We start from the raw sequence: 72089 nt of genomic DNA, 5'->3' as shown, positions 1-72089 counted from the left end.
CACTTTGCAAAAATCACCTCTGTTTTCTTTCAAAAAATTGGATGTGTCCACGTTGCGCTTTGGGGCGTTTCCTGTCATGGGCGCTAGGCCTACACACACAAGTGAGGTATCATTTTTATCGGGAGACTTGGGCGAACGCTGGGTGGATGGAAATTTGTGGCTTCTCTCAGATTCCAGAACTTTCTGCCACAGAAATGTGAAGAACATGTGTTTTTTTAGCCAAATTTTGAGGTTTGCAAAGGATTCTGGGTAACAGAACCTCGTCCGAGCCCCACAAGTCACCCCATCTTGGATTCCCCTAGGTCTCTAGTTTTCATAAATGCACAGGTTTGGTAGGTTTCCCTAGGTGCCGGCTGAGCTAGAGGCCAAAATCTACAGGTAGGCACTTTGCAAAAATCACCTTTGTTTTCTTTCAAAAAATTGGATGTGACCATGTTGCGTTTTGGGGCGTTTCCTGTCGCGGGCGCTAGGCCTACCCACACAAGTGAGGTATCATTTTTATCGGGAGACTTGTGGGAACGCTGGGTGGAAGGAAATTTGTGGCTCCTCTCAGATTCCAGAACTTTCTGCCACAGAAATGTGAGGAACATGTGATCTTTTAGCCAAATTTTGAGGTTTGCAAAGGATTCTGGATAACAGAACCTGGTCCGAGCCCCACAAGTCACCCCATCTTGGATTCCCCTAGGTCTCTAGTTTTCACAAATGCACAGGTTTGGTAGGTTTCCCTAGGTGCCGGCTGAGCTAGAGGCCAAAATCTACAGGTAGGCACTTTTCAAAAATCACCTCTGTTTTCTTTCAAAAAATTGGATGTGTCCACGTTGCGCTTTGGGGCGTTTCCTGTTGCGGGCGCTAGGCCCACCCACACAAGTGAGGTATCATTTTTATCGGGAGACTTGGGGGAACGCTGGCTGGAAGGAAATGTGTGGCTTCTCTCAGATTCTAGAACTTTCTGCCACAGAAATGTGAGGAACATGTGTTCTTTTAGCCAAATTTTGAGGTTTGCAATGGATTCTGGGTAACAGAACCTGGTCCGAGCCCCACAAGTCACCCCATCTTGGATTCCCCTAGGTCTCTAGTTTTCAGAAATGCACAGGTTTGGTAGGTTTCCCTAGGTGCCGGCTGAGCTAGAGGCCAAAATCTACAGGTAGGCACTTTGCAAAAATCACCTTTGTTTTCTTTAAAAAAATTGGATGTGACCATGTTGCGTTTTGGGGCATTTTCTGTTGCGGGCGCTAGGCCTACCCACACAAGTGAGGTATCATTTTTATCGGGAGACTTGGGGGAACGCTGGGTGGAAGGAAATTTGTGGCTTCTCTCAGATTCCAGAACTTTCTGCCACAGAAATGTGAGGAACATGTGATCTTTTAGCCAAATTTTGAGGTTTGCAAAGGATTCTGGATAACAGAACCTGGTCCGAGCCCCACAAGTCACCCCATCTTGGATTCCCCTAGGTCTCTAGTTTTCAGAAATGCACAGGTTTGGTAGGTTTCCCTAGGTGCCGGCTGAGCTAGAGGCCAAAATCTACAGGTAGGCACTTTTCAAAAATCACCTCTGTTTTCTTTCAAAAATTTGGATGTGTCCACGTTGCGCTTTGGGGCGTTTCCTGTTGCGGGCGCTAGGCCCACCCACACAAGTGAGGTATCATTTTTATCGGGAGACTTGGGGGAACGCTGGCTGGAAGGAAATGTGTGGCTTCTCTCAGATTCTAGAACTTTCTGCCACAGAAATGTGAGGAACATGTGTTCTTTTAGCCAAATTTTGAGGTTTGCAATGGATTCTGGGTAACAGAACCTCGTCCGAGCCCCACAAGTCACCCCATCTTGGATTCCCCTAGGTCTCTAGTTTTCAGAAATGCACAGGTTTGGTAGGTTTCCCTAGGTGCCGGCTGAGCTAGAGGCCAAAATCTACAGGTAGGCACTTTGCAAAAATCATCTCTGTTTTCTTTAAAAAAATTGGATGTGTCAACGTTGCGCTTTGGGGCGTTTCCTGTCGTGGGCGCTAGGCCTACACACACAAGTGAGGTATCATTTTTATCGGGAGACTTGGGCGAACGCTGGGTGGATGGAAATTTGTGGCTTCTCTCAGATTCCAGAACTTTCTGCCACAGAAATGTGAAGAACATGTGTTTTTTTAGCCAAATTTTGAGGTTTGCAAAGGATTCTGGGTAACAGAACCTGGTCCGAGCCCCACAAGTCACCCCATCTTGGATTTCCCTAGATCTCTAGTTTTTAGAAATGCACAGGTTTGGTAGGTTTCCCTAGGTGCCGGCTGAGCTAGAGGCCAAAATCTAAAGGTAGGCACTTTTCAAAAATCACCTCTGTTTTCTTTCAAAAAATTGGATGTGTCCACGATGCGCTTTGGGGCGTCTTCTGTTGCGGGCGCTAGGCCTACCCACACAAGTGAGGTATCATTTTTATCGGGAGACTTGGGGGAACGCTGGGTGGAAGGAAATTTGTGGCTTCTCTCAGATTCCAGAACTTTCTGCCACAGAAATGTGAGGAACATGTGATCTTTTAGCCAAATTTTGAGGTTTGCAAAGGATTCTGGATAACAGAACCTGGTCCGAGCCCCACAAGTCACCCCATCTTGGATTCCCCTAGGTCTCTAGTTTTCACAAATGCACAGGTTTGGTAGGTTTCCCTAGGTGCCGGCTGAGCTAGAGGCCAAAATCTACAGGTAGGCACTTTTCAAAAATCACCTCTGTTTTCTTTCAAAAAATTGGATGTGTCCACGTTGCGCTTTGGGGCGTTTCCTGTTGCGGGCGCTAGGCCCACCCACACAAGTGAGGTATCATTTTTATCGGGAGACTTGGGGGAACGCTGGCTGGAAGGAAATGTGTGGCTTCTCTCAGATTCCAGAACTTTCTGCCACAGAAATGTGAGGAACATGTGATCTTTTAGCCAAATTTTGAGGTTTGCAAAGGATTCTGGATAACAGAACCTGGTCCGAGCCCCACAAGTCACCCCATCTTGGATTCCCCTAGGTCTCTAGTTTTCACAAATGCACAGGTTTGGTAGGTTTCCCTAGGTGCCGGCTGAGCTAGAGGCCAAAATCTACAGGTAGGCACTTTGCAAAAATCACCTCTGTTTTCTTTCAAAAAATTGGATGTGTCCACGTTGCGCTTTGGGGCGTTTCCTGTCGTGGGCGCTAGGCCTACACACACAAGTGAGGTATCATTTTTATCGGGAGACTTGGGCGAACGCTGGGTGGATGGAAATTTGTGGCTTCTCTCAGATTCCAGAACTTTCTGCCACAGAAATGTGAAGAACATGTGTTTTTTTAGCCAAATTTTGAGGTTTGCAAAGGATTCTGGGTAACAGAACCTCGTCCGAGCCCCACAAGTCACCCCATCTTGGATTCCCCTAGGTCTCTAGTTTTCAGAAATGCACAGGTTTGGTAGGTTTCCCTAGGTGCCGGCTGAGCTAGAGGCCAAAATCTACAGGTAGGCACTTTGCAAAAATCACCTTTGTTTTCTTTAAAAAAATTGGATGTGACCATGTTGCGTTTTGGGGCGTTTCCTGTCGCGGGCGCTAGGCCTACCCACACAAGTGAGGTATCATTTTTATCGGGAGACTAGTGGGAACGCTGGGTGGAAGGAAATTTGTGGCTCCTCTCAGATTCCAGAACTTTCTGCCACAGAAATGTGAAGAACATGTGTTTTTTTAGCCAAATTTTGAGGTTTGCAAAGGATTCTGGGTAACAGAACCTGGTCCGAGCCTCACAAGTCAACCCATCTTGGATTTCCCTAGGTCTCTAGTTTTTAGAAATGCACAGGTTTGGTAGGTTTCCCTAGGTGCCGGCTGAGCTAGAGGCCAAAATCTACAGGTAGGCACTTTGCAAAAATCACCTCTGTTTTCTTTAAAAAAATTGGATGTGTCCACGTTGCGCTTTGGGGCGTTTTCTGTTGCGGGCGCTAGGCCTACCCACACAAGTGAGGTATCATTTTTATTGGGAGACTTGGGGGAACGCTGGGTGGAAGGAAATTTGTGGCTTCTCTCAGATTCCAGAACTTTCTGCCACAGAAATGTGAGGAACATGTGATCTTTTAGCCAAATTTTGAGGTTTGCAAAGGATTCTGGATAACAGAACCTGGTCCGAGCCCCACAAGTCACCCCATCTTGGATTCCCCTAGGTCTCTAGTTTTCACAAATGCACAGGTTTGGTAGGTTTCCCTAGGTGCCGGCTGAGCTAGAGGCCAAAATCTACAGGTAGGCACTTTTCAAAAATCACCTCTGTTTTCTTTCAAAAAATTGGATGTGTCCACGTTGCGCTTTGGGGCGTTTCCTGTTGCGGGCGCTAGGCCCACCCACACAAGTGAGGTATCATTTTTATCGGGAGACATGGGGGAACGCTGGGTGGAAGGAAATTTGTGGCTTCTCTCAGATTCCAGAACTTTCTGTCACAGAAATGTGAGGAACATGTGATCTTTTAGCCAAATTTTGAGGTTTGCAAAGGATTCTGGATAACAGAACCTGGTCCGAGCCCCACAAGTCACCCCATCTTGGATTCCCCTAGGTCTCTAGTTTTCAGAAATGCACAGGTTTGGTAGGTTTCCCTAGGTGCCGGCTGAGCTAGAGGCCAAAATCTACAGGTAGGCACTTTTCAAAAATCACCTCTGTTTTCTTTAAAAAAATTGGATGTGTCCACGTTGCGCTTTGGGGCGTTTCCTGTTGCGGGCGCTAGGCCCACCCACACAAGTGAGGTATCATTTTTATCGGGAGACTTGGGGGAACGCTGGCTGGAAGGAAATGTGTGGCTTCTCTCAGATTCTAGAACTTTCTGCCACAGAAATGTGAGGAACATGTGTTCTTTTAACCAAATTTTGAGGTTTGCAATGGATTCTGGGTAACAGAACCTCGTCCGAGCCCCACAAGTCACCCCATCTTGGATTCCCCTAGGTCTCTAGTTTTCAGAAATGCACAGGTTTGGTAGGTTTCCCTAGGTGCCGGCTGAGCTAGAGGCCAAAATCTACAGGTAGGCATTTTTAAAAAATCACCTCTGTTTTCTTTCAAAAAATTGGATGTGTCCACGTTGCGCTTTGGGGCGTTTCCTGTTGCGGGCGCTAGGCCTACCCACACAAGTGAGGTATCATTTTTATCGGGAGACTTGTGGGAACGCTGGGTGGAAGGAAATTTGTGGCTCCTCTCAGATTCCAGTACTTTCTGCCACAGAAATGTGAGGAACATGGGTTTTTTTAGACAAAATTTGAGGTTTGCAAAGGATTATGGGTAACAGAACCTGGTCCGAGCCCCACAAGTCACCCCATCTTGGATTCCCCTAGGTCTCTAGTTTTCAGAAATGCACAGGTTTGGTAGGTTTCCCTAGGTGCCGGCTGAGCTAGAGGCCAAAATCTACAGATAGGCACTATGCAAAAATCACCTCTGTTTTCTTTCAAAAAATTGGATGTGTCAACGTTGCGCTTTGGGGCGTTTCCTGTCGCGGGCGCTAGGCCTACCCACACAAATGAGGTATCATTTTTATCGGGAGACTTGGGGGAACGCTGGGTGGAAGGAAATTTGTGGCTCCTCTCACATTCCAGAACGTTCTGCCACAGAAATGTGAGGAACATGTGTTTTTTTTGCCAAATTTTGAGGTTTGCAAAGGATTCTGGGTAACAGAACCTGCTCCGAGCCCCACAAGTCACCCCATCTTGGATTCCCCTAGGTCTCTAGTTTTCAGAAATGCACAGGTTTGGTAGGTTTCCCTAGGTGCCGGCTGAACTAGAGGCCAAAATCTACAAGTAGGCACTTTGCAAAAATCACCTCTGTTTTCTTTAAAAAAAATTGGATGTGTCAACGTTGCGCTTTGGGGCGTTTCCTGTCGCGGGCGCTAGGCCTACCCACACAAGTGAGGTATCATTTTTATCGGGAGACTTGGGGGAACGCTGGGTTGAAGGAAATTTGTGGCTCCTCTCAGATTACAGAACTTTCTACCACAGAAATGTGAGGAACATGTGTTTTTTTAGCCAAATTTTGAGGTTTGCAAAGGATTCTGGGTAACAGAACCTCGTCCGAGCCCCACAAGTCACCCCATCTTGTATTTCCCTAGGTCTCTAGTTTTTAGAAATGCACAGGTTTGGTAGGTTTCCCTAGGTGCCGGCTGAGCTAGAGGCCAAAATCTACAGGTAGGCACTTTTCATAAATCACCTCTGTTTTCTTTAAAAAAATTGGATGTGTCCAGGTTGCGCTTTGGGGCGTTTCCTGTTGCGGGCGCTAGGCCTACCCACACAAGTGAGGTATCATTTTTATCGGGAGACTTGGGGGAACGCTGGGTGGAAGGAAATTTGTGGCTCCTCTCAGATTCCAGAACTTTCTGCCACAGAAATGTGAGGAACATGTGTTTTTTTAGCCAAATTTTGAGGTTTGCAAAGGATTCTGGGTAACAGAACCTGGTCCGAGCCCCATAAGTCACCCCATCTTGGATTCCCCTAGGTCTCTAGTTTTCAGAAATGCACAGGTTTGGTGGGTTTCCTTAGGTGCCGGCTGAGCTAGAGGCCAAAATCTAAAGGTAGGTACTTTGCAAAAATCACCTCTGTTTTCTTTCAAAAAATTGGATGTGTCCACGTTGCGCTTTGGGGCGTTTCCTGTCGCGGGCGCTAGGCCTACCCACACAAGTGAGGTATCATTTTTATCAGGAGACTTAGGGGAACGCTGGGTGGAAGGAAATTTGTGGCTCCTCTCAGATTCCAGAACTTTCTGCCACAGAAATGTGAGGAACATGTGTTTTTTTAGCCAAATTTTGAGGTTTGCAAAGGATTCTGGGTAACAGAACCTGCTCCGAGCCCCACAAGCCACCCCATCTTGGATTCCCCTAGGTCTCTAGTTTTCACAAATGCACAGGTTTGGTAGGTTTCCCTAGGTGCCGGCTGAGCTAGAGGCCAAAATCTACAGGTAGGCACTTTGCAAAAATCACCTCTGTTTTCTTTCAAAAAATTGGATGTGTCCACGTTGCGCTTTGGGGCGTTTCCTGTCGTGGGCGCTAGGCCTACACACACAAGTGAGGTATCATTTTTATCGGGAGACTTGGGCGAACGCTGGGTGGATGGAAATTTGTGGCTTCTCTCAGATTCCAGAACTTTCTGCCACAGAAATGTGAAGAACATGTGTTTTTTTAGCCAAATTTTGAGGTTTGCAAAGGATTCTGGGTAACAGAACCTCGTCCGAGCCCCACAAGTCACCCCATCTTGGATTCCCCTAGGTCTCTAGTTTTCACAAATGCACAGGTTTGGTAGGTTTCCCTAGGTGCTGGCTGATCTACAGACCAAAATCTACAGGTAGGCACTTTGCAAAAATCACCTCTGTTTTCTTTAAAAAAATTGGATGTGTCCACGTTGCGCTTTGGGGCGTTTCCTGTCGTGGGCGCTAGGCCTACACACACAAGTGAGGTATCTTTTTTATCGGGAGACTTGGGGGAACGCTGGGTGGAAGGAAATTTGTGGCTTCTTTCAGATTCCAGAACTTTCTGCCACAGAAATGTGAAGAACATGTGTTTTTTTAGCCAAATTTTGAGGTTTGCAAAGGATTCTGGGTAACAGAACCTGGTCCGAGCCCCACAAGTCACCCCATCTTGGATTCCCCTAGGTCTCTAGTTTTCAGTAATGCACAGGTTTGGTAGGTTTCCCTAGGTGCCGGCTGAGCTAGAGGCCAAAATCTACAGGTAGGCACTTTGCAAAAATCACCTCTGTTTTCTTTAAAAAAATTGGATGTGTCCACGTTGCGCTTTGGGGCGTTTCCTGTCGCGGGCGCTAGGCCTACCCACACAAGTGAGGTATCATTTTTATCAGGAGACTTGGGGGAACGCTGGGTGGAAGGACATTTGTGGCTCCTCTCGGATTCCAGAACTTTCTGCCACAGAAATGTGAGGAACATGTGTTTTTTTAGCCAAATGTTGAGGTTTGCAAAGGATTCTGGGTAACAGAACCTGGTCCGAGCCCCACAAGTCACCCCATCTTGGATTCTCCTAGGTCTCTAGTTTTCAGAATTGTACAGGTATGGTCGGTTTCCCTAGGTGCTGGCTGAGCTAGAGGCCAAAATCTACAGGTAGGCACTTTGCAAAAATCACCTCTGTTTTCTTTCAAAAAATTGGATGTGTCCACGTTGCGCTTTGGGGCGTTTCCTGTTGCGGGCGCTAGGCCCACCCACACAAGTGAGGTATCATTTTTATCGGGAGACTTGGGGGAACGCTGGCTGGAAGGAAATGTGTGGCTTCTCTCAGATTCCAGAACTTTCTGCCACAGAAATGTGAGGAACATGTGATCTTTTAGCCAAATTTTGAGGTTTGCAAAGGATTCTGGATAACAGAACCTGGTCCGAGCCCCACAAGTCACCCCATCTTGGATTCCCCTAGGTCTCTAGTTTTCACAAATGCACAGGTTTGGTAGGTTTCCCTAGGTGCCGGCTGAGCTAGAGGCCAAAATCTACAGGTAGGCACTTTGCAAAAATCACCTCTGTTTTCTTTCAAAAAATTGGATGTGTCCACGTTGCGCTTTGGGGCGTTTCCTGTCGTGGGCGCTAGGCCTACACACACAAGTGAGGTATCATTTTTATCGGGAGACTTGGGCGAACGCTGGGTGGATGGAAATTTGTGGCTTCTCTCAGATTCCAGAACTTTCTGCCACAGAAATGTGAAGAACATGTGTTTTTTTAGCCAAATTTTGAGGTTTGCAAAGGATTCTGGGTAACAGAACCTCGTCCGAGCCCCACAAGTCACCCCATCTTGGATTCCCCTAGGTCTCTAGTTTTCAGAAATGCACAGGTTTGGTAGGTTTCCCTAGGTGCCGGCTGAGCTAGAGGCCAAAATCTACAGGTAGGCACTTTGCAAAAATCACCTTTGTTTTCTTTCAAAAAATTGGATGTGACCATGTTGCGTTTTGGGGCGTTTCCTGTCGCGGGCGCTAGGCCTACCCACACAAGTGAGGTATCATTTTTATCGGGAGACTTGTGGGAACGCTGGGTGGAAGGAAATTTGTGGCTCCTCTCAGATTCCAGAACTTTCTGCCACAGAAATGTGAAGAACATGTGTTTTTTTAGCCAAATTTTGAGGTTTGCAAAGGATTCTGGGTAACAGAACCTGGTCCGAGCCTCACAAGTCAACCCATCTTGGATTTCCCTAGGTCTCTAGTTTTTAGAAATGCACAGGTTTGGTAGGTTTCCCTAGGTGCCGGCTGAGCTAGAGGCCAAAATCTACAGGTAGGCACTTTGCAAAAATCACCTCTGTTTTCTTTCAAAAAATTGGATGTGTCCACGTTGCGCTTTGGGGCGTTTCCTGTCGTGGGCGCTAGGCCTACACACACAAGTGAGGTATCATTTTTATCGGGAGACTGGGGCGAACGCTGGGTGGATGGAAATTTGTGGCTTCTCTCAGATTCTAGAACTTTCTGCCACAGAAATGTGAAGAACATGTGTTTTTTTAGCCAAATTTTGAGGTTTGCAAAGGATTCTGGGTAACAGAACCTGGTCCGAGCCCCACAAGTCACCCCATCTTGGATTTCCCTAGGTCTCTAGTTTTTAGAAATGCACAGGTTTGGTAGGTTTCCCTAGGTGCCGGCTGAGCTAGAGGCCAAAATCTACAGGTAGGCACTTTTCAAAAATCACCTCTGTTTTCTTTAAAAAAATTGGATGTGTCCACGTTGCGCTTTGGGGCGTTTTCTGTTGCGGGCGCTAGGCCTACCCACACAAGTGAGGTATCATTTTTATTGGGAGACTTGGGGGAACGCTGGGTGGAAGGAAATTTGTGGCTTCTCTCAGATTCCAGAACTTTCTGCCACAGAAATGTGAGGAACATGTGATCTTTTAGCCAAATTTTGAGGTTTGCAAAGGATTCTGGATAACAGAACCTGGTCCGAGCCCCACAAGTCACCCCATCTTGGATTCCCCTAGGTCTCTAGTTTTCACAAATGCACAGGTTTGGTAGGTTTCCCTAGGTGCCGGCTGAGCTAGAGGCCAAAATCTACAGGTAGGCACTTTTCAAAAATCACCTCTGTTTTCTTTCAAAAAATTGGATGTGTCCACGTTGCGCTTTGGGGCGTTTCCTGTTGCGGGCGCTAGGCCCACCCACACAAGTGAGGTATCATTTTTATCGGGAGACATGGGGGAACGCTGGGTGGAAGGAAATTTGTGGCTTCTCTCAGATTCCAGAACTTTCTGTCACAGAAATGTGAGGAACATGTGATCTTTTAGCCAAATTTTGAGGTTTGCAAAGGATTCTGGATAACAGAACCTGGTCCGAGCCCCACAAGTCACCCCATCTTGGATTCCCCTAGGTCTCTAGTTTTCAGAAATGCACAGGTTTGGTAGGTTTCCCTAGGTGCCGGCTGAGCTAGAGGCCAAAATCTACAGGTAGGCACTTTTCAAAAATCACCTCTGTTTTCTTTCAAAAAATTGGATGTGTCCACGTTGCGCTTTGGGGCGTTTCCTGTTGCGGGCGCTAGGCCCACCCACACAAGTGAGGTATCATTTTTATCGGGAGACTTGGGGGAACGCTGGCTGGAAGGAAATGTGTGGCTTCTCTCAGATTCTAGAACTTTCTGCCACAGAAATGTGAGGAACATGTGTTCTTTTAGCCAAATTTTGAGGTTTGCAATGGATTCTGGGTAACAGAACCTCGTCCGAGCCCCACAAGTCACCCCATCTTGGATTCCCCTAGGTCTCTAGTTTTCAGAAATGCACAGGTTTGGTAGGTTTCCCTAGGTGCCGGCTGAGCTAGAGGCCAAAATCTACAGGTAGGCATTTTTAAAAAATCACCTCTGTTTTCTTTAAAAAAATTGGATGTGTCCACGTTGCGCTTTGGGGCGTTTCCTGTTGCGGGCGCTAGGCCTACCCACACAAGTGAGGTATCATTTTTATCGGGAGACTTGTGGGAACGCTGGGTGGAAGGAAATTTGTGGCTCCTCTCAGATTCCAGTACTTTCTGCCACAGAAATGTGAGGAACATGGGTTTTTTTAGCCAAAATTTGAGGTTTGCAAAGGATTATGGGTAACAGAACCTGGTCCGAGCCCCACAAGTCACCCCATCTTGGATTCCCGTAGGTCTCTAGTTTTCAGAAATGCACAGGTTTGGTAGGTTTCCCTAGGTGCCGGCTGAGCTAGAGGCCAAAATCTACAGATAGGCACTATGCAAAAATCACCTCTGTTTTCTTTCAAAAAATTGGATGTGTCAACGTTGCGCTTTGGGGCGTTTCCTGTCGCGGGCGCTAGGCCTACCCACACAAATGAGGTATCATTTTTATCGGGAGACTTGGGGGAACGCTGGGTGGAAGGAAATTTGTGGCTCCTCTCACATTCCAGAACGTTCTGCCACAGAAATGTGAGGAACATGTGTTTTTTTTGCCAAATTTTGAGGTTTGCAAAGGATTCTGGGTAACAGAACCTGCTCCGAGCCCCACAAGTCACCCCATCTTGGATTCCCCTAGGTCTCTAGTTTTCAGAAATGCACAGGTTTGGTAGGTTTCCCTAGGTGCCGGCTGAACTAGAGGCCAAAATCTACAAGTAGGCACTTTGCAAAAATCACCTCTGTTTTCTTTAAAAAAAATTGGATGTGTCAACGTTGCGCTTTGGGGCGTTTCCTGTCGCGGGCGCTAGGCCTACCCACACAAGTGAGGTATCATTTTTATCGGGAGACTTGGGGGAACGCTGGGTTGAAGGAAATTTGTGGCTCCTCTCAGATTACAGAACTTTCTACCACAGAAATGTGAGGAACATGTGTTTTTTTAGCCAAATTTTGAGGTTTGCAAAGGATTCTGGGTAACAGAACCTCGTCCGAGCCCCACAAGTCACCCCATCTTGTATTTCCCTAGGTCTCTAGTTTTTAGAAATGCACAGGTTTGGTAGGTTTCCCTAGGTGCCGGCTGAGCTAGAGGCCAAAATCTACAGGTAGGCACTTTTCATAAATCACCTCTGTTTTCTTTAAAAAAATTGGATGTGTCCAGGTTGCGCTTTGGGGCGTTTCCTGTTGCGGGCGCTAGGCCTACCCACACAAGTGAGGTATCATTTTTATCGGGAGACTTGGGGGAACGCTGGGTGGAAGGAAATTTGTGGCTCCTCTCAGATTCCAGAACTTTCTGCCACAGAAATGTGAGGAACATGTGTTTTTTTAGCCAAATTTTGAGGTTTGCAAAGGATTCTGGGTAACAGAACCTGGTCCGAGCCCCATAAGTCACCCCATCTTGGATTCCCCTAGGTCTCTAGTTTTCAGAAATGCACAGGTTTGGTGGGTTTCCTTAGGTGCCGGCTGAGCTAGAGGCCAAAATCTAAAGGTAGGTACTTTGCAAAAATCACCTCTGTTTTCTTTCAAAAAATTGGATGTGTCCACGTTGCGCTTTGGGGCGTTTCCTGTCGCGGGCGCTAGGCCTACCCACACAAGTGAGGTATCATTTTTATCAGGAGACTTAGGGGAACGCTGGGTGGAAGGAAATTTGTGGCTCCTCTCAGATTCCAGAACTTTCTGCCACAGAAATGTGAGGAACATGTGTTTTTTTAGCCAAATTTTGAGGTTTGCAAAGGATTCTGGGTAACAGAACCTGCTCCGAGCCCCACAAGCCACCCCATCTTGGATTCCCCTAGGTCTCTAGTTTTCACAAATGCACAGGTTTGGTAGGTTTCCCTAGGTGCCGGCTGAGCTAGAGGCCAAAATCTACAGGTAGGCACTTTGCAAAAATCACCTCTGTTTTCTTTCAAAAAATTGGATGTGTCCACGTTGCGCTTTGGGGCGTTTCCTGTCGTGGGCGCTAGGCCTACACACACAAGTGAGGTATCATTTTTATCGGGAGACTTGGGCGAACGCTGGGTGGATGGAAATTTGTGGCTTCTCTCAGATTCCAGAACTTTCTGCCACAGAAATGTGAAGAACATGTGTTTTTTTAGCCAAATTTTGAGGTTTGCAAAGGATTCTGGGTAACAGAACCTCGTCCGAGCCCCACAAGTCACCCCATCTTGGATTCCCCTAGGTCTCTAGTTTTCACAAATGCACAGGTTTGGTAGGTTTCCCTAGGTGCTGGCTGATCTACAGACCAAAATCTACAGGTAGGCACTTTGCAAAAATCACCTCTGTTTTCTTTAAAAAAATTGGATGTGTCCACGTTGCGCTTTGGGGCGTTTCCTGTCGTGGGCGCTAGGCCTACACACACAAGTGAGGTATCTTTTTTATCGGGAGACTTGGGGGAACGCTGGGTGGAAGGAAATTTGTGGCTTCTTTCAGATTCCAGAACTTTCTGCCACAGAAATGTGAAGAACATGTGTTTTTTTAGCCAAATTTTGAGGTTTGCAAAGGATTCTGGGTAACAGAACCTGGTCCGAGCCCCACAAGTCACCCCATCTTGGATTCCCCTAGGTCTCTAGTTTTCAGTAATGCACAGGTTTGGTAGGTTTCCCTAGGTGCCGGCTGAGCTAGAGGCCAAAATCTACAGGTAGGCACTTTGCAAAAATCACCTCTGTTTTCTTTAAAAAAATTGGATGTGTCCACGTTGCGCTTTGGGGCGTTTCCTGTCGCGGGCGCTAGGCCTACCCACACAAGTGAGGTATCATTTTTATCAGGAGACTTGGGGGAACGCTGGGTGGAAGGACATTTGTGGCTCCTCTCGGATTCCAGAACTTTCTGCCACAGAAATGTGAGGAACATGTGTTTTTTTAGCCAAATGTTGAGGTTTGCAAAGGATTCTGGGTAACAGAACCTGGTCCGAGCCCCACAAGTCACCCCATCTTGGATTCTCCTAGGTCTCTAGTTTTCAGAATTGTACAGGTATGGTCGGTTTCCCTAGGTGCTGGCTGAGCTAGAGGCCAAAATCTACAGGTAGGCACTTTGCAAAAATCACCTCTGTTTTCTTTAAAAAAATTGGATGTGTCCACGTTGCGCTTTGGGGCGTTTCCTGTCGTGGGCGCTAGGCCTACACACACAAGTGAGGTATCATTTTTATCGGGAGACTTGGGGGAACGCTGGGTGGAAGGAAATTTGTGGCTTCTTTCAGATTCCAGAACTTTCTGCCACAGAAATGTGAAGAACATGTGTTTTTTTAGCCAAATTTTGAGGTTTGCAAAGGATTCTGGGTAACAGAACCTGGTCCGAGCCCCACAAGTCACCCCATCTTGGATTCCCCTAGGTCTCTAGTTTTCAGAAATGCACAGGTGTGGTAGGTTTCCCTAGGTGCCGGCTGAGCTAGAGGCCAAAATCTACAGGTAGGCACTTTTCAAAAATCACCTCTGTTTTCTTTCAAAAAATTGGATGTGTCCACGTTGCGCTTTGGGGCGTTTCCTGTCGTGGGCGCTAGGCCTACCCACACAAGTGAGGTATCATTTTTATCGGGAGACTTGGGGGAACGCTGGGTGGAAGGAAATTTGTGGCTTCTCTCAGATTCCAGAACTTTCTGCCACAGAAATGTGAGGAACATGTGTTTTTTTAGCCAAATTTTGAGGTTTGCAAAGGATTCTGGGTAACAGAACATGGTGCGAGCCCCACAAATCACCCCATCTTGGATTCCCCTAGGTCTCTAGTTTTCAATAATGCACAGGTTTGGTAGGTTTCCCTAGGTGCCGGCTGAGCTAGAGGCCAAAATCTACAGGTAGGCACTTTGCAAAAATCACCTCTGTTTTCTTTAAAAAAATTGGATGTGTCCACGTTGCGCTTTGGGGCGTTTCCTGTCGCGGGCGCTAGGCCTACCCACACAAGTGAGGTATCATTTTTATCAGGAGACTTGGGGGAACGCTGGGTGGAAGGAAATTTGTGGCTCCTCTCGGATTCCAGAACTTTCTGCCACAGAAATGTGAGGAACATGTGTTTTTTTAGCCAAATGTTGAGGTTTGCAAAGGATTCTGGGTAACAGAACCTGGTCCGAGCCCCACAAGTCACCCCATCTTGGATTCCCCTAGGTCTCTAGTTTTCAGAAATGTACAGGTATGGTCGGTTTCCCTAGGTGCTGGCTGAGCTACAGGCCAAAATCTACAGGTAGGCACTTTGCAAAAATCACCTCTGTTTTCTTTAAAAAAATTGGATGTGTCCACGTTGCGCTTTGGGGCGTTTCCTGTCGTGGGCGCTAGGCCTACACACACAAGTGAGGTATCATTTTTATCGGGAGACTTGGGGGAACGCTGGGTGGAAGGAAATTTGTGGCTTCTTTCAGATTCCAGAACTTTCTGCCACAGAAATGTGAAGAACATGTGTTTTTTTAGCCAAATTTTGAGGTTTGCAAATGATTCTGGGTAACAGAACCTGGTCCGAGCCCCACAAGTCACCCCATCTTGGATTCCCCTAGGTCTCTAGTTTTCAGAAGTGCACAGGTGTGGTAGGTTTCCCTAGGTGCCGGCTGAGCTAGAGGCCAAAATCTACAGGTAGGCACTTTTCAAAAATCACCTCTGTTTTCTTTCAAAAAATTGGATGTGTCCACGTTGCGCTTTGGGGCGTTTCCTGTCGCGGGCGCTAGGCCTACCCACACAAGTGAGGTATCATTTTTATCAGGAGACTTGGGGGAACGCTGGGTGGAAGGAAATTTGTGGCTCCCCTCAGATTCCAGAACTTTCTGCCACAGAAATGTGAGGAACATGTGTTTTTTTAGCCAAATTTTGAGGTTTGCAAAGGATTCTGGGTAACAGAACCTGCTCCGAGCCCCACAAGTCACCCCATCTTGGATTCCCCTAGGTCTCTAGTTTTCAGAAATGCACAGGTTTGGTAGGTTTCCCTAGGTGCCGGCTGAGCTAGAGGCCAAAATCTACAGGTAGGCACTTTTCAAAAATCACCTCTGTTTTCTTTAAAAAAAATTGGATGTGTCAACGTTGCGCTTTGGGGCGTTTCCTGTCACGGGCGCTAGGCCTACCCACACAAGTGAGGTATCATTTTTATCGGGAGACTTGGGGGAACGATGGGTGGAAGGAAATTTGTGGCTCCTCTCAGATTCCAGAACTTTCTGCCACAGAAATGTGAGGAACATGTGTTTTTTTAGCCAAATTTTGAGGTTTGCAAAGGATTCTGGGTAACAGAACCTTGTCCGAGCCCCATAAGTCACCCCATCTTGGATTCCCCTAGGTCTCTAGTTTTCAGAAATGCACAGGTTTGGTGGGTTTCCCTAGGTGCCGGCTGAGCTAGAGGCCAAAATCTACAGGTAGGCACGTTGCAAAAATCACCTCTGTTTTCTTTAAAAAAATTGGATGTGTCCACGTTGCGCTTTGGGGCGTTTCCTGTCGCGGGCGCTAGGCCTACCCACACAAGTGAGGTATCATTTTTATCGGGAGACTTGGGGGAACGCTGGGTGGAAATTTGTGGCTCCTCTCAGATTCCAGAACTTTCTGACTCAGAAATGTGAGGAACATGTGTTTTTTTAGCCACATTTTGAGGTTTGCAAAGGATTCTGGGTAACAGAACCTGCTCCGAGCCCCACAAGTCACCCCAACTTGGATTCCCCTAGGTCTCTAGTTTTCAGAAATGCACAGGTTTGGTAGGTTTCCCTAGGTGCCGGCTGAGCTAGAGGCCAAAATCTACAGGTAGGCACTTTGCAAAAATCACCTCTGTTTTCTTTAAAAAAAATTGGATGTGTCAACGTTGCGCTTTGGGGCGTTTCCTGTCACGGGCGCTAGGCCTACCCACACAAGTGAGGTATCATTTTTATCGGGAGACTTGGGGGAACGCTGGGTGGAAGGAATCTTGTGGCTCCTCTCAGATTCCAGAACTTTCTGCCACAGAAATGTGAGGAACATGTGTTTTTTTAGCCAAATTTTGAGGTTTGCAAAGGATTCTGGGTAACAGAACCTGGTCTGAGCCCCACAAGTCACCCCATCTTGGATTTCCCTAGGTCTCTAGTTTTTAAAAATGCACAGGTTTGGTAGGTTTCCCTAGGTGCCGGCTGAGCTAGAGGCCAAAATCTACAGGTAGGCACTTTTCAAAATCACCTCTGTTTTCTTTCAAAAAATTGAATGTGTCCACGTTGCGCTTTGGGGCGTTTCCTGTTGCGGGCGCTAGGCCTACCCACACAAGTGAGGTATCATTTTTATCGGGAGACTTGGGGGAATGCTGGGTGGAAGGAAATTTGTGGCTTCTCTCAGATTCCAGAACTTTCTGCCACAGAAATGTGAGGAACATGTGTTTTTTTAGCCAAATTTTGAGGTTTGCAAAGGATTCTGGTAACAGAACATGGTCCGAGCCCCACAAGTCACCCCATCTTGGATTCCCCTAGGTCTCTAGTTTTCAGTAATGCACAGGTTTGGTAGGTTTCCCTAGGTGCCGGCTGAGCTAGAGGCCAAAATCTACAGGTAGGCACTTTGCAAAAATCACCTCTGTTTTCTTTAAAAAAATTGGATGTGTCCACGTTGCGCTTTGGGGCGTTTCCTGTCGCGGGCGCTAGGCCTACCCACACAAGGGAGGTATCATTTTTATCAGGAGACTTGGGGGAACGCTGGGTGGAAGGACATTTGTGGCTCCTCTCGGATTCCAGAACTTTCTGCCACAGAAATGTGAGGAACATGTGTATTTTTAGCCAAATGTTGAGGTTTGCAAAGGATTCTGGTTAACAGAACCTGCTCCGAGCCCCACAAGTCACCCCATCTTGGATTCCCCTAGGTCTCTAGTTTTCAGAATTGTACAGGTATGGTCGGTTTCCCTAGGTGCTGGCTGAGCTAGAGGCCAAAATCTACAGGTAGGCACTTTTCAAAAATCACCTCTGTTTTCTTTCAAAAAATTGGATGTGTCCACGTTGCGCTTTGGGGCGTTTCCTGTCGTGGGCGCTAGGCCTACACACACAAGTGAGGTATCTTTTTTATCGGGAGACTTGGGGGAACGCTGGGTGGAAGGAAATTTGTGGCTTCTTTCAGATTCCAGAACTTTCTGCCACAGAAATGTGAAGAACATGTGTTTTTTTAGCCAAATTTTGAGGTTTGCAAAGGATTCTGGGTAACAGAACCTGGTCCGAGCCCCACAAGTCACCCCATCTTGGATTCCCCTAGGTCTCTAGTTTTCAGTAATGCACAGGTTTGGTAGGTTTCCCTAGGTGCCGGCTGAGCTAGAGGCCAAAATCTACAGGTAGGCACTTTGCAAAAATCACCTCTGTTTTCTTTAAAAAAATTGGATGTGTCCACGTTGCGCTTTGGGGCGTTTCCTGTCGCGGGCGCTAGGCCTACCCACACAAGTGAGGTATCATTTTTATCAGGAGACTTGGGGGAACGCTGGGTGGAAGGACATTTGTGGCTCCTCTCGGATTCCAGAACTTTCTGCCACAGAAATGTGAGGAACATGTGTTTTTTTAGCCAAATGTTGAGGTTTGCAAAGGATTCTGGGTAACAGAACCTGGTCCGAGCCCCACAAGTCACCCCATCTTGGATTCTCCTAGGTCTCTAGTTTTCAGAATTGTACAGGTATGGTCGGTTTCCCTAGGTGCTGGCTGAGCTAGAGGCCAAAATCTACAGGTAGGCACTTTGCAAAAATCACCTCTGTTTTCTTTAAAAAAATTGGATGTGTCCACGTTGCGCTTTGGGGCGTTTCCTGTCGTGGGCGCTAGGCCTACACACACAAGTGAGGTATCATTTTTATCGGGAGACTTGGGGGAACGCTGGGTGGAAGGAAATTTGTGGCTTCTTTCAGATTCCAGAACTTTCTGCCACAGAAATGTGAAGAACATGTGTTTTTTTAGCCAAATTTTGAGGTTTGCAAAGGATTCTGGGTAACAGAACCTGGTCCGAGCCCCACAAGTCACCCCATCTTGGATTCCCCTAGGTCTCTAGTTTTCAGAAATGCACAGGTGTGGTAGGTTTCCCTAGGTGCCGGCTGAGCTAGAGGCCAAAATCTACAGGTAGGCACTTTTCAAAAATCACCTCTGTTTTCTTTCAAAAAATTGGATGTGTCCACGTTGCGCTTTGGGGCGTTTCCTGTTGCGGGCGCTAGGCCCACCCACACAAGTGAGGTATCATTTTTATCGGGAGACTTGGGGGAACGCTGGCTGGAAGGAAATGTGTGGCTTCTCTCAGATTCTAGAACTTTCTGCCACAGAAATGTGAGGAACATGTGTTCTTTTAGCCAAATTTTGAGGTTTGCAATGGATTCTGGGTAACAGAACCTCGTCCGAGCCCCACAAGTCACCCCATCTTGGATTCCCCTAGGTCTCTAGTTTTCAGAAATGCACAGGTTTGGTAGGTTTCCCTAGGTGCCGGCTGAGCTAGAGGCCAAAATCTACAGGTAGGCATTTTTAAAAAATCACCTCTGTTTTCTTTCAAAAAATTGGATGTGTCCACGTTGCGCTTTGGGGCGTTTCCTGTTGCGGGCGCTAGGCCTACCCACACAAGTGAGGTATCATTTTTATCGGGAGACTTGTGGGAACGCTGGGTGGAAGGAAATTTGTGGCTCCTCTCAGATTCCAGTACTTTCTGCCACAGAAATGTGAGGAACATGGGTTTTTTTAGCCAAAATTTGAGGTTTGCAAAGGATTATGGGTAACAGAACCTGGTCCGAGCCCCACAAGTCACCCCATCTTGGATTCCCCTAGGTCTCTAGTTTTCAGAAATGCACAGGTTTGGTAGGTTTCCCTAGGTGCCGGCTGAGCTAGAGGCCAAAATCTACAGATAGGCACTATGCAAAAATCACCTCTGTTTTCTTTCAAAAAATTGGATGTGTCAACGTTGCGCTTTGGGGCGTTTCCTGTCGCGGGCGCTAGGCCTACCCACACAAATGAGGTATCATTTTTATCGGGAGACTTGGGGGAACGCTGGGTGGAAGGAAATTTGTGGCTCCTCTCACATTCCAGAACGTTCTGCCACAGAAATGTGAGGAACATGTGTTTTTTTTGCCAAATTTTGAGGTTTGCAAAGGATTCTGGGTAACAGAACCTGCTCCGAGCCCCACAAGTCACCCCATCTTGGATTCCCCTAGGTCTCTAGTTTTCAGAAATGCACAGGTTTGGTAGGTTTCCCTAGGTGCCGGCTGAACTAGAGGCCAAAATCTACAAGTAGGCACTTTGCAAAAATCACCTCTGTTTTCTTTAAAAAAAATTGGATGTGTCAACGTTGCGCTTTGGGGCGTTTCCTGTCGCGGGCGCTAGGCCTACCCACACAAGTGAGGTATCATTTTTATCGGGAGACTTGGGGGAACGCTGGGTTGAAGGAAATTTGTGGCTCCTCTCAGATTACAGAACTTTCTACCACAGAAATGTGAGGAACATGTGTTTTTTTAGCCAAATTTTGAGGTTTGCAAAGGATTCTGGGTAACAGAACCTCGTCCGAGCCCCACAAGTCACCCCATCTTGTATTTCCCTAGGTCTCTAGTTTTTAGAAATGCACAGGTTTGGTAGGTTTCCCTAGGTGCCGGCTGAGCTAGAGGCCAAAATCTACAGGTAGGCACTTTTCATAAATCACCTCTGTTTTCTTTAAAAAAATTGGATGTGTCCAGGTTGCGCTTTGGGGCGTTTCCTGTTGCGGGCGCTAGGCCTACCCACACAAGTGAGGTATCATTTTTATCGGGAGACTTGGGGGAACGCTGGGTGGAAGGAAATTTGTGGCTCCTCTCAGATTCCAGAACTTTCTGCCACAGAAATGTGAGGAACATGTGTTTTTTTAGCCAAATTTTGAGGTTTGCAAAGGATTCTGGGTAACAGAACCTGGTCCGAGCCCCATAAGTCACCCCATCTTGGATTCCCCTAGGTCTCTAGTTTTCAGAAATGCACAGGTTTGGTGGGTTTCCTTAGGTGCCGGCTGAGCTAGAGGCCAAAATCTAAAGGTAGGTACTTTGCAAAAATCACCTCTGTTTTCTTTCAAAAAATTGGATGTGTCCACGTTGCGCTTTGGGGCGTTTCCTGTCGCGGGCGCTAGGCCTACCCACACAAGTGAGGTATCATTTTTATCAGGAGACTTAGGGGAACGCTGGGTGGAAGGAAATTTGTGGCTCCTCTCAGATTCCAGAACTTTCTGCCACAGAAATGTGAGGAACATGTGTTTTTTTAGCCAAATTTTGAGGTTTGCAAAGGATTCTGGGTAACAGAACCTGCTCCGAGCCCCACAAGCCACCCCATCTTGGATTCCCCTAGGTCTCTAGTTTTCACAAATGCACAGGTTTGGTAGGTTTCCCTAGGTGCCGGCTGAGCTAGAGGCCAAAATCTACAGGTAGGCACTTTGCAAAAATCACCTCTGTTTTCTTTCAAAAAATTGGATGTGTCCACGTTGCGCTTTGGGGCGTTTCCTGTCGTGGGCGCTAGGCCTACACACACAAGTGAGGTATCATTTTTATCGGGAGACTTGGGCGAACGCTGGGTGGATGGAAATTTGTGGCTTCTCTCAGATTCCAGAACTTTCTGCCACAGAAATGTGAAGAACATGTGTTTTTTTAGCCAAATTTTGAGGTTTGCAAAGGATTCTGGGTAACAGAACCTCGTCCGAGCCCCACAAGTCACCCCATCTTGGATTCCCCTAGGTCTCTAGTTTTCACAAATGCACAGGTTTGGTAGGTTTCCCTAGGTGCTGGCTGATCTACAGACCAAAATCTACAGGTAGGCACTTTGCAAAAATCACCTCTGTTTTCTTTAAAAAAATTGAATGTGTCCACGTTGCGCTTTGGGGCGTTTCCTGTCGTGGGCGCTAGGCCTACACACACAAGTGAGGTATCTTTTTTATCGGGAGACTTGGGGGAACGCTGGGTGGAAGGAAATTTGTGGCTTCTTTCAGATTCCAGAACTTTCTGCCACAGAAATGTGAAGAACATGTGTTTTTTTAGCCAAATTTTGAGGTTTGCAAAGGATTCTGGGTAACAGAACCTGGTCCGAGCCCCACAAGTCACCCCATCTTGGATTCCCCTAGGTCTCTAGTTTTCAGTAATGCACAGGTTTGGTAGGTTTCCCTAGGTGCCGGCTGAGCTAGAGGCCAAAATCTACAGGTAGGCACTTTGCAAAAATCACCTCTGTTTTCTTTAAAAAAATTGGATGTGTCCACGTTGCGCTTTGGGGCGTTTCCTGTCGCGGGCGCTAGGCCTACCCACACAAGTGAGGTATCATTTTTATCAGGAGACTTGGGGGAACGCTGGGGGGAAGGACATTTGTGGCTCCTCTCGGATTCCAGAACTTTCTGCCACAGAAATGTGAGGAACATGTGTTTTTTTAGCCAAATGTTGAGGTTTGCAAAGGATTCTGGGTAACAGAACCTGGTCCGAGCCCCACAAGTCACCCCATCTTGGATTCTCCTAGGTCTCTAGTTTTCAGAATTGTACAGGTATGGTCGGTTTCCCTAGGTGCTGGCTGAGCTAGAGGCCAAAATCTACAGGTAGGCACTTTGCAAAAATCACCTCTGTTTTCTTTAAAAAAATTGGATGTGTCCACGTTGCGCTTTGGGGCGTTTCCTGTCGTGGGCGCTAGGCCTACACACACAAGTGAGGTATCATTTTTATCGGGAGACTTGGGGGAACGCTGGGTGGAAGGAAATTTGTGGCTTCTTTCAGATTCCAGAACTTTCTGCCACAGAAATGTGAAGAACATGTGTTTTTTTAGCCAAATTTTGAGGTTTGCAAAGGATTCTGGGTAACAGAACCTGGTCCGAGCCCCACAAGTCACCCCATCTTGGATTCCCCTAGGTCTCTAGTTTTCAGAAATGCACAGGTGTGGTAGGTTTCCCTAGGTGCCGGCTGAGCTAGAGGCCAAAATCTACAGGTAGGCACTTTTCAAAAATCACCTCTGTTTTCTTTCAAAAAATTGGATGTGTCCACGTTGCGCTTTGGGGCGTTTCCTGTCGTGGGCGCTAGGCCTACCCACACAAGTGAGGTATCATTTTTATCGGGAGACTTGGGGGAACGCTGGGTGGAAGGAAATTTGTGGCTTCTCTCAGATTCCAGAACTTTCTGCCACAGAAATGTGAGGAACATGTGTTTTTTTAGCCAAATTTTGAGGTTTGCAAAGGATTCTGGGTAACAGAACATGGTGCGAGCCCCACAAATCACCCCATCTTGGATTCCCCTAGGTCTCTAGTTTTCAATAATGCACAGGTTTGGTAGGTTTCCCTAGGTGCCGGCTGAGCTAGAGGCCAAAATCTACAGGTAGGCACTTTGCAAAAATCACCTCTGTTTTCTTTAAAAAAATTGGATGTGTCCACGTTGCGCTTTGGGGCGTTTCCTGTCGCGGGCGCTAGGCCTACCCACACAAGTGAGGTATCATTTTTATCAGGAGACTTGGGGGAACGCTGGGTGGAAGGAAATTTGTGGCTCCTCTCGGATTCCAGAACTTTCTGCCACAGAAATGTGAGGAACATGTGTTTTTTTAGCCAAATGTTGAGGTTTGCAAAGGATTCTGGGTAACAGAACCTGGTCCGAGCCCCACAAGTCACCCCATCTTGGATTCCCCTAGGTCTCTAGTTTTCAGAAATGTACAGGTATGGTCGGTTTCCCTAGGTGCTGGCTGAGCTACAGGCCAAAATCTACAGGTAGGCACTTTGCAAAAATCACCTCTGTTTTCTTTAAAAAAATTGGATGTGTCCACGTTGCGCTTTGGGGCGTTTCCTGTCGTGGGCGCTAGGCCTACACACACAAGTGAGGTATCATTTTTATCGGGAGACTTGGGGGAACGCTGGGTGGAAGGAAATTTGTGGCTTCTTTCAGATTCCAGAACTTTCTGCCACAGAAATGTGAAGAACATGTGTTTTTTTAGCCAAATTTTGAGGTTTGCAAATGATTCTCGGTAACAGAACCTGGTCCGAGCCCCACAAGTCACCCCATCTTGGATTCCCCTAGGTCTCTAGTTTTCAGAAGTGCACAGGTGTGGTAGGTTTCCCTAGGTGCCGGCTGAGCTAGAGGCCAAAATCTACAGGTAGGCACTTTTCAAAAATCACCTCTGTTTTCTTTCAAAAAATTGGATGTGTCCACGTTGCGCTTTGGGGCGTTTCCTGTCGCGGGCGCTAGGCCTACCCACACAAGTGAGGTATCATTTTTATCAGGAGACTTGGGGGAACGCTGGGTGGAAGGAAATTTGTGGCTCCTCTCGGATTCCAGAACTTTCTGCCACAGAAATGTGAGGAACATGTGTTTTTTTAGCCAAATGTTGAGGTTTGCAAAGGATTCTGGGTAACAGAACCTGCTCCGAGCCCCACAAGCCACCCCATCTTGGATTCCCCTAGGTCTCTAGTTTTCACAAATGCACAGGTTTGGTAGGTTTCCCTAGGTGCCGGCTGAGCTAGAGGCCAAAATCTACAGGTAGGCACTTTGCAAAAATCACCTCTGTTTTCTTTCAAAAAATTGGATGTGTCCACGTTGCGCTTTGGGGCGTTTCCTGTCGTGGGCGCTAGGCCTACACACACAAGTGAGGTATCATTTTTATCGGGAGACTTGGGCGAACGCTGGGTGGATGGAAATTTGTGGCTTCTCTCAGATTCCAGAACTTTCTGCCACAGAAATGTGAAGAACATGTGTTTTTTTAGCCAAATTTTGAGGTTTGCAAAGGATTCTGGGTAACAGAACCTCGTCCGAGCCCCACAAGTCACCCCATCTTGGATTCCCCTAGGTCTCTAGTTTTCACAAATGCACAGGTTTGGTAGGTTTCCCTAGGTGCTGGCTGATCTACAGACCAAAATCTACAGGTAGGCACTTTGCAAAAATCACCTCTGTTTTCTTTAAAAAAATTGGATGTGTCCACGTTGCGCTTTGGGGCGTTTCCTGTCGTGGGCGCTAGGCCTACACACACAAGTGAGGTATCTTTTTTATCGGGAGACTTGGGGGAACGCTGGGTGGAAGGAAATTTGTGGCTTCTTTCAGATTCCAGAACTTTCTGCCACAGAAATGTGAAGAACATGTGTTTTTTTAGCCAAATTTTGAGGTTTGCAAAGGATTCTGGGTAACAGAACCTGGTCCGAGCCCCACAAGTCACCCCATCTTGGATTCCCCTAGGTCTCTAGTTTTCAGTAATGCACAGGTTTGGTAGGTTTCCCTAGGTGCCGGCTGAGCTAGAGGCCAAAATCTACAGGTAGGCACTTTGCAAAAATCACCTCTGTTTTCTTTAAAAAAATTGGATGTGTCCACGTTGCGCTTTGGGGCGTTTCCTGTCGCGGGCGCTAGGCCTACCCACACAAGTGAGGTATCATTTTTATCAGGAGACTTGGGGGAACGCTGGGGGGAAGGACATTTGTGGCTCCTCTCGGATTCCAGAACTTTCTGCCACAGAAATGTGAGGAACATGTGTTTTTTTAGCCAAATGTTGAGGTTTGCAAAGGATTCTGGGTAACAGAACCTGGTCCGAGCCCCACAAGTCACCCCATCTTGGATTCTCCTAGGTCTCTAGTTTTCAGAATTGTACAGGTATGGTCGGTTTCCCTAGGTGCTGGCTGAGCTAGAGGCCAAAATCTACAGGTAGGCACTTTGCAAAAATCACCTCTGTTTTCTTTAAAAAAATTGGATGTGTCCACGTTGCGCTTTGGGGCGTTTCCTGTCGTGGGCGCTAGGCCTACACACACAAGTGAGGTATCATTTTTATCGGGAGACTTGGGGGAACGCTGGGTGGAAGGAAATTTGTGGCTTCTTTCAGATTCCAGAACTTTCTGCCACAGAAATGTGAAGAACATGTGTTTTTTTAGCCAAATTTTGAGGTTTGCAAAGGATTCTGGGTAACAGAACCTGGTCCGAGCCCCACAAGTCACCCCATCTTGGATTCCCCTAGGTCTCTAGTTTTCAGAAATGCACAGGTGTGGTAGGTTTCCCTAGGTGCCGGCTGAGCTAGAGGCCAAAATCTACAGGTAGGCACTTTTCAAAAATCACCTCTGTTTTCTTTCAAAAAATTGGATGTGTCCACGTTGCGCTTTGGGGCGTTTCCTGTCGTGGGCGCTAGGCCTACCCACACAAGTGAGGTATCATTTTTATCGGGAGACTTGGGGGAACGCTGGGTGGAAGGAAATTTGTGGCTTCTCTCAGATTCCAGAACTTTCTGCCACAGAAATGTGAGGAACATGTGTTTTTTTAGCCAAATTTTGAGGTTTGCAAAGGATTCTGGGTAACAGAACATGGTGCGAGCCCCACAAATCACCCCATCTTGGATTCCCCTAGGTCTCTAGTTTTCAATAATGCACAGGTTTGGTAGGTTTCCCTAGGTGCCGGCTGAGCTAGAGGCCAAAATCTACAGGTAGGCACTTTGCAAAAATCACCTCTGTTTTCTTTAAAAAAATTGGATGTGTCCACGTTGCGCTTTGGGGCGTTTCCTGTCGCGGGCGCTAGGCCTACCCACACAAGTGAGGTATCATTTTTATCAGGAGACTTGGGGGAACGCTGGGTGGAAGGAAATTTGTGGCTCCTCTCGGATTCCAGAACTTTCTGCCACAGAAATGTGAGGAACATGTGTTTTTTTAGCCAAATGTTGAGGTTTGCAAAGGATTCTGGGTAACAGAACCTGGTCCGAGCCCCACAAGTCACCCCATCTTGGATTCCCCTAGGTCTCTAGTTTTCAGAAATGTACAGGTATGGTCGGTTTCCCTAGGTGCTGGCTGAGCTACAGGCCAAAATCTACAGGTAGGCACTTTGCAAAAATCACCTCTGTTTTCTTTAAAAAAATTGGATGTGTCCACGTTGCGCTTTGGGGCGTTTCCTGTCGTGGGCGCTAGGCCTACACACACAAGTGAGGTATCATTTTTATCGGGAGACTTGGGGGAACGCTGGGTGGAAGGAAATTTGTGGCTTCTTTCAGATTCCAGAACTTTCTGCCACAGAAATGTGAAGAACATGTGTTTTTTTAGCCAAATTTTGAGGTTTGCAAATGATTCTCGGTAACAGAACCTGGTCCGAGCCCCACAAGTCACCCCATCTTGGATTCCCCTAGGTCTCTAGTTTTCAGAAGTGCACAGGTGTGGTAGGTTTCCCTAGGTGCCGGCTGAGCTAGAGGCCAAAATCTACAGGTAGGCACTTTTCAAAAATCACCTCTGTTTTCTTTCAAAAAATTGGATGTGTCCACGTTGCGCTTTGGGGCGTTTCCTGTCGCGGGCGCTAGGCCTACCCACACAAGTGAGGTATCATTTTTATCAGGAGACTTGGGGGAACGCTGGGTGGAAGGAAATTTGTGGCTCCCCTCAGATTCCAGAACTTTCTGCCACAGAAATGTGAGGAACATGTGTTTTTTTAGCCAAATTTTGAGGTTTGCAAAGGATTCTGGGTAACAGAACCTGCTCCGAGCCCCACAAGTCACCCCATCTTGGATTCCCCTAGGTCTCTAGTTTTCAGAAATGCACAGGTTTGGTAGGTTTCCCTAGGTGCCGGCTGAGCTAGAGGCCAAAATCTACAGGTAGGCACTTTGCAAAAATCACCTCTGTTTTCTTTAAAAAAAATTGGATGTGTCAACGTTGCGCTTTGGGGCGTTTCCTGTCACGGGCGCTAGGCCTACCCACACAAGTGAGGTATCATTTTTATCGGGAGACTTGGGGGAACGATTGGTGGAAGGAAATTTGTGGCTCCTCTCAGATTCCAGAACTTTCTGCCACAGAAATGTGAGGAACATGTGTTTTTTTAGCCAAATTTTGAGGTTTGCAAAGGATTCTGGGTAACAGAACCTTGTCCGAGCCCCATAAGTCACCCCATCTTGGATTCCCCTAGGTCTCTAGTTTTCAGAAATGCACAGGTTTGGTGGGTTTCCCTAGGTGCCGGCTGAGCTAGAGGCCAAAATCTACAGGTAGGCACGTTGCAAAAATCACCTCTGTTTTCTTTAAAAAAATTGGATGTGTCCACGTTGCGCTTTGGGGCGTTTCCTGTCGCGGGCGCTAGGCCTACCCACACAAGTGAGGTATCATTTTTATCGGGAGACTTGGGCGAACGCTGGGTGGATGGAAATTTGTGGCTTCTCTCAGATTCCAGAACTTTCTGCCACAGAAATGTGAAGAACATGTGTTTTTTTAGCCAAATTTTGAGGTTTGCAAAGGATTCTGGGTAACAGAACCTCGTCCGAGCCCCACAAGTCACCCCATCTTGGATTCCCCTAGGTCTCTAGTTTTCACAAATGCACAGGTTTGGTAGGTTTCCCTAGGTGCTGGCTGATCTACAGACCAAAATCTACAGGTAGGCACTTTGCAAAAATCACCTCTGTTTTCTTTAAAAAAATTGGATGTGTCCACGTTGCGCTTTGGGGCGTTTCCTGTCGTGGGCGCTAGGCCTACACACACAAGTGAGGTATCTTTTTTATCGGGAGACTTGGGGGAACGCTGGGTGGAAGGAAATTTGTGGCTTCTTTCAGATTCCAGAACTTTCTGCCACAGAAATGTGAAGAACATGTGTTTTTTTAGCCAAATTTTGAGGTTTGCAAAGGATTCTGGGTAACAGAACCTGGTCCGAGCCCCACAAGTCACCCCATCTTGGATTCCCCTAGGTCTCTAGTTTTCAGTAATGCACAGGTTTGGTAGGTTTCCCTAGGTGCCGGCTGAGCTAGAGGCCAAAATCTACAGGTAGGCACTTTGCAAAAATCACCTCTGTTTTCTTTAAAAAAATTGGATGTGTCCACGTTGCGCTTTGGGGCGTTTCCTGTCGCGGGCGCTAGGCCTACCCACACAAGTGAGGTATCATTTTTATCAGGAGACTTGGGGGAACGCTGGGTGGAAGGACATTTGTGGCTCCTCTCGGATTCCAGAACTTTCTGCCACAGAAATGTGAGGAACATGTGTTTTTTTAGCCAAATGTTGAGGTTTGCAAAGGATTCTGGGTAACAGAACCTGGTCCGAGCCCCACAAGTCACCCCATCTTGGATTCTCCTAGGTCTCTAGTTTTCAGAATTGTACAGGTATGGTCGGTTTCCCTAGGTGCTGGCTGAGCTAGAGGCCAAAATCTACAGGTAGGCACTTTGCAAAAATCACCTCTGTTTTCTTTAAAAAAATTGGATGTGTCCACGTTGCGCTTTGGGGCGTTTCCTGTCGTGGGCGCTAGGCCTACACACACAAGTGAGGTATCATTTTTATCGGGAGACTTGGGGGAACGCTGGGTGGAAGGAAATTTGTGGCTTCTTTCAGATTCCAGAACTTTCTGCCACAGAAATGTGAAGAACATGTGTTTTTTTAGCCAAATTTTGAGGTTTGCAAAGGATTCTGGGTAACAGAACCTGGTCCGAGCCCCACAAGTCACCCCATCTTGGATTCCCCTAGGTCTCTAGTTTTCAGAAATGCACAGGTGTGGTAGGTTTCCCTAGGTGCCGGCTGAGCTAGAGGCCAAAATCTACAGGTAGGCACTTTTCAAAAATCACCTCTGTTTTCTTTCAAAAAATTGGATGTGTCCACGTTGCGCTTTGGGGCGTTTCCTGTCGTGGGCGCTAGGCCTACCCACACAAGTGAGGTATCATTTTTATCGGGAGACTTGGGGGAACGCTGGGTGGAAGGAAATTTGTGGCTTCTCTCAGATTCCAGAACTTTCTGCCACAGAAATGTGAGGAACATGTGTTTTTTTAGCCAAATTTTGAGGTTTGCAAAGGATTCTGGGTAACAGAACATGGTGCGAGCCCCACAAATCACCCCATCTTGGATTCCCCTAGGTCTCTAGTTTTCAATAATGCACAGGTTTGGTAGGTTTCCCTAGGTGCCGGCTGAGCTAGAGGCCAAAATCTACAGGTAGGCACTTTGCAAAAATCACCTCTGTTTTCTTTAAAAAAATTGGATGTGTCCACGTTGCGCTTTGGGGCGTTTCCTGTCGCGGGCGCTAGGCCTACCCACACAAGTGAGGTATCATTTTTATCAGGAGACTTGGGGGAACGCTGGGTGGAAGGAAATTTGTGGCTCCTCTCGGATTCCAGAACTTTCTGCCACAGAAATGTGAGGAACATGTGTTTTTTTAGCCAAATGTTGAGGTTTGCAAAGGATTCTGGGTAACAGAACCTGGTCCGAGCCCCACAAGTCACCCCATCTTGGATTCCCCTAGGTCTCTAGTTTTCAGAAATGTACAGGTATGGTCGGTTTCCCTAGGTGCTGGCTGAGCTACAGGCCAAAATCTACAGGTAGGCACTTTGCAAAAATCACCTCTGTTTTCTTTAAAAAAATTGGATGTGTCCACGTTGCGCTTTGGGGCGTTTCCTGTCGTGGGCGCTAGGCCTACACACACAAGTGAGGTATCATTTTTATCGGGAGACTTGGGGGAACGCTGGGTGGAAGGAAATTTGTGGCTTCTTTCAGATTCCAGAACTTTCTGCCACAGAAATGTGAAGAACATGTGTTTTTTTAGCCAAATTTTGAGGTTTGCAAATGATTCTGGGTAACAGAACCTGGTCCGAGCCCCACAAGTCACCCCATCTTGGATTCCCCTAGGTCTCTAGTTTTCAGAAGTGCACAGGTGTGGTAGGTTTCCCTAGGTGCCGGCTGAGCTAGAGGCCAAAATCTACAGGTAGGCACTTTTCAAAAATCACCTCTGTTTTCTTTAAAAAAATTGGATGTGTCCACGTTGCGCTTTGGGGCGTTTCCTGTCGCGGGCGCTAGGCCTACCCACACAAGTGAGGTATCATTTTTATCAGGAGACTTGGGGGAACGCTGGGTGGAAGGAAATTTGTGGCTCCCCTCAGATTCCAGAACTTTCTGCCACAGAAATGTGAGGAACATGTGTTTTTTTAGCCAAATTTTGAGGTTTGCAAAGGATTCTGGGTAACAGAACCTGCTCCGAGCCCCACAAGTCACCCCATCTTGGATTCCCCTAGGTCTCTAGTTTTCAGAAATGCACAGGTTTGGTAGGTTTCCCTAGGTGCCGGCTGAGCTAGAGGCCAAAATCTACAGGTAGGCACTTTGCAAAAATCACCTCTGTTTTCTTTAAAAAAAATTGGATGTGTCAACGTTGCGCTTTGGGGCGTTTCCTGTCACGGGCGCTAGGCCTACCCACACAAGTGAGGTATCATTTTTATCGGGAGACTTGGGGGAACGATTGGTGGAAGGAAATTTGTGGCTCCTCTCAGATTCCAGAACTTTCTGCCACAGAAATGTGAGGAACATGTGTTTTTTTAGCCAAATTTTGAGGTTTGCAAAGGATTCTGGGTAACAGAACCTTGTCCGAGCCCCATAAGTCACCCCATCTTGGATTCCCCTAGGTCTCTAGTTTTCAGAAATGCACAGGTTTGGTGGGTTTCCCTAGGTGCCGGCTGAGCTAGAGGCCAAAATCTACAGGTAGGCACGTTGCAAAAATCACCTCTGTTTTCTTTAAAAAAATTGGATGTGTCCACGTTGCGCTTTGGGGCGTTTCCTGTCGCGGGCGCTAGGCCTACCCACACAAGTGAGGTATCATTTTTATCGGGAGACTTGGGGGAACGCTGGGTGGAAATTTGTGGCTCCTCTCAGATTCCAGAACTTTCTGACTCAGAAATGTGAGGAACATGTGTTTTTTTAGCCACATTTTGAGGTTTGCAAAGGATTCTGGGTAACAGAACCTGCTCCGAGCCCCACAAGTCACCCCAACTTGGATTCCCCTAGGTCTCTAGTTTTCAGAAATGCACAGGTTTGGTAGGTTTCCCTAGGTGCCGGCTGAGCTAGAGGCCAAAATCTACAGGTAGGCACTTTGCAAAAATCACCTCTGTTTTCTTTAAAAAAAATTGGATGTGTCAACGTTGCGCTTTGGGGCGTTTCCTGTCACGGGCGCTAGGCCTACCCACACAAGTGAGGTATCATTTTTATCGGGAGACTTGGGGGAACGCTGGGTGGAAGGAATCTTGTGGCTCCTCTCAGATTCCAGAACTTTCTGCCACAGAAATGTGAGGAACATGTGTTTTTTTAGCCAAATTTTGAGGTTTGCAAAGGATTCTGGGTAACAGAACCTGGTCTGAGCCCCACAAGTCACCCCATCTTGGATTTCCCTAGGTCTCTAGTTTTTAAAAATGCACAGGTTTGGTAGGTTTCCCTAGGTGCCGGCTGAGCTAGAGGCCAAAATCTACAGGTAGGCACTTTTCAAAATCACCTCTGTTTTCTTTCAAAAAATTGAATGTGTCCACGTTGCGCTTTGGGGCGTTTCCTGTTGCGGGCGCTAGGCCTACCCACACAAGTGAGGTATCATTTTTATCGGGAGACTTGGGGGAATGCTGGGTGGAAGGAAATTTGTGGCTTCTCTCAGATTCCAGAACTTTCTGCCACAGAAATGTGAGGAACATGTGTTTTTTTAGCCAAATGTTGAGGTTTGCAAAGGATTCTGGGTAACAGAACCTGGTCCGAGCCCCACAAGTCACCCCATCTTGGATTCCCCTAGGTCTCTAGTTTTCAGAAATGTACAGGTATGGTCGGTTTCCCTAGGTGCTGGCTGAGCTACAGGCCAAAATCTACAGGTAGGCACTTTGCAAAAATCACCTCTGTTTTCTTTAAAAAAATTGGATGTGTCCACGTTGCGCTTTGGGGCGTTTCCTGTCGCGGGCGCTAGGCCTACCCACACAAGGGAGGTATCATTTTTATCAGGAGACTTGGGGGAACGCTGGGTGGAAGGACATTTGTGGCTCCTCTCGGATTCCAGAACTTTCTGCCACAGAAATGTGAGGAACATGTGTATTTTTAGCCAAATGTTGAGGTTTGCAAAGGATTCTGGTTAACAGAACCTGGTCCGAGCCCCACAAGTCACCCCATCTTGGATTCCCCTAGGTCTCTAGTTTTCAGAATTGTACAGGTATGGTCGGTTTCCCTAGGTGCTGGCTGAGCTAGAGGCCAAAATCTACAGGTAGGCACTTTTCAAAAATCACCTCTGTTTTCTTTCAAAAAATTGGATGTGTCCACGTTGCGCTTTGGGGCGTTTCCTGTCGTGGGCGCTAGGCCTACACACACAAGTGAGGTATCTTTTTTATCGGGAGACTTGGGGGAACGCTGGGTGAAAGGAAATTTGTGGCTTCTTTCAGATTCCAGAACTTTCTGCCACAGAAATGTGAAGAACATGTGTTTTTTTAGCCAAATTTTGAGGTTTGCAAAGGATTCTGGGTAACAGAACCTGGTCCGAGCCCCACAAGTCACCCCATCTTGGATTCCCCTAGGTCTCTAGTTTTCAGTAATGCACAGGTTTGGTAGGTTTCCCTAGGTGCCGGCTGAGCTAGAGGCCAAAATCTACAGGTAGGCACTTTGCAAAAATCACCTCTGTTTTCTTTAAAAAAATTGGATGTGTCCACGTTGCGCTTTGGGGCGTTTCCTGTCGCGGGCGCTAGGCCTACCCACACAAGTGAGGTATCATTTTTATCAGGAGACTTGGGGGAACGCTGGGTGGAAGGACATTTGTGGCTCCTCTCGGATTCCAGAACTTTCTGCCACAGAAATGTGAGGAACATGTGTTTTTTTAGCCAAATGTTGAGGTTTGCAAAGGATTCTGGGTAACAGAACCTGGTCCGAGCCCCACAAGTCACCCCATCTTGGATTCTCCTAGGTCTCTAGTTTTCAGAATTGTACAGGTATGGTCGGTTTCCCTAGGTGCTGGCTGAGCTAGAGGCCAAAATCTACAGGTAGGCACTTTGCAAAAATCACCTCTGTTTTCTTTAAAAAAATTGGATGTGTCCACGTTGCGCTTTGGGGCGTTTCCTGTCGTGGGCGCTAGGCCTACACACACAAGTGAGGTATCATTTTTATCGGGAGACTTGGGGGAACGCTGGGTGGAAGGAAATTTGTGGCTTCTTTCAGATTCCAGAACTTTCTGCCACAGAAATGTGAAGAACATGTGTTTTTTTAGCCAAATTTTGAGGTTTGCAAAGGATTCTGGGTAACAGAACCTGGTCCGAGCCCCACAAGTCACCCCATCTTGGATTCCCCTAGGTCTCTAGTTTTCAGAAATGCACAGGTGTGGTAGGTTTCCCTAGGTGCCGGCTGAGCTAGAGGCCAAAATCTACAGGTAGGCACTTTTCAAAAATCACCTCTGTTTTCTTTCAAAAAATTGGATGTGTCCACGTTGCGCTTTGGGGCGTTTCCTGTCGTGGGCGCTAGGCCTACCCACACAAGTGAGGTATCATTTTTATCGGGAGACTTGGGGGAACGCTGGGTGGAAGGAAATTTGTGGCTTCTCTCAGATTCCAGAACTTTCTGCCACAGAAATGTGAGGAACATGTGTTTTTTTAGCCAAATTTTGAGGTTTGCAAAGGATTCTGGGTAACAGAACATGGTGCGAGCCCCACAAGTCACCCCATCTTGGATTCCCCTAGGTCTCTAGTTTTCAATAATGCACAGGTTTGGTAGGTTTCCCTAGGTGCCGGCTGAGCTAGAGGCCAAAATCTACAGGTAGGCACTTTGCAAAAATCACCTCTGTTTTCTTTAAAAAAATTGGATGTGTCCACGTTGCGCTTTGGGGCGTTTCCTGTCGCGGGCGCTAGGCCTACCCACACAAGTGAGGTATCATTTTTATCAGGAGACTTGGGGGAACGCTGGGTGGAAGGAAATTTGTGGCTCCTCTCGGATTCCAGAACTTTCTGCCACAGAAATGTGAGGAACATGTGTTTTTTTAGCCAAATGTTGAGGTTTGCAAAGGATTCTGGGTAACAGAACCTGGTCCGAGCCCCACAAGTCACCCCATCTTGGATTCCCCTAGGTCTCTAGTTTTCAGAAATGTACAGGTATGGTCGGTTTCCCTAGGTGCTGGCTGAGCTACAGGCCAAAATCTACAGGTAGGCACTTTGCAAAAATCACCTCTGTTTTCTTTAAAAAAATTGGATGTGTCCACGTTGCGCTTTGGGGCGTTTCCTGTCGTGGGCGCTAGGCCTACACACACAAGTGAGGTATCATTTTTATCGGGAGACTTGGGGGAACGCTGGGTGGAAGGAAATTTGTGGCTTCTTTCAGATTCCAGAACTTTCTGCCACAGAAATGTGAAGAACATGTGTTTTTTTAGCCAAATTTTGAGGTTTGCAAAGGATTCTGGGTAACAGAACCTGGTCCGAGCCCCACAAGTCACCCCATCTTGGATTCCCCTAGGTCTCTAGTTTTCAGAAATGCACAGGTGTGGTAGGTTTCCCTAGGTGCCGGCTGAGCTAGAGGCCAAAATCTACAGGTAGGCACTTTTCAAAAATCACCTCTGTTTTCTTTCAAAAAATTGGATGTGTCCACGTTGCGCTTTGGGGCGTTTCCTGTCGCGGGCGCTAGGCCTACCCACACAAGTGAGGTATCATTTTTATCAGGAGACTTGGGGGAACGCTGGGTGGAAGGAAATTTGTGGCTCCTCTCAGATTCCAGAACTTTCTGCCACAGAAATGTGAGGAACATTTGTTTTTTTAGCCAAATTTTGAGGTTTGCAAAGGATTCTGGGTAACAGAACCTGGTGAGAGCCCCACAAGTCACCCTGTCTTAAATTCCCCTAGGTCTCTACTTTTCAAAAATGCACAGGTTTGGTAGGTTTCCCTGTGTGCCGGCTGAGCTAGAGGCCAAAATCCACAGGTAGGCACTTTGCGAAAAACACCTCTATTTTCTGTAGAAAAATGTGATGTGTCCACGTTGTGTTTTGGAGCATTTCCTGTTGCGGGCACTATGCCTACCCACAGAAGTGAGGTACCACTTTTATCTGGAGACTTGGGGAAACGCTAGGTGGAAGGACATTTGTGGATCATCTCAAATTCCAGAAATCTCTGTCACCGAAATGTGAGGAAAAAGGTTTTTTTAGCCAAATGTTGAGGTTTGCAAAGGATTCTGGGTAACAGAACCTGGTCCGAGCCCCACAAGTCACCCCATCTTGGATTCCCCTAGGTCTCTAGTTTTCAGAAATGTACAGGTATGGTCGGTTTCCCTAGGTGCTGGCTGAGCTACAGACCAAAATCTACAGGTAGGCACTTTGCAAAAATCACCTCTGTTTTCTTTAAAAAAATTGGATGTGTCCACGTTGCGCTTTGGGGCGTTTCCTGTCGTGGGCGCTAGGCCTACACACACAAGTGAGGTATCATTTTTATTGGGAGACTTGGGGGAACGCTGGGTGGAAGGAAATTTGTGGCTTCTTTCAGATTCCAGAACTTTCTGCCACAGAAATGTGAAGAACATGTGTTTTTTTAGCCAAATTTTGAGGTTTGCAAAGGATTCTGGGTAACAGAACCTGGTCCGAGCCCCACAAGTCACCCCATCTTGGATTCCCCTAGGTCTCTAGTTTTCAGAAATGCACAGGTGTGGTAGGTTTCCCTAGGTGCCGGCTGAGCTAGAGGCCAAAATCTACAGGTAGGCACTTTTCAAAATCACCTCTGTTTTCTTTCAAAAAATTGGATGTGTCCACGTTGCGCTTTGGGGCGTTTCCTGTCGCGGGCGCTAGGCCTACCCACACAAGTGAGGTATCATTTTTATCAGGAGACTTGGGGGAACGCTGGGTGGAAGGAAATTTGTGGCTCCTCTCAGATTCCAGAACTTTCTGCCACAGAAATGTGAGGAACATGTGTTTTTTTAGCCAAATTTTGAGGTTTGCAAAGGATTCTGGGTAACAGAACCTGGTGAGAGCCCCACAAGTCACCCTGTCTTAAATTCCCCTAGGTCTCTACTTTTCAAAAATGCACAGGTTTGGTAGGTTTCCCTGTGTGCCGGCTGAGCTAGAGGCCAAAATCCACAGGTAGGCACTTTGCGAAAAACACCTCTATTTTCTGTAGAAAAATGTGATGTGTCCACGTTGTGTTTTGGAGCATTTCCTGTTGCGGGCACTATGCCTACCCACAGAAGTGAGGTACCACTTTTATCTGGAGACTTGGGGAAACGCTAGGTGGAAGGACATTTGTGGATCATCTCAGATTCCAGAAATCTCTGTCACCGAAATGTGAGGAAAAAGGTTTTTTTTGCCAACTTTTGAGGTTTGCAAAGGATTCCAGGTAACAGAACCTGGTGAGAGCCACTCAAGTCACCCCATCATGGATTCCCCTAGGTCTCTAGTTTTAAAAAATGCACAGGTTTGGTAGGTTTCCCTAGGTGCCGGCTGAGCTAGAGGCCAAAATCCACAGGTAGGCACTTTGCAAAAAACACCTCTGTTTTCTGTAGAAAACTGTGATGTGCCCACGTTGTGTTTTGGAGCATTTCCTGTCGTGGGCACTATGCCTACCCACACAAGTGAGGTACCATTTTTATCAGGAGACTTGGGGAACGCTGGGTGGTAGAAAATGTGTGGCTCCTCTCAGATTCCAGAACTCTCTGTCACCGAAATGTGAGGAAAAAGTGTTTTTTTAGCCAAAGTTTGAGATTTGCAAAGGATTCTGGGTAACAGAACCTGGTGAGAGCCCCACAAGTCACCCTGTCTTAAATTCCCCTAGGTCTCTAGTTTTAAAAAATGCACAGGTTCGGTAGGTTTCCCTAGGTGCCGGCGGAGCTAGAGGTCAAAATCCACAGGTAGGCACTTTGCAAAAAACACCTCTGTTTTCCGTAGAAAAATGTGATGTGTCCACATTGTGTTTTGGAGCATTTCCTGTTGCTGGCACTATGCTTATCCACACAAGTGAGGTACCATTTTTATCGGGAGACTTGGGGGAACGCTAGGTGGAAGTAAATTTGTGGCTCCTCTCAGATTCCAGAACTCTCTGTCACTGAAATGTGAGGGAAAAGTGTCTTTTTAGTCAAATTTTGAGGCTTGCAAAGGATTCTGGGTAACAGAACCTGGTGAGAACCCCACAAGTCACCCCGTCCTGGATTCCCTAGGACTCTAGTTTTAAAAAATGCACAGGTTTGGTAGGTTTCCCTAGGTGCCGGCTGAGCTAGAAGCCAAAATCCAAGGGGAGGCACTTTGCAAAAAACACCTCTGTTTTCTGTAGAAAAAATGGATGTATCCACATTGTGTTTTGGAGCATTTCCTGTTGCGGACACTATGCCTACCCACACAAGTGAGGTAACATTTTTATCAAGAGACTTGGGGGAACATAGAATAGCAAAATAAATGTTACTGCCCCTTATCTTTCTCTACATTTTTTCCTTTCAAATATAAGACATTGTGTAAAAAAGACGTCTATTTGAGAAATGCCCTGTAATTCACATGCTAGTATGGGCACCCCAAAATTCAGAGATGTGCAAATAACCACTGCTCCTCAACACCTTATCTTGTGCCCATTTTGGAAATACAAAGGTTTTCTTGATACCTTGATACCTTGATTTATTGGCTCTGGTGCCTAGGGTTCTTGATGAACCTACAAACCCTATATAACCCGGCAACCAGAAGAGTCCAGCTGACGTAACAGTATATTGCTTTCAAAAATATGACATTGCAGTAAAAATTTACAGAATAAAACATAGAGAAAAATGGCTGTTTTTTTACCTCAATTTCAATTTTTCTTTTATTTCAGTTGTTGTTTTCTGCAGGAAACCCTTGTAGGATCTACACAAATTACCCATTGTTGAATTCAGAATTTTGTCTACTTTTCAGAAATGTTTAGGTTTATGGGATACAGCATTGGTTTCACACTCATTTCTGTCACTGACTGGAAGGAGGCTGAAAGCACAAAAAATCATAAAAATGGGGTATGTCCCAGTAAAATGCCAAAATTGTGTTGAAAAATTGGGTTTTCTGACTCACGTCTGCCTGTTCCTGAAACTGAGAAGCTGGTGATTTTAGCACTGCAAACCCTGTGTTGATGCCATTTTCAGGCAAAAAACCACAAGCCTTCTTCTGCAGCCCTTTATTCCCATTTAAAAAAAAAAACAAAAAAAAAAACACTGTCTTTTGCCTAATTTATTGGCCTCCTTCAGGGGAACCCACAAAGACTGGGTACCTCTAGGATACCTAGGATGTTGGAATAAAAGGACGCAAATTTGACATAGGTAGCTTATGTGGACAAAAAGTTATGATGGCCTAAGCGAGAACTATTCCAAATAGGCAAAAAAAGGCCTGGTACAGGAGGGGGAAAAGGCCTGTTAGCGAAGGGGTTAATACTTCCAAATATACATGTTTCAATCAATTAAACTATTTTTGTATGGATAGAAGATCAAATTGTATGCAAACATTTGCTACAATTTCACGCTGCCTACATTCTAAATTCAGTACGACTCCCTAACCGTCAGCAATGATCAGTTCTATCAATATTAGTAATTACAGGATGCACATTTACCATTGGCTCATGAGTGATTCACTATGAATACCTTAAGAAATTGTAAATAGCACTGGGGTTTACTGCTTCAGCACCAATTTCCATGTAAGCATAAACTATTTGTCTAAGAAATCTGCGTGGCTGTGTCAGTCTCTGCCATACCCACCTAAAGCCAAAACACTTTCAAATGTAGGCTACAATTCAGTCACAGGAGCACTTAATTCTCAAGTGTTAGATCTGTCAACATTAGGGTGGTCTTCCCCTAAACATTTTGCTTTCTCCCCTCATGTTTTTCTGAATTCATTACTGATGGCCCTAGGACTCTGTGCACTTTACTACTGCTAACCACTACTAGAGTGATTGTGCTCACTCCCTAAAACATGTTCAAATTGGCTAACTACTGATTGGCATACTACATGTATTTATAAATCCCTAGTAAAGTGGAATACCATATACCCAGGGCTGATAAATTAGATGCTACTGGTGGGCTAGCAGCATTTATGGTGCCACCCACTTAAGTAGCCTCATAAACTTGTCTCAGCCTTGCCATTTGCAGTCTGGAGTGCAGTTAAAACTGCCAATTCAACTTGGCAGAATAATCCACTTCCAAAGCCTCTATCTCCCTTTTTATTACATATGTCACCATAAGGTAGACCCTAGACAGCCCTTAGGGGAGGATGCAATGTGATGAAGAAGCTGGGCATGTATTTTTAAGTTTTACATGCCCTAGTAATGAAAAACTCGCAAATTTGATTTTCACTACTGTGAAGCCTACCCCCCCAAATAGGATACCATTGAGGTATCTCATTACATTTAATAATTCATAACCTTTGTTTTGGAGTAGGTAGAAATGTCATGTTTGGTGTCTATAGAATTATAAATTACAAACATCTTCAAGGGTAAAGTTGTTTGTTTTTTAACTCTCAATTTAAGTCTCAAAATGCCACTTTCAGAAATATGGCATTTTCCTGTCCTTACCATTTGGTGCCTGCAGCCTTTTTGGGGATCACAAGTCTAAGTGTAGCTGGCAGTTGGTCTTTGTGTATTTGTCCAAGCCAGCAACAAAATAGAGTGACTGAGTGTTGGCAGGATAGGCCATCCTAGGCAGGATGGGGACAAAGCTGTGCACAGCCCCACTTGCACTACAAAGACAGTGCTCCAGCTCTCACAAAGAGTTTCACAATAGGCCATTGCAACTTCAGACTACCAGACATCCTCTGTGGTGGGAAGGGGGACTCCAGAAGTGTCTTCAACTTGAAAGTGGGCATCAGGTATGAAAAATAGGGCTCTCAGACCCACTCTTGATCTTACCTCTGGACCTCCAGAAGAACTCCCAGAGGGCTGCCCTGCTGTCTGTGGTCTGCTGTGTATGTCAGAGGACTGCCCTGCTGCATTAAGAGGACTTTCCTGATTCCTGTAGCCTGCCCTGTGCCCTCAGAGGCCTGCTCTGCTGCTCGAGTCCAGCTTCTTTGCTTGACCCAAGGTCTTCCATAGGGACTCCAAGAGCTAGTTGGCAGGCCTCCTGATCAGAGCCTCACATACAGAAAATGTGCCAAACATCTTGAAATCGCACCTGAACCCAGCTGCCCAGCTGAGTCATTTGTGAACCTCCAAGTGGTGCCACTCTGGTCTTGGACCCTTGGAATTGGTGCTAACGCTACCCTGATAGCCCAAATCCAAAACTTAGGACTTGGAACATTTTCTGCCAAAAAGAACTTGAAAACGAAGTGGAGACTGAGACCTACCTACTTTCAGAACCAACCAAGATGCATTGCTGGTCAAATTGACTTTGCAGCAGTTCCTGCTGCGGTTTTCTCTGCAGCAGCAAATCCTGTGCAGAGGTTCCTCTTAGAAGGGGGATCTGACCTCGTAGAGCCCTTATCGGCTACAGCCTGCAGCTTCATTCAGCTGGAGATATTCAACTTCCATAAAAGAGACTTAGGGCCTCATTACAAGGCTGGTGGACCTCGGACAGACAGCCCTGCAGTGACAGTCAGACCACTGCAACTGTTTCAGTCCATCTGCCACATTGTAACCCTGGAAGGTGGACCCACCAGGAGACCGCCGTCCCCACCTTAACGTGGTTCCTGATGGTCCGACAGCAGCCTTAGTTGTTCTCAACCAGGGTGGTGCTGAACTGGCTGATTACAACTTAGCTTTCCACCAGCCTTCTCATGGCACGGTTCCCACCATGAGAACGCTAGTGGAAAGTCAGTGCCTTGGACCATGGGCATGGGCAGTGCAGGGACACCCCCTGCCCAGCACCGTTGGAATGCACACTGTCTGCTTGGCAGACAGTGCACATTCCAAGGGTGCTGTGTGCTACAGTATTGGCCTCGGCTCCCCCAATATTGTAGCACTGTTCCCACAGGTCAGTTTGGTCAGCCTGGCAGGAACACTATAATATGCTCAGGGGCCACTCCACCACCATGGTGGTGGCGTCCTCCCCGCCAGTTTGGCAGTCCCGCCAAACTCATAATAAGACCCCAAGTTTGAATGTAAAGTGTTTCATAGTGACTTTTTCCTGTGGTTCTCTGATGATGACTCTTCCTCCATGGACACCGCCGTCCTCCTTGCTCCACTGAACTTTACATTCTCAGACATTTTTCTAAGGTAAGAGGAGAATGGGCCCAAATAACTTCATGTATCTGACCTGCTCTCAATGGTGGTCAGCCATAACCTTTGCTTTGCCCAAGTGTAACGCAACTAGATGTCTGCAGTTGGCACTATGATCTTTTAGGCACTATTTTACACTTTAAGATATAAAGTTTCAAAATTCCACTTTGATAGGATTCTTTTAATTTTGATGGCAAATAATTCATTAAAATGTACTCTATTTTTTAATTTGAGGCCCATTCTTTTTTAGTTGTTTTTTTCACTTTATTTATGTTTAAGTGCTTTAATACTTTAGAAATACTTTACACATTGTCTCTAAATGAAGCCTGACTGCTTTTGTGCCAAGCTACCGGAGGTTTCCGTACTTGTTAATTTAGTGACCTTTGGTTGTTCACCTCTCTTGTGTCCATAGCATTTCCAAGGAGTAGCATGCTATGGCTTGCTGTCTCATCAGGGATATAAAGCGCTCTATAAATACAATTACAATGAAAAGGTAATGTTAGTCCAGAACTCCAGATCATTTTCTAGGAGCTAATTCCTCAGGTCTGACCAGGTGAATTACATTCTTTGAACACTTATTGTGGTAAGCTTATTGGTCGTAATGCCACATGAAAATTATTGCATTACTTGTTATCTGGATTTATAAGAAAAATCTTGTTTAAGACAAAGTTGACTTCAGTGGCAACTCGCAATAAGAGCCTTAGAATTTGAATACCTTACCAACACAGGTGTGCACGCTCTTCTCTTCCACAGTTGTTCGGAACCATCACTTTCACGGTCGTTTATATCCACAGTTTCTCATAAGCACCAAAGTCAATTTTGTTTAGCTATTTTTTGTTCCCTGCATTTTTAAGTAGAAGAAAATGTCAGCTAGTTGAATTCTTATTGCATTGCCTCTGCACAGTAGAGGGAAACGCAGCATTACAAATCCATACTGCATGGATAAATCGTTCACATTATTTTACAAATGACTACCAGAGGTTTTCAAAACACACTTGTCACATTGATATTTAGTAGCATCTCAGGGCTGAATGTAGCATAAGAAACAAATTGCCATCCTATAACGGTATTTAAATTGACATTATGCAGAAATGACGAAGGAGAGACACGTTGGCTGCATAATTTATTAGCTTTTGCAGCACATTAAACCCATCTTGATTTCCTCTTCCACCCGCCAAACATAAGAGGATCATGTCTCATATTTTTTCCACGGGGGACTGGAACTTAAAAGGAAGTGAAAAGCGATTTAAATACAGAGAGGTAGGAATAATTATCAGCAATGTTGAAATAAAAATAAAAATGTTTTCTGATGCCAGTGTGCGTACTTTACAGTGATGCTGGAATAATATAGATACGTGCAGCCAAGCCTAGATTTTAGATGCCCACTTCTCTCATAGCTTTCTCATATTAGATAACCTATACTGACAATTTTTACACAGTGCTTGCCCTAAAGTGAATTATTGTTTGCCACTTTCACAAAATATCATATTATTTCGTAACTCGATGTTGTTAATTTATGGTCTAAAGAGAGAATAAAAGGACTAGCTACCCTAGCAGAAAACAATACCTAGTTTATACATGTTTCTTCATTGTATGTTTAATGCTTCTTATTTGTTTTAAATCACTGTTCTAAATTGGTCAGAAACACTGGTTTTTGATGGAAATACCATTTGTACCCACTCCCGGTATTACCAAGTGTATGGTAATACCACAAAATTGCATTTGTTTTCCTTTTCAAGTTTTGGCAGGTGATACCTGGAGAAACGTCTATGGAGAAAAGGGGTCAGAACAAGAAAATACCTATGAAAATCCAGTCTCCTAACCTGGATTCTTCAAATTATCCCACATTCCAACCTCACAAACGTTGAGAGGGATTGTACAATCGCCCCAAGGGTAAAATCGCAAGGTTTGGAAAAGATTTATCCCGGAACTTTCATCAGCCAGTGTGTCTGTCCCTAAATCTGGTCATGTAGTACACATGCTAGGTATGTATTTAGGAATCAGCTGCACCCACCTACAAACGTATTCAAATCCGTGTATGCCTCTGATTATCAGGCGGAATAGTATTCCTGCATTGTCCAAATATGTGTGGCCCAGTCTTTGAAATGGGGTCTTTGGTTGACAGTCAGGTTACCCCCTGTTCAAGCAAGGACCCTCACTCTAGCCAGGGTAAAAGAGAATCACCCTCAGCGAACCCCTGCTTATCCCCTTGGTAGCTTGGCAGAGCAGTAGGCTCAACTTCAGAGTGCTAGGTGTAAAGTATTTGTACCAACACACACAGTAACTTAATGAAAACACTACAAAATGACACAACACAGGTTTAGAAGTATAGGAAATATTCATCTTAACAAAACAAGACCAAAATGACAAAAATCCACCATACACAAGTCAAGTTCTCAATAAAAATGCAAAAAGAGTCTTTAAGTAGTTTTAAACACACACTAGCAGTGCTAGAGTGAAAATGTACCTGGTGCGCGTCACAAATAACCCCGCACGGACGGGTGTGCGTCAAAAATAACTCCGCACGGCAGTACGTGAGTCGAAAATCCAGCCGCACGATGATCTGAAAATCCTGCAGCGCAGATAATGATCTCCCAGCCTCCGTCAGCGATGCTGCGCGTCGTTTCTGCTGCTCCGTGTGTCCATTCTTCGGTCCCGTTTCCTGCGAGCGTCATTTCTCAGCTGAGGAGCCGGTGGCGCCTCGTTTTTCAGCCGCAGATCGGATTCACGGCAATATTTTCCCCCCGCGTGATCTGTGCGTGGATTTTCCTGTCTTTATGCTGCCAGCTTCTCCTTTCAGGGTCCCAGGAACTGGATGGGCACCACAGGGCAGAGTAGGAGTCTCTCCAGAGACTCCAGGTGCTGGCAGAAAGAAGTCTTTGCTGTCCCTGAGACTTCAAACAACAGGAGGCAAGCTCTAGATCAAGCCCTTGGAGATTTCTTCTCAAGATGGAAGGCACACAAAGTCCAGTCTTTGCCCTCTTACTCTGGCAGAAGCAGCAACTGCAGGATAGCTCCACAAAGCACAGTCACAGGCAGGGCAGATCTTCTTCCTCAGCTATTTAGCTCTTCTCCAGGCAGAGGTTCCTCTTGGTTCCAGAAGTGTTTCTAAAGTCTGTGGTTTTGGGTGCCCTTTTTATACCCAATTTCTCCTTTGAAGTAGGCCTACTCCAAAGTAAAGTCTCTTTGGAATGTGAAATCCTGCCTTGCCCAGGCCAGGCCCCAGACACTCACCAGGTGGTTGGAGACTGCATTGTGTGAGGGCAGGCACAGCCCTTTCAGGTGTGAGTGACCACTACTCCCCTCCCTCCTAGCACAGATGGCTCATCAGGATATGCAGGCTACACCCCAGCTCCCTTTGTGTCACTGTCTAGTGTGAGTTGCAACCAGCCCAACTGTCAAACTGACCCAGACAGGGAATCCACAAACAGGCAGAGTCACAGAAATGGTATAAGCAAGAAAATTCTCACTTTCTAAAAGTGGCATTTTCAAACACACAATCTTAAAATCAACTTTACTAAAAGATGTATTTTTAAATTGTGAGCTCAGAGGCCCCAAACTGCACATGTCCATCCGCTCCCAAAGGGAATCTACACTTTAAGCAGATTTAAAGGTAGCCCCCATGTTAACCTATAAAAGGGACAGGCCTTGCAACAGTAAAAAACGAATTTAGCAATATTTCACTGTCAGGACATATAAAACACATTTCTATATGTCCTACCTTAACCATACACTGCACCCTTCCCTTGGGGCTACCTGGGGCCTACCACCTTAGGGGTGTCTGACATGTAAGAAAAGGGAAGGTTTAGGCCTGGCAAGTGGGTACACTTGCCAAGTCGAATTTACAGTTAAGACTTCACACACTGACACTGCAGTGGCAGGTCTGAGACATGATTACAGAGCTACTTATGTGGGTGGCACAACCAGTGCTGCAGGCCCACTAGTAGCATTTTATTTACAGGCCCTGGGAACCTCTAGTGCACTGTACTAGGGACTTACTAATAAATCAAATATGCCAATCATGGATAAGCCAATTACATACACATTTTGTAAAGGAGCACTTGTACTTTAGCACTGGTTAGCAGTCCTAAAGTGCCCAGAGTAACAAAAACAGTAAAATCAGAGTCCAGCACACATCAACAACCTGGGGAACAGAAGCAAAAAGTTAAGGGAGACCACGCCAAGGATGAAAAACCTAACACCCAGTGTTTTGGTACTCCAATGTACAGTAGGTGGAATTAATGGCCCCATTCAATGTCCTATTTCCAGGCCTCTACCCGACTCCCTTCTAAGACACGGTGGAGCATATCAAGCCAGCATCTGCCTTCCCTCGACCACCCTTCCTTCCAGCTCCCCCCACTCCCTGCTTCTCACCACCACCCGCACAATTTTGAGGTACTTAAAATGATGGTGCAATCTGGTTTATATAGGCTTAAATAAGGAAGCGTCCTGTTGCGACTGGCTCTAATAAAGGCCGAGTGCCTGGAAGTGGCAAGGCACGTAGCAACTCGTTTTCCTTTAAGGAAAACGGTCTGCAATACAAAAATAAAACTGTTTTATTTAAAAGCAGTCACAGACATGGGGGGTCTGCTGTCTCCAGCAGGCCACCATCCCTGTGAGTGCTGCAAATCGCAAGGGGCTCGCAAATTGCAACCCACCTCATTAATATTAATGTGGTGGGTCTTTGCGACCCCCTTGCGGTCTGCAGATTGTGTCAGGGACACCATCCTGCATCTGGGTTTGTGACTCGCAAATTGCGAGTCGCTCAGACTTGCAACTTGCGAGTCACAAACTCGGATTTTGCTACATCTGCCCCTATATGCTATGTGTTGTATAGGAATATATGCTTCTTGAACTACTAAATTATGCAAATCAAAGAAACCACATTTTGATCATTTTCACGTAGTGTCCTGAAAAGCTGGATTTTCATTTCCCGCCAATGCATGTATGAATCCATCTTTTGAATCATTAAAAAATGATATAAAACAATCATTGCTCCACTGCACGCACCTCATTCAAGAAAACCTCGAAACTTAGCAATTAGCCACAGAATAGAAACTTTTCATCCCCTAATAACAAGTCTGTGACTTTGATGATCTTTTAAGTTCTACAAGGATGTAATACTTTATATTATTTTCTCTCATATTTAGAATTTGTAATTCACATACCTCTTCTAAAGTTGTTCTGACACTCAAGAGGCTAGCTGGTACGTGCTATATACATCTCATCTGCATAAATAAATTTACCATATGCTGCAAGCTGCTTGTAAACACATTTACCACCTGGCTCTATGAAGGTGGTAAAAGTGTGTGTTAAGTCCCACTAAACTGAACATTCCATGCACAATTCTGCTTGAGAAATTAGGGTCTGAACAGTTACTGCCCATTCTATATGGTTTAACCGATGTTTGCATGTATTTAGTATTTCTGTAACACGAACATAGTCAAATCCTAATAAGCAGATTAATCTGCAGAAATACCAGGCAGGAATGGAAATTCCAGCCATTAGGTATCCCTGCACATCTGTCTGACACATAACCAGGCGCTACACTATGATAGGGTCTTGATCCAACTCATGAATGTTGGCCCTCTTTGCAGTGTAATGCAAAACATCATGTTTTCAATATTGATGGGTGCAATATGTACCATACCACGTAGTTCACAAAAGCACAATTGATGTGCACCTTAAACTTCAGGCATGCAAACAAAGGATTTTTTTTTCTTCATATAACAGTGTTGTACTGCCATTCATTATTTAACTGGGTTGTGAGCACGTAGTCAAAAACAGAGCATGGTGTTTACTAAGGAGCGGCTTCATGCAGCTCTATTGTTTCTTTGCAGGGAGTGGGATCAAAGGACGGCACGTGCCAATAGCTGACTCATATGATCCCACTGCAGATGTGGGCAGATGTGAACCTCCTCATAGCATTACTATACAAGGCATTATTAGCAGGCAGAATCAGCTCTGCTCTCTGTCCCTCGGGACATGAGCACATTACAATAACTGGTCCCGACCTACAAAATGAAACCTGACCATATTCTATTAATCATTAGCCTGAAAGATTTTGTATAGGGAACATCTGGAAAGGAAGCATTGATGACTTACAAAGCTAACATCGAAAGTATTGTGGTATGGAGAAAGAAGGAGGAAGAGCTGAGAGTAAAAGGAATCATATGATCTCACTCAAGCGTGAATAATCATGTGTCTGTGAATGTATGAACGACTGTTTGCCACTATATGGTGATGCTTTAATGCTTGTACACCTTTGCATGCATGTGTCTCTATCTGCAAATGTATCTTCATATGTGTGTGTGTTGGCTTCTGTGTCCTTATGTGTATGACTGTATGTCTAGATATGTCCATTTCTTTTTTCAATGAAACCTGTTAAGGAATATGACACTAAGGGGCATATTTATACTCTGTTTGCGCCGCATTTGCGACATTTTCTTGACGGAAATCCAGTGGAAACTTAACTCCATATTTATATTTTGTCGCTAGACATGTCTAGCACCAAAATATTGGAGTTAACATCAATTTTTGCGTGCAGAAAACTACCTTGCAACAATAAGATTCAAGGTAGGTGTTCCCAGGCAAAAGATGACTCCAAGGCCCAAGCGCATTATTTATCCTCCCGCACCACTATTTAACGCTTGTGTCAGGGCAGGCGTTAGGGGACCTCTGGGCTTTTTTCCCATGGTCAGAGACCATGAAAACAGCCCACACGTGCACTTCCCTGCCCCGAGGGACACCCCCACCCACCTGCACCCACACCTGGAGGACACCTAAGGAAGGGGGACCCATTCCAGGTAAGTCCAGGTAAGTATATATATATTTTATTTAAGTACCATAGAGTGGCCTAACTTGGGCCCCCCTAAATGACACTGTGCCCAATGGCCATGCCCAGGGGACAGAAATCCCCTGGGCACGGCCATTGGGCTGGGGGGCATGTCTACTGACAAGACAGGAGTCATGTCCATTGGGGTTGTGCGTCCAGAAAACGACGCTAGTTAGGTTAGAGTCATTTTTTTTTTACTCTAACCTGACTAGCGCCATTCTTTCCCGCACAACCTCCACTTTTCCCTACGCCTCCCCTACCCGGTTAGCATCATGTATTTTGATGCTAACCGGGCCTTAGCGCCGACTTGCGCCATTCCTTAAATATGGCGCCTAGCTGGCATCCTGGAATGGCACTAGCCGGCGCTATACTTTTTGACGCAAATCTGCGCTAACGCAGGTGTGCGTTAAAAAGTATAAATATGGGCCTATGTTTGCTTATGTGAGACTCTTGGTATGTGGTTTTCATTGTGAATGTGTGTGGGTATATTTATGTGCATGATGCGTGTGTATGTTAGCCTGCACAGTACTGTGTAATGTCTGCATAATGAGACTATTAAAGGAAATCCTGCCTTTTGTAAATATTATTGATACTACTGCATGTGGTCATATTTCAAACGTTTTTTGATTGTCATATTTTCCACACCTCCCAAAAATGGTCAATATTTCTAATCCCTGGTCCTCATCATTATTGCTAATTCTGCCAGATAGGGTCGTATTGCTCCTACTCCCTGTTAATTATACAAACTACACCCTCATGTTCCAGTTATTGCTGATACCGGCTTTATTTTTCACCCCTAATCCTGATTGGCATCGTACTTCTTGCTTGGAAAGAAACTATCCATTTTAATGCAATATTATTAACACGCATTTATTTGTTATATGATGGAAAACAGCATCTGTGTTTGTTTTATTTTAAAAATAGAAGACGTTGCTACAAAGTTGCCGTATTTGACAATTTGATAAATGTACGTGTGCACAAACGTTGTAAACGTTTTGTGTAGTTGCGCAACTTTCAAATAAAGGACGCAAAAATTAAGAGGATTTTTTTTTTTTTCCTTTTCCATCGGAAAGGATCTGAAGATGAGAAAATACCCAAGCACAAACTATGGCAATTATTCACGGAACAAAATATCTATGTTCATACAGATGCATGATTCAATATCTTCTGGTATTGTTCGTGTGGTGATAATCTAATTTTATGACAAAATTCGAACGATATTCATTTTCATTACGAACAACATTAAAAGTATTTACTGGTATTATACCAATACTGAGGGGCTATCATTTCTGAAACTTTTTAGCAAGAGAGATCCAAAGCATACTTTTAGGATAGCTATTATCTGAGTGAAGAAAGCTAGTCAACCACAGTCAGGCAACATCAATCTGTACCCTGTTTTGACTCAGCCACACAGAAACATGGCGAGCTCTTTAACTGTAAGTGCAACATGTGATGCCTCCGATAACCACATTACAAACACGATTCTAGCGTGACCTCATTTTTTATTTATTAGAGGCAGGATGTAAAGCCATTTGCACTCTAAGGGTCACATTCCATCTGGCTCTCAATCCCAAGGGGTTAACTGTATACATTAAATTCCAGTCTATCTGGGTATAGTATCTATTGAGTCCACAAAGTGTTCATCATTCTGAATTTCAGACCTAGGGAAGCAGGACAAAGATTTAGGGCCTGATTTAGAGTCTGGCGTTTGACATACTGGTCACAAACGTGACGAATATACCCTCCACTGTATTTCAAGAGCCATAGCATATGATGTGATACTGCTGACGAGATATCCGTCACAATTGTGAGACGTATCCCATCTGCCAAATTCTAAAGCAGGCCCTAAATCAAATCTGTCTTAATTTCTGGCCAAATCGGCTCCAGGTATTATCCTCTGCATATCTGTAAGAATACTACTGCTGGTGTTGAAGGGGCACTCCAGTTTTAATCCCAGTTTCGGCACAATTAGAATTGTGCATCCGAATCGGAATTTTCAACCCAGTTAAGTAAGGACCTAAATATATTATCTTGAAATCAATTATAGCTGGAGTGAGCCTGTCAATAGACTCGAGGGCAAAAAATATTGACAAGAGCGACAAATATTGACAGGTAATCCTTTTTAATGAAAACTAGATGACCTTCTGCTTTCTATACTCGCTGTAGTCATATCATTGTGGCTTACAAATGTCAGTTGCAAATATATCAAAACACCCCTTTTTTAAATAGCAAATTATAACATTTCTTTACTGGGGCCTAATTGGGAAGTATGCATGACTAAATCATTCTTCTGGCTGCCCAATCCTTTGCTCTGAAGGCCCTAAGAAACCTTTGCCTATTTTGATGACATTGCCTTTTTCACAGACGTTCGATGTGTTATTCACAAATGGAAAGTGTTGATATCTTTCCCAAATTCTGGGGCCTCTAACTCCCAAGATTTTACATTATTGAAAGTGCTTCTCTCTAGACACATTTGCAAAATACAGCATCTGGCTTTACATATGGAATCCTCTCCCAGGTCGTCCCGGAAGGTTTTTTGACAACCCTCCTGATCTTAAAGCAGAAAGTTTAACTCACTTTTCTCAACGGAAATCAAACGGGGAGGATGTGAGTATAGTGTCTTCATTATCCTACCAAACTTCTCTTCCAAGAACAGATGTTGTGTGGCACCCTGGGCAAGAACAAGCTCTCACAGTACTCGGTAATGCTATTCCCTATATGCTGATTCAACTATACATTTCTTCCTGGATGATTGATGTGCGCTCTTTCAGTCAATGTAATACTTATTAATCCTTTATGTGTCAGAGGCATCATGCACTGCCACACTAATTTATTGCTTTTAAAATTGTGAAATATGGCTGCAATATTGTAAATGTTAATTTTGTAGAACGCAGAACACACAAAGTGAAAGTCAAAACCAAAGAATTATTTTCACAATGTTTTAATTCACATATGTTACATTAACACGTAAAAGCCATATTTATGAATTGCACCAATTATGGCAACCATTAAAAATCAGATACAAAAATAATCAACTAATGGAGGATCACATACAGTGTAAATTGTGCATTATCCAAAAGCCATAAAGTGATGATCACATTAAACTGGCCTAGCTTAGCCAGTTTCTGGTGCAGAGACGGAGAGACAGAGCAGTACGGAAGCTGGAAGAGCCGAGAATACGGTTGTGCGTCATTGCGCACCCATTCCAGCGGCCCGCCACTAGAGAAACTCTGGGCCTTCGCTAATATTGACTTATTCAGGACCTTCAAGACTACTCGGGACTGCCCAGGAGGGGGCAACATTGGAGACGGTGATGGGGGTCTAAGGCAAGCGTTTGACATCTTGCAAGCACGGCTAAGTGAAGGTGTTGGGGAGTGCACAAGACGGTAGCTTGGACTGTAGGTAACTGGTAACTGTTTTTTGACAGAAACGGCTGGCGTTAGGCCAGTACGCCTTGTCTGGACCATGTTGCCCAGCTCTTCCTGGCTCCTCCTGCCCTTTTCGCTCAGTCTAACCCAAGGTGGTCTATTTTACTCCTTTCTTCATTCCAAGCCTGGAAGTCTTCAAGTGGGGCACAGATATTCCACAAACGAGCGTCGCTAAGCACCTCCTTCAGGACTTACTTATTTACGCTGAGCAACATCATTTTCTTCCCCGAGCTCCCCTAAAGTTGTAGGAAGATCTCCTGGAGCTGTCGTATTATGAGGTCTGGTAACGTAAGAAAGGAGCACCCCAATCCTCAAAAGCGTAAGAAATGCTGCCCTGACATTGAGGTGGGTGATGTCCCCTTGCATTCACTATCAGCCTCTGGAAAGTGGACATTTCCCCCTACACCCACCTCAATTACAGCAGCACCTCCACCGGTAGCTGATCCGCCCAGTTCAACAATTTTGAAGTCTCAACCTACCATTGTTCACACACCGCATCCATGCTTCTCGAAGAGTCTTCTCTTCTTACTTATTTTAAGTAAAAACCAGAGATGGAACTTTTGGCAAAGGGTGGGTAGACTGAGCCGGAGTGTTCCCATGGAGCCTGCAGCCACTGATGTTTTACCTATTGCTTGTGGTTAATTGACAACAGCAGCACAAGTTCACTACCCAGTTTCACCCACTTCTTCCCAGCTAGCATTTCAGGATGAAGTGATTCACTCCCCTCCCCAGGAGGGCCAGCCGGCTGCACTTTTGTCAAAACACTAGCTTTCACCAATTATCATTTCTAGCGACCATTCTTTCAATGCAGGAGAGCGGGTGTCTACTTCAGCAGCCTCTCCACCAGTTTTCCATCGGCCGGTCGGGCAGGATGGGCTGGCTGCAAGCTGACACGACCTCCCTCAGGATCACAGCATTCCTCTGCCATCCAGCCCCCCGGCAGCTCAATGGACGCAGAGCTCAACTGGCAGCATTCACCGAATGTTGCCAACAAGGTCTTCTAGCGGGGCTGTTCCCAGCCCACAAATTGAGTTCAGCAAAGGCGAGCGTAACGACCAATCGCTCCTTTACCTTTCTTGTCTTCAGGTGCTGACAGAGAATTTAACCCTGTGCCCTCCCCTACGATCACAGTAACTGGCTGTGCCTGGCCTCAGCTTTTGCAAACTCTTCAATCCACCATGTTGGCCTTGAACTACCACTCTGACAAACTGGACGTCCAAGTCGATTTGCTGACTACATTGGCCTCTTATGTAGCTGGTATTGATCAAAAAATCAAAAATCTCCACCAGCTAATTACTTGAGCACAGACAAGTTCTAATTGTGTGCAATCAACATGCTGCTGTTTTCCAATCATTCAAAGCCTTTCATTTTTTCCCACATTTTTAAGTTTGGTTGTATGTGAAATCAAGAGGCTATCTTCAGCTCCTGTGCCCCCGGTGCCCCCTCCGAATCTAAGCTCTCTTCCCGATTTGGCTCAGGACCCCCCTCAACCAAAAACATTGGACGATTATCTTCTCTTAGTTAAGAGTGCAACCTTCACTAATGTTCCTCGGCCAGTTGCTACTGGAATCCTGGAGCATGGCATTGCGGCAAACAGTGCTCCCTTGATCTCTTCTTCATCTGAAGTTGAGTCCACAGTGCCTGCCTCCTCCCATTTTTCCTGCATTCCTGCACAACCTGTTTCAGCCAAGCCAACACCTTCAGGAGTTGATCCCGTGGCTCAACATCCGTTGAGCAAGAGGGAAAAAAAAAGGCTCCGCAAACAACGGACAACGGAACAACAGGCGGAGCCAATCGCCTCAAGGATTTCTAACTAATATCCAATTGTCGGTCGGCCCTGAGGTGCAGCAGCTCTTGCAGTCATAGGCACCCCAGGGCGACTTCCCCACTTAATCCCTTGTTGACCCCATCTGCTGACTTTCCCCTCCTGAGTGAACCTGCCAAGGACCCCTCGGCTAACACTATTGTGCAGGAAACCGAACTCCTCTTTAAAGACCATTTGATCTCGGCTGAGAAAGGCAACTTAGGCAGTGTGTTGGTTTCAGTAGCCCCACACTGGGGTAGCGGAGTGCCTGTTTGTTCTGCCACCACACTGTTTGAATCTAAAACTGTTTATGGCAATGCTGATGGTGATGCTTTGTATTTCGGTTCTTCCAATTTCCTCAAGCTGCCATCTGACAGTAAAAGCAGCCCTCCTGTAATTTTGCCACCAAGTCTCCGGTCCGTCTCTGTCGATACTCTGGCCCTAGGGGACCCTGTGGGCTCACTCAATATAGTGGAACAGTTACAGCCTTCATTTCCCCCGTGTCCCTCAACGACTTCATTGGAACGCTCAATTTTAAAACTTGTATTTACCCCAGAATATCTTTCCAGGGGCCCTCATGACATCATGAATAGGGGGAACATTTTAAGACTCTTTAATGTCACCCCGGATCTTAACTACATTGGTTCTAAGGATATTTCGTTTATTGAATTTTTGGACTCCAGGGGGCCCTATCCAATGAACTCCACTCTGGTTTAGTTATTCTCTGCACCAATAGCTCAGTAAATGTTTTCTAAGAGAGATTTATTTCTCTCGTGGTGCATTACAATAACTACTTACAAGAAATCTGGTTATCCTGTGTTACTATCAGAATCCCAATGTTCAACGGCTCCCATTGTATTGAAACCTTTTTCGATCTTGAAAGGTGCCCTAGGTGACACTTTTACCTTCAATGGCACTCCCCGTACTGGTTCTGGTTCCCAGGGGTCCTCTAATTGGGATTGGTTGCCATCTACCCTTTTGCATGGGTGTCCCCATTGAACACTGTGGGTGGGTGGTTCCGCACAAACACCTGGATGTCTTTCCCTATGTTCATGGAATATCAACAGTGCACAAGTTTAACTCGGCAGACCTTTTAACTTTTTTGAACAGTTATGATGTAATCACCCTTCAGGAAACCTGGACTGAGCACAGCGGTCCACTGCCAGGGTATTTAGAAATATGGAAATCTACCCACAGAATGAGCACGAATGGCCGTGCCAAGGGAGGATTGGTCATATATGCAACTGTTAAATTAAATGGGAGTATTTTGACACTTGTTTGGGATGATAACTGGATCCAGGGGATTGTCATCAGGAATGGGATTGCGCAGCTGACCCTCATCAAAATTAATGTCTACATTGCTTCTGGAACAAAGGAAAAAAGGGACAGGCTGTCTCGACAGGGGCAGATTGTGGGCAATTTAGTTGGGGAATACCCATGTGCTAATTATCTTATAACTGGTTATTTTAATACAAACCTATTTCAGGATACAATGGAGGTTCTTGATAGTCCGATCTTGGTAACCGCCAGGTAATTCCCGAACAATTGAGGCATCAGGGTTGTCTACATTGCCCATTGGGAGAGTATTAGCAATGCATCTTAACAGCATGGGCTTTAAAGTTTTGAATGGGCTTAAGTGACGATCTGATGGTCGATCCCACTCCTATTTAGACTATACCATTTGTAATGCTGAACTGTTCCCGTTCATCAAAAAGTTTTTGATTCCTCCCGGAGTGAGAGCGACCATTGTCCACAAATTGTATCCATCACACCTAGATTTACTGTGGTGGCAGTGTTTGCTCTGAGTCACTAAAGCGTATAAAATTGAATGTTTCTATTGGCGGTATAGTATTGACTGAATGAATTAACTTTTTTGACTCCGAGGGATCGGGTTGTGTGTCCCCAATTAAATTATGGGTTAAACTCTCTTTCCTTTTATAGTCAAGGTTCCATCAATCTGCACGTAATTGTGCCCCATCCCAGTCTTTTGTCATCTCCAGGGAAACCAGGAATTTAAAGAAAGCACGCAATAGGCTGGGAAGGGCAATTAGAAAAGGCCCCAATTCTGAATGTTTATTCACTGAATATAAACAACTGAGGAAAGATTATAGGAAGGCTGTTTACAATGACCATCAGACCTATCTTAACCAGTTTTGGGCTAAACCTTTAAGTGCAAGTAAAGATCCAATTTCCATGAAATTCTGGTCCCTTATCAATAATCTAAATAGCAACCAAAGGGCCATTGGTGCTGTCAACATTTCAGAAGGAGCATGGATGTCTTATTTGACTTCCCACTTCTCCGCTAGCAAGCAGGATGTGAAACTGTTGGATGAGGGGGCCATTAGTTCTATTTCTGCTTTGTTTAAAATGTGTCCGTTGTTTACAGGGTCTTCAATTCTCTCGCAGGGAGTGAAGAAGTTCTTCCAACTACATCTCCCCCATATCATCTTGAAGGCTAAGCAATTTGGTGCCCCCGGTTCCAGCGGCCTTTCTCAGGCACTGTTCAAACAGGACCCTCTTTTTTGGGCCAACCATCTTGCTCATCTATTTCAATCAATCAATCAGTGTATTTGTAGAGCGCAATACCCACCGTAAGTGTCTCAAGGTGCTGAGGGGAGGAGGGGTGCTGCTACTGCTCGAATAGCCAGGTTTTGAGGCGCTTCCTGAAAGTCAGAAGGTCTTTGGTCTGTCGTAGGGGCAAAGGAAGGGTGTTCCAGGTCTTGGCAACGCAGTGGGAGAATGATCTGCCTCTGGTAGTTGCTCTTCAGATGCGGTGGACGGTTGCGAGAGTGAGGTCGACTGAGCGGAGTTGGCGGGACAGGGTGTAGAAGGTGAGTCGTCTGTTGAGGTAGCCTGGACCGGTATTGTGGAGCGCCTTGTGTGCGTGGGTGAGGAGCTTGAAGGTTATCCTCTTGTTGACGGGGAGCCAGTGTTGGTCTCTCAGATGGGGAGTGATGTGGCTGTGGTGGGGGGCATCGAGGATCAGGCATGCGGTGGTGTTTTGTATGTGTTGCAGTCATTTGGGGAGTTTGGTCGGGGCTCCTGCGTCAGTTTGCTGCTGACGAGGGCTTGGGTAACTGTTCTTCTTGTATCTGTGGGGATCCATCTGTAGATCTTGCGGAGCATGGGGAGGGTGTTGAAGCAGAATGAGGAGACGGCACTCACTTGCTTGGTCATGGACAGTGTTGAGTCGAGGATGATGCTCAGGTTGCATGCGTGGTCGGTGGGTGTCGGGCTTCTCCCAGAGCAGTCTGCCACTAGGAGTCATCCCAGGCTGAGGGGTTGGCACTGAGGATGAGGACCTCCATCTTATCTGAGTTCAACTTCAGTTTGCTGTTCCTCATCAATTCAGCAAAGGCCTTCATTCCTTCGTGGAGGTTGGATTTGGTGGTGAGGGGGTCCTTGTTGAGGGAGAGGATCAGTTGGGCGACGTGGGAGAGCGGGGCCATGTAGACATTATAGAGTGTAGGGCTGAGGGACAATCCTTGGGGGACACAGCAGATGATCTTGGAGGCTTCGGATTGGAAAGGGAGGAGGCAGACGCTCTGGGTTCTGCCGGAGAGGAAGGAGGTGGTCCACTCCAGAGCTTTGTCCCGGATCCCTGCGTTGTGGGGGCGTGTGCGTAGGATGCGATGGTAGACGGTGTCGAAGGCGGCCAAGAGGTCCAGGTGGATGAGGGCTGCGGTTTCGCCGTTGTCAAGCAGGGCCGTGATGTCGTTGGTGGCAGCGATGAGGGCAGTTTCAGTACTGTGGTTGTTGCGGAACCCTGACTGGGATGGGTCGAGGATGTTGTTTTCTTTGAGGTAGTGGGTCAGTTGTCTGTTGACGATCTTCTCGATGACCTTGGCCGGGAATGGGAGCAGGGAGATGGGATGGAAATTCTTGAGGTCTCTCAGGCCTGCCATGGGTTTCTTGAGTAGGGGTTTGATCTCAGCATGCTTCCTGCTCTCGGGGTAGGTCACTGTCTCGAAGGAGATGTTGATGACTTTGCGGAGGTGGGGTGCGACGGTGGCGCTTGCTTTGTTAAAGATGTTGTGCGGGGATGGGTCTGATGGAGATCCAGAGTGGATAGTGCTCATGGTTTTGATTGTGTCGTCTTCATTCATGTTGGCCCAGACAAGCAGTCTGTTTGAGCACTGACTCTTGACTTCAACAATTCCTGAGTCCTGGCATGGTGCCATTCTTCATCCTCTATATAAAAGGGGTTGAAGATCAGACCCCGCTAAATTTTAGGATGATAGCCCTGTGGTCAATGAGGCCAAGTACTATGCTAGCCTTTTGTTGCAAGATCTCCGTGCTTGGGCTGAATCAAAGGCTTTAATTATCATTGTCCAAACAGGGTTTTCTGCTGGCTTAGGCACTTCGACTAATTTATTAGCACTTTCCATTCTGATTGACCCATTGATTGTGTCAGGTATGATGTTGAATTGTTTCATGGACTTTAAGGCAGCATTTGATCGAATCCCCCAAAGTGCCCTGTGGGCCAAACTACAAAACTGGGGCATCCCTCCAGTACTCCTGGGTGCTATGATAGAACTCCATACAAACACTTGGGTCCGCATTAAGCTTGGTGATGGGTGTTCCCTTTCTAGGAAAATTCCCACCACTCGTGGTGTGAAACAGGGTTGTGTACTTGCTCCCCTTCTTTTTAATCTGTTCATTGCAGATATGTCAACGTCTCATGACGCTGCCAACTTCCATCCCCCCAAGATTGGAGGTTTTAGGCTCAGTCATCTGCTTTATGCCGACAATCTTGCATTATTTAGTTGCACTAAGATTGACCTTCAACGGCTGCGTAACCAACTTGCATCTTATAATTCCATGAATCAATTGGAAGTTAATATGCTCAAAACAAAAATGGTCTGCTTTGGGAGAAAAAAACATTCAGGCTTTAGTTGGTATTTTAAAAGTTGTAAACTTGTTTCAGACCAGTCTTACAAATAATTAGGGGTGCACTTTGATTCCGGGGAAGCTTTGCTAAACATAAGAAGGAAATTGAGCTCAAAGCTATAGCACTGCAGGTCCCTTTTTCTAAATTATCAAAAGTTTTAAAGGGGCCGACTCTCCTTTCCTTAATGGAAGTTATGAGAGCAAAGATTATCCCTTCGCTGACCTATGGTCAAGAAATTTTGTTGGGTTAAAGCTCTTGCCTATTAAATAGGCTGGTCAATAAAATTTACAAAAGATTCTTTCACATTCGGTGCTTGGCTTCACCCACGCAGGTACGGTTGGAATTTGGGCTTCTGGATTTGGTGGCAGTTGGTGCTGGTGCTTTCTTGAAGCTTTGTTATAAATTGTGCCAGGCCACGGATGGTCACCTGGAGGCAGTCTTATGGCAAGAAATTAGTGAGTCGAAATCAAAGGGTACATATTCTTATTTCTTGGTTGAATGCAAACAGCGACTAGATGCTGCAGATCTTTGGGAACGCAATCCCTCCTACTCTCTGTTTAAACTAGATGTAAAAAGGCTTATTCAACTGTATTCGCACCACTCTGATTGTTCCCTCCTCGCTCAACGGAAGCATGCCTGGGCAGTAATTGAATCCTTTGAGCCAGGTATGTCGTCTAGCTTTCTCTCCTGTTCTTACAGGTTTTGGTTCAAAAAGGCCTTTATGGCCTTAAGGATGGGCAATTGGGGCTTCCTAAAACAGTTACCACAATGGCAGCCACCCTCCAGGTAAGGAGTGACATGCTGAGGTTGTAGTAATGCGGACGAGACTATCGATCCTGTGGTTTGCCTGTGCCCTGCTTTACTAAAGGAGCATAGATTCTTGCTTCGGAGCAAATAGAATGAACTGGGGATTCACTCCTGTCGACAGGCTATCATCCAGTCTTTGGACCTAGCCAGTACAATGCTAAATGTGTTATTGACTACATTTATTAAAATTGCACAATCTAAATTTAGTGGCACTGCGAGCAATGATTACGTATAATCAGGATTTCTTCTACGCTCTTGCCACACTGCCCGTTATTGGTTAGGCCATGGAGTTCAAGCAGCATATGGTTGGTATTTATTGTAATTACTATTTAATGCACTAAGCACATTTAGGGCAGTGCCTTATGTATTTTGTCTTTTTATGTATTATGTGGGGTTCTGGGCTGGGTGGTCTGTTTAATTTTTATATTCCAGGATTGTCTCACATTTTTAGGCAGGAATGTGTTTTTTTTAATGTGTCATGCATGTTTAAATTAAGGGGTGTTTTTAGCAAGAATTCTGTTTTTGATTGTATTTATTCTTGATTACTTCTTTGCTCTCTTCTCTATTTGTATTGGATTTTGGGCCAGATGTAGCATATTCCGGCTTTGCGACTCGCAGACTACAACTTATTCCATATGTTAGTGGCAGACTATGGTACGTAACTCCTTCCTCAACTGATAAAGGAATCTGCGTACACACATAACAATTCCTTGCATCCATGGTCTCAACATACTCAACAAGCGATAGAAGACATTAGAAGAAAGTTCTCCTTGACCATTAGAACCCTCATGCAAATACTTCTCATGTAACCTAAACCTCTCTATTGCCGTTAGTGCAGTAGTTGTCTCAAAAGCAGAAGTATGGTTGGCTTCACGCTTATGAAGAACTGACATACCCACAATCAATACCACAAACAATATCCCAAACATAATCACCAAACCAATATTCATACATTTACAGCGCCTAGTATTTCTACCCTGCTGGCTAATGTTACTCATGATCTGGAAAGAATCAGAAAGCAGAAGAAATTTTTAGAAAAACTGCAGCAACAATCAAAAACAAACAGCTCTTCTTTCAGCAGTTATTTACAGCTTCAGTCTCACTTCCACGATCCCTTGTCCAAATCGGTAAGCAGCTTGTCAAATCAGGTTTCAAAAGTCAAATCAGGCTATCAAAGTCTTTTCCGGTAACTTTCAACAGTCCCTTTCTCAAACATTTTCTCTCAGATTGTTTCAACAGTCAGTTCATCAGCTTCCTTCAAGTGCCAAAATACTGACCTGGAATGTCTCTATCAAAATAAAAAGGCAAAACTTCCTGCTGCCATTCACTTGTGGTTGCAAACGCCCATTCAGGAACTGCGAATCTTCGACTTGCTCTTTCTTTTCAACTTTCGATCATCATTCAATTCTGCTTCACTTAGATCTTCTCTCCTTGTCATATTTACTTCCTTGTTTCTTGTTGTCTCAACAACCACTTCCTTTCCCTTTCCTTGTGACTTTGGCCACTTGTCTCATCATGAGTCGAACTTGAAACTTCCCCTTTTTCTGGGGTGTTTTCTCTTAACAGACCTACAACAGATTCAGGAGGAGTCAGAATATAGTGACTTTGATCCATCTAAACTCCTTTTCTCTCTGGGTCTGGAAAAAGCTCTTTTTTCTCTCAAGATCGTCTGCTCCTGGAAAAGCCCTCCTCTGACTAGGCTCTCCTGCTGCCTCAATTGAGACAGGCTCTCCGTCACACTCCTGGAGGTCTTCTCCTTCATCTCTCATAGGAGTGACTGAACCGTCCTCAATGGGCTCATATCTGGTTTCAGTTCCTCTTTGTTCTATTTCCACCCCTAAGACTTGTTAAACTGTTGTTGGCATTTTCAACAACTCTTCTTCCTCATGATAAAGTGCACATGCCACTTTCTTCATGTGACTGGCATGGATCCAATTCGGAATTCCAGCGCACTTCACATCTGTGATAGATGTCAGAACTACCTAGATGTTCCTTTCCAACGAGGCTCCAAACACGTTTTCCTCACGTGTTTCCGGACCTCAACCCTGTCTCTGGCTCTCAGGTTGTGCCCTGGGTCATGGAACGGTGGCAGTGTGGTAGCCTCCACCTGCTGAGAGAAAGAGCGAACACATCAGCCAGACCTATGCAGTAGTCCAACACCATATTGTCTGTAATGTTGACGAGTGCATTTGCAGGCACCGCTGGCAACCTCATGGCTCAGCCCATAAGGATCTTATGCGGCGACAATCCTGTCTTTCTGTTGGGTGTGTTTCTCTTTGTCGTCAGAACTAAAGGACTCTGTATCAGGCCATTTCCAATTTGTGGACTCGCACATCGTTGCAACTCTTGACTTCAAGGTACCATTCATCTGCTCCACTCGCCCTGATGCTTCAGGGTGGTAACTACAATGGGACTTCTGCTCAGTGTTTAATGCTCCCCACAGTAATTTAATTACTTCATTGTTGAAGTGACTTCCCCTATCTGATTCTAAAGAGATCGGAAACTCAAAATGGGGTATCAGTTCCCTAAGCAGTAGTTTTACTACTGTTCTTCGTGTAGGGTAAGCTTTAGCCCAGTGACTAAAAATGCAAACAATCCCCGACACATATATCAAACCTCCACACACAGGCATCTCAATAAAATCCATCTGCAATCTGCTGAATGGACCTCCTGCTCTTCCAATGTGGCTCAAATTAACCACTGTCCCTTTCTCCACGTTCAATTGTTGGCAAATGACACAACAATGGCAAACTGCTTCAGCAACCTCTCTAAAACTTGTGTTGAACCAAGCATGTTTGAACAACCGAATTATGGCATCCATCCCAACATGTGCTTGACCATGATAATACCTAGCCATTTGAGGCAACAGACTATTTGGCAAAACCAATTGACCCTCTTCTGAAACCCACAATTCATTTTGTCTTTGCACACATTTTATTTTACTCAGTGAACGTTTTTCCTCCCTATCAGCATTATTCTGCAACATTTTCAATTCCTCCAAGGTATCAATTATTTTCAATGCAAAACTTGGACATGTTTTGTCTTCTTCATGTAACATTTCCCACTTATCTTTGAACAATATACAGTTCAATGAGCAAAACCTTACGACTTGACCTGCATATCCATTTCCCAATAATACAAAGTCCTACGACTTCAGATGTGCACTGCATTTCACCACAGCAATCTTTTCAGGCATTTGAATAGCATGTAACAGTTCTTTAATCCTTTCACCATTTCTCACTGGTGAACCAGAAGTGGTCATGAAACCTCTCTGTGACCACAACTCGCCAAAATCATGGACTATTCCAAATTCATACTGGCTATCTGTATAGATTGTAACTTTCATCAGAGCACAGACATGGCATGCTCTAGTAAAGGCTACCTGTTCTGCTACTTAGGCAGAATACACTCCTCGAAGCCAAGTAGCTTCCAAAAAAACAGTAATTGTGCACACTGAGTATCCTGCTCTCAGTGTCCCTGCATTGACTCTCAGACAAGAACCATCAACAAAGATAATTTGGTCATTCTCTTCCAATCGGGTATCTATAATGTCAGGTTTCGTTTTTTTTCACAGGCCAGTTACTTCAAGACAATCATGCTCAAAGTCTGCCAATTCCTCAATTTCAACATATTCAATTGGATGCAAGGTTGCCGGTTTCAGCACTGTACATCTTTTCAATGACAAATTTGGTGACCCTAGATACCTTGTTTCATATTGGGTCAACCTCACACCAGTTAAATATTGGGTTTTAATCCTTGTAAGTAGAATATCAATAGAGCGAAGGACCAGTAAAGTCTGGGGACATCCCATCACAATGCCTTCACACTGTGTAAGGCTTTGACCAACTGCTGCAACTGCGCACAAAGAACCTGGTAAGGCTGTTGAAACTGGGACCAAAGTAGCTGAAAAATATGCTACAGGGAGGTTTACACCTCCATGGACCTCTGTCAAGATAGACAAAGAAAATGCATCACGCTCATGACAAAACAATGTGAAATGTTTAGTGTAGTCAGGCATATCCAAAGCTGGAGCCTTGCACAGACTCTCTCTCAATTCAGTGAACACTTTCATTCCAGCCTGGTCTAACACTATGGGATCAGTGACTTCCTTATGAGTCTGCTTCTGCAATGGTCTCGAAATGACTGAAAAATTTGGAATCCATTGGCGACAGTAGCCTACCATCCCTAAAAACATTCTGACATCTCTCTGTGTGGTTAGGGGATTTATTTGCAATATGGATGTAGTCCTTTCACTGGATATCTCTTGATCCTTTCTCACTCTGGTGACCCAAGTATTGCACTACTTTTTGACAGTATTGCAATTTAAGCAGAGACACTTTATGACCATTCTTTCCCAAATGGTTCAACAGGGCAATCGTGTCAGACTTGCACTCATCCCTTGTCTTGGACGCGATCAACAAGTCATCAATGTACTGTACCAAGATCAATTGGAAAGGCAATTCCAATGGCTCCAAATTATTTTTCAAGATCTAATTGAAGATGGGAGATGACTCTGAAAACCCTTGAGGAATCCTGCACCAACAATAAACTTGATCCAGAAACTTGAAACAAAAGAGAAATTGGCTGTCCTCATGAATAGGCACAGAAAAGAAGGCTTGCGATAAATCAATGACAGTGAACCACTCAGCAACACATGAAATCTGAAACATTATTACAGCTGGATTTGTCACCAAGGGACAACATTTGACCACAATTTCATTTATTTTGATCAAATCCTGGACAATTTGAACTTTCCCACAGGGCTTTTGCAAACCCATTATCAGTGAATTACATGGGCTACTCAATACTTCCTTCAAAACCCCTTGCTTTACGAAGTCTGCAATTATTTGGGTGACCTTCATAAGAACATCTTGTGACATGTGATACTGTGGAACTTGAGGAAAAATTGCATTTGGTTTTACAGTAACTTTAACTGGCTCAACTCCCTTTATCAGACCTATTTCTTTTCCTGTCAAATTCCACACTTTCTCCTTAACCGTTCCCTGTAAATCAGATGAAGCTCCTTCACAATGAACATCAGAAACAATTCAATCAGAGGATATTCCTCATTTGTACTTTCACCATTACCTTCTCTTTCAGCTTTCTCTGAAGCTTTCCCTGCTTCAATTCAATCTCATCACTACAGTACTTTGCATACCGCAACACCTCATCAATCAGCATTGCTTGCCAGCAAATCAAATTACTCTTAGTCATCTGGCTAATTTCAGGTCTCAACCCTTCCACAAATCTGAACACAAAATGAATCATGTCTTTTGTCTCAGTTGTCTCTGTACCAATGTACTGTTTGAACGCCTGCAACAATCTCTCGGAATACGCATGTATCGACTCCTTTGCTTTCTGAGCTGTCCTGTCAATCCTCTGCCAATCAATACTCTTGGGCGCAATTCTCATTTTCAAAAACTCAATCACTTTATAGTAATATTTCATTACCTCAGGAGATGGTGCACATGTATTCTTGTCTCTCTCTGGTTTGCTTGTTGGCTAATTTACACTCCTCTTACACTCTGTCCACGGATCAGCTGGAACCAAAATCTCTAGTAATGTTTTCAAGTCCTCGCACAGGCACTTCACAAGTTTCACAAACCTGTCTGTCTGCTGATACCACCCTACTGGCTTCTCTCTCAATTTTAGATAATCATTTGTAAATGATAGCATGTCACTTCTACTACAAGGGACATGAATAGAATTCACTTCTGGAGTCTCTCTCATTAATAGAATCTTAACTGGATCTTGAACCTGCTGCATATTTGCAGTCAGCTCTACAGAATCCCTTTTTCTCTTGTCTCTTCTCTTTACCCATCCGTCTTCCCATTTGTCTAATGCTCCCCACGTCAGGGCACTTTAAAGCAATCCTTTAAGGTGTGCCTTCATTCCGGCAGATCTCATGTGTTCAAAATCTTTAGTCTGAAAATCTAATCTATAACTCCTTTTCAAATGCTTCGTTTTCTCTATTTCGATGCCATACTTCTATGCCAGGTCTGCTAGTTTCTGATGCACATGGCACACTTCCCTTGCAATCTTCAAATATCTTAACTCCACTTCTGTGTAGTATTCTATCCTGTTCATGCCCATAGTTCTGTCAATGAGTTATCCCGCTTCCATGCTTAGCCTAGCATAATTCTAACACTCCTCTCCCTTAGGAGCACTTGGCGGTGTATTTAGCTTGACTAACCATTCAGTCAGCTGCTGAGCTGTCAAACCTTGCAACAAAATGTTACAAGCTTGGATTGGTGGCACCCTCTGTGAAACTTCAATCGGGGTCTGCAGTGTCAACAATTTCAAACTCTGGCTAATGTTTGACCCTACCATAGTATCTGGAAGTGCTACAAATTGACTGAGGTCTAACAATGATCTTGATCCGTCAAAAGTCTGTCCCACAGAAGAAACTACTTGAGCATTTTCATTATGTCCTCCCCTCATTATCTTCTGTGACATGACACCCTGTTCACCTACAGTAGGTTTCTTCTGTGCAAATAGGGGTACGGCTGGACCAACAGTAATAGGTAGCGATATGGCATCTGGGTTTGGTCTGGCACTTACGCTCTGTGGGAGAGTAACTCCCATGTTTTGATTCATCATTGAAGACATATGTGACTGTGTCCCTGTTACTGGAGTGAATCTTGGCATGACTTCTGACTGTACCTGGGGCAGTAAAAGTGGAGTTGGTTCAGTCTGAATCAACATCAGTGTTGGGTAAACCTGTTTCATAGCCACCATTAATTTCGAAGTTGTTTCAATAACGGGCACTTCAGGGTAAATTCTCTGAACCTGTGGCGGTTGCACCTGGCTTTGTACTACAGGAGTAGTAGGTGCATTAAGACCACTCTGCATTGCATTCTGTATCAGGCTAGCATTAACCTGCATCGGACTCACTGTCCCATTAACCTGTGTCGGAGCTGTAAGATCAGCACTGGTGCTCGGACCACTCTCATGTGCTGCATATGGTGGTGGGCGATTTTTCAATAACTGCAAAATAAACTCATCATCATCTGAGTCTTCCTCCACTGTTGAAGACTTTCTAACCTCCCTATTTTTGGATGGACTTCTGTTAGTCTTTCTAGTAGCTTTCCTTCCTTCCTTCTCATTGTCCTGCAGAATTGCCGGAAACAACTTAATTCCGTGCAAAGTCTCCATCCTCCAAACTCTTTGATCACTCTCCCACCTAGCTTCTGTTAAATTCTTTTCTGCCTTTCTCATCCTCCTCTCATATTTCCGTTGCTGTTGCTGTCTGGCTACTAGCTCCCAAATCGCTAATGCCTCAACCAAACTGTTGGTCTCAGAAGGGGCTTCGATTCAAGTAGCACCATCCTCAAATGCTCCAAAACCCTCAAATTGAACATCCCATTTGTAGAATATGCTAAGTTCGCATCTTTCTCTGTCAGTTTGCACCATTGCTTTAGCCAAAGACATGGCGCAACACCCTTCTCTTCCATTAAAATGTAAGCTGGTGTACCTTCTGGCGGAGTATCCTCGCCTATACTCGTTATAATATATGTATCTGCCCTTAAAGCACTCTTTAAAGCTTTGAAAAATGTCATATTTTCGACCTTTTGTTATCAAAATCAAATCTGGAAGTCAATTTTAATCCCAGAATTCCCTTCACCTACATTCTCCACCAATTGCCTCTCACGGACGGCTGCCAATCTATGCGCGACCCTTTTCACTAACCGACCTATCCCAGCGTGGCTCCAATGACATCACACTCACACGTACTGCGGATAACAAAGTATTGCGGCTTGTCCTCCTAAACTTCGATTCACACAAAACTAATGCAAATAATTGCGAGCACTAATCAAAAACCAAAAAACAATTCTGCTGGTTCACTACAGGAAAGATAACACAATCGCTTCGGAAACTTTACGGATTTTTCCCTGAAGGCTCTCGCTCTAACAGCTACTCCTTCTTTCTGAGTCTCCCAGCTTCGCAAGCAAAATCCGACCCCCAAATTTTACTCTCAACTGATCAGTGGGCCTGTCCTGGTGCACATAGGACTCGCCAGATCTCAGTCAAAATTTTCTTTCACTCACTATGACTCATACTCTGACTTGTCCACAACGCTGGTCAACCTATTAAACCAGACAAATTAAAACATAAAACCCAATTGTCTCATACACTTTTCAATATACTCAGGGTCTTAGACCACGCAGGGCCCATAAATCAACAACCATGTGGACAGTTTTTTAGCACAAAGCGCCACGCACATGTGAAGTTCTACAACTCACCTACTCTCACACTGTGGAGTACGCACACTCCTTCTACAACTTCATTTGGAGTACGCAAACTCCCTAAACCCTCAGAAACCTCACAATTCATCTGTGATTTGCATAAGCTGTGCAACTGCACCCTACTTCATTCACACTGTGACTAGAATGCTGAGAACATCCTCAAACAACCATTAGCAAGATCGAAGATTCTGGGAAAGTAATTTCTGGTGTTAGGGAAACATTTTGTCTCCAATTAGCATAATTGAAAAATAAAATCCAAATCTCGATAATAATGAACTCTCGAAAGGCGAAATCATCAAGCTACCACCATCTCTGGGAACACCTACAACGGGCTCTTAGGGAGACGAACCATCTGTCTCTGCAATCTTCTCTTTAACGGACGTCTATGGTGAGCTCTTAAAGATACAAACCATTACCTCTGCTACCATCACTGTTAGTGCGTCAGACCTCAATAAGTAAACTTACAAGGGGATGCGAATAGGTCAATGAACCTTTGGACTCGCAATTAAGATGACCCCACCATAACTCCAGTATGCAGATCAATAATCACTAATTAGTCAGTAACATCAATAATTAATGATAATCAATAAATGTAATAATCAATGGGGTCAGTAATTGTCACACACCATGACCTTTCAGTCATGAATAACCACATCTTTAAGTAAAAGTTAGAATATTTATTTCCCTATATTAACAATGCTAAAGTCACGTAAAATAATCTCAAAATCAAATGATACACATACAGAAACAACACTGGCTGTCCAAAGTGACAGAAGAAATGTAATGTAATCAAAGCTTGAACTACAACACATTCTAAGGTTGCGGTGCAAATTAATAACAAGGATAGTTGCGCAAACAATATCACATATATTTAGATTCAGCAAAGAAATTCATCAAACGTTATTCCCTATTGGCAGACTTTACATTAGTGAGAAATTATTTTCAAGCAACCAATGAGCATCAGCATGTTGGGCTTCACGCAAAACAATTTAGCAAACACAAATTGGAAAACATCTAACTATGACTCTATTAAATAGTGCGGCTGGTACCTAGAAAGAAAAAGCAAATAGTCATACCAGACACATGGGTACAATAATACCTCTGCTCATTTGGATGGGCAAGTTAAGATCTTCCTCATCAGTACATCAGTTCAGTCAGCAAGGCATCAGGATTCAGCATCAAAGTTCAGAAAACACAAAGACCCTCATTGCAACCCTGGTGGGCGGTGATAAAGTGGTAGTAATACCGCCAACATGCTGTTGGTAACTACCGCCAAATTATGACCATGGCAGTGAGAACTCAAATAGACAGCCACTTTACCACACCAACCGCCAGGGCGGAAACAACAACCACCACAGCGGTAGCCATCTACAGCCAGGCAGAAGACAATGTTCTGCCCACCTTATTAAGACACCGGAAATCGCCACCTTTTCCAGGGCGGTACCAATGACATCAAAAGCCTGGCGGAAACACTGCACAGAAAGGAAATACAGGGAAGAACCACGCCACCATGGAGCCCGAGCTGCATGTCTTCCCAATGATTTTCTACGTCTCGCTCCACCATGAACACCGACGGCGACAATGACGACGGTGAGTACAGCCGTCTAGCACACAGGGGAGGAAAAAGAGAGTGACACACACACTCACAACATGCCTTCCCACCCCCAACATCATATACACAATCAGCTGCAGTAATAAAACATATTTACCATGTACCCCTGATGAATAATGTAGGGACAACAGGAATGTACGAAAGTGAGTGTAACAAGATCAACACAGTAGAAAAGTAGAAAATGTAATGTAACTGTTATATACATATATACAGTTCAAGGGACACTGCCCAGTCCTCATTGTGTGTGGGCCACAGGGCCACAGGCCAAAGTCCAAGGCCCTACTTATCACCTGCATCAACACAGAGAGTACATTGCAGGGGCATCAGTTGGAAAATAGGCAGGCACCTCAGGAGGACAGGGAACGGGGGGCACCTCAGCCGGCAGATGAAAGAAGACCACTGGTTCTGGAGGTGGCAACATGCCCTGTGCTTGGTCCTGGGGTGTGCAAGGCCACATTCTCTCAAAAGGGTGACTTGCCCACATGCTCTGGAGGGGGCAACGTGCCCTGTGCTTGGTCCTGGGGAGTGATAGGCTACAGTCTCCCAAGTGGGAGACTTGCCCACATGCTCTGTAGGGGGCAACATGCCCTATGCTTGGTCCTGGGGAGTCTGGGGTAGGTGGATGTCTTACCCACTGGTTCTGGAGGGGGCATCATGCCCTGTGCTCTTGATCCTCAGGAGGCTGGGGTTGGTGGGTGTCTTGCCCCTGGCTCTGGAGGGGGCAACATGCCCTGTGCTTGGTCCTGGGGAGTGTGGGGTAGGTGGGTGTCTTACCCACTGGTTCTCAAGGGGGCATTGTGCCCTGTGCTCTTGATCCTGGGCAGGCTGGGGTTGGTGGGTGTCTAACCCACTGGTTCTGGACGGGGCATCGTGCCCTGTGCTCTTGATCCTGGGGAGGCTGAGGTTGGTGGGTTTCTTACCCACTGGTTCTGGAGACGGCATCATGCCCTGTGGTCTTGATCCTGGGGAGTGCAAGGTCACAGTCTCTCAGATTGGTGTCATACTCACTGGATTTGCAGGGGGCAGGCTGCATAGCAGCCCATGGACATGGGACTACATACCATCCACTGGTGGTGATGCTGCTGCTGGTGGGGGGAGGCTCCAGACCATCCCCTGCAGCCTCAGACGGCTTCCCACTGGTGGTGGTGGTGCTGGTGCTACTGCTGCTGGTGGGGGGAGACTCCAGCCCATCCCCTGCAGCCTTGGACAGCTGCACAACCATGGTTGGTGGTGGGGTCTCCATCTGAGTCCCTGCACCAAGCCCCTTGTCCTTCCTGCCTGCTGGTGCTGGCTCCTTACCCTTCCTGGCAGCAGCTGGGGCTGGCTCCTTGTCCTTCCTAGCAGCAGCTGGGGCTAGCTCCTTGCCCTTCCTGGCAGCAGCTGGGGCTGGCTCCTTGCCCTTCCGGACAGCAGCTGGAGCGGGCTCCAAGGTCCTCCGGGCCACAGCTGGGGCAGGCACCCTTTCCTTAATGCTGGCAAGGGCAGGCTCCTTCAACCTCTGGGCATGTGCTGTGGATCCTTTCCCACCAGGAGTGGGTGTGGAGCCTACGGGGCCCATGGACTGGTTGGCTGAGGTGCTTGCCTAGGTTTTTGACACCCTGGCCAGACGTGAAGGACGGGGGGTGGGGTAGGGAAGAGGTCCATGGTGGTGAGGAAAAACTTCTTAGAGACATTGGGGAGGGAAGAGGGAGAAGGTTTGGAAGTGGAGGAAGAGGGAGTGGTTGTAGGAGGTGTCTGTCTGCTGAGTTTGGGTGCAGGTGCATGGGCTGGATGATGTTGTGAGGTGCATGGCTGTTGGGTGTCTGAGTCCTTGCGCTTGTGTACCTTGGGAGGGGGGGACAGACAGAGTGGGAGCAGACACAGGGGACATGTGTATGGCTGTTGTAGAGGTGTCTGCCTGTGAGGCTGTGTTCTGCTAGGTGTGCTGGTGATGCTGGCAGTGGATGAGGATGTAGTTCTTGCAGGTGTGAATGTGGACAGAACTGGGAGGGAGGTGGAGAAGGAGGAGGAGAGGGAGACAGTGGAAATTCAGGATGTTGGTATGTCTGCATCTGGATGAGGTTTGTGTGAGTGCCTGTGGAATGATGTGTGGTGCTTGTGTTTGCCTGTTTCACTCTTGTGTGTTGTCTTGTGTGCATGCTCATCTGCTTGTGTGCTTGGGATAGGTTGGGGTTAAGGGGAATGGGATTGGAAAGAGTAAGTTGGAGGGTGGACACAGGGACAATGGCTGCCATCACAGAGGAGGCCAGAGCCTGGATTGATCTCTGTTGGGCCACCAATCTAGTGTGAATGCCCTCCAGGAATGCATTAGTCTGTTGCATCTGGTCTGCCAGCCCCTGGATGGCATTCACAATGGTTGACTGCTCTACAGCGATGGATCTCAGGAGGTCAATAGCCTCCTCACTCAGGGCAGCAGGGCTCACTGGGGCAGGGCCTGAGGTGCCTGGGGTGAAGGAGATGACCACCCTCCTGGGTGGTTGGGCACGGGCAACTCGATGAAGGGCTGCTGGGAGGGTGGTGCTGGTACGGGGTGGCAGCTGTACCTGTAGCTGGGGTGGTCACAGAGGTGTCCACCACCACCATGGAGCTCCCATTGGAGGAGGTATCTGTGTCCAAACTGTCCCCTCCAGTCTCTGCCGTGGTGCTCCCCTCACCCTCCGTCCCACTGGTGCCAACAGCGTTGGTGGACTCTGCCTCCTGGGTCCTGTGGAATGCAGCTCCCTCCGTCGCCTGTGCCTCTGCTCCTCCGCCAGATGATGCTAATGCACATTAGGACAGGGTGACAAAACAAAAAGGTGAGGGAAGAGACAAAGGATACACTGGGTGAATGACTGCACCAACACCACCGTTGGCGTACACACCACTCCCACACACAGGGAAGAGCCCTACGCGCTATGCATTGCACTACCAGTTATATTGGTAGCCACCAAGGCATGGGGAGGAGCACACACTGTCAAATACAGCACACCTGGGACCCACACAGCCCTGACCAGTAGTGGATACCTACGAGATAGGTAGCGCGTTGA

Source organism: Pleurodeles waltl, chromosome 7 (assembly GCF_031143425.1).
Source record: "Pleurodeles waltl isolate 20211129_DDA chromosome 7, aPleWal1.hap1.20221129, whole genome shotgun sequence".
Lineage (NCBI taxonomy): Eukaryota > Metazoa > Chordata > Amphibia > Caudata > Salamandridae > Pleurodeles > Pleurodeles waltl.
Note: the sequence above shows the minus strand (reverse complement) of the source record.